This window comes from Eriocheir sinensis, unplaced genomic scaffold (assembly GCF_024679095.1).
Source record: "Eriocheir sinensis breed Jianghai 21 unplaced genomic scaffold, ASM2467909v1 Scaffold367, whole genome shotgun sequence".
Taxonomy (NCBI): Eukaryota; Metazoa; Arthropoda; class Malacostraca; order Decapoda; family Varunidae; genus Eriocheir; species Eriocheir sinensis.
The window spans coordinates 48,314-120,402 of NW_026111684.1; the positions used below are offsets into that span (position 1 = coordinate 48,314).

General features: G+C 41.0%; 2 protein-coding genes and 1 long non-coding RNA gene across 4 annotated transcripts; 1 reads left to right on the forward strand and 2 right to left on the reverse strand.

The window, feature by feature from the left end:
- Positions 1–9,551: 9,551 nt before the first annotated feature.
- Positions 9,552–11,004, reverse strand: LOC126991934 (uncharacterized). Its single transcript, XR_007745957.1, has 2 exons — positions 10,682–11,004; positions 9,552–10,445 (listed from the first exon to the last, which is right to left on the reverse strand). It is a non-coding gene; the product is annotated as an uncharacterized LOC126991934 (long non-coding RNA).
- A 4,036-nt stretch (positions 11,005–15,040) lies between these two features.
- LOC126991933 (uncharacterized) lies at positions 15,041–22,323 on the forward strand. The gene is made up of 8 exons (XM_050850604.1): positions 15,041–15,330; positions 16,667–16,819; positions 18,431–18,581; positions 19,147–19,577; positions 19,818–19,981; positions 20,396–20,585; positions 20,695–20,792; positions 21,143–22,323. The coding sequence occupies exons 1-8, from the start codon at positions 15,250–15,252 to the stop codon at positions 21,336–21,338; spliced, it is 1,464 nt and encodes a 487-aa protein (XP_050706561.1). The 5' UTR covers positions 15,041–15,249; the 3' UTR covers positions 21,339–22,323.
- Positions 22,324–22,598: 275 nt separating this feature from the next.
- LOC126991932 (vacuolar protein sorting-associated protein 35-like) lies at positions 22,599–41,181 on the reverse strand. 2 transcript variants are annotated; one of them, XM_050850603.1, is made up of 16 exons: positions 41,091–41,181; positions 39,529–39,755; positions 38,761–38,884; positions 38,110–38,235; positions 37,361–37,451; positions 36,633–36,827; positions 35,811–35,894; positions 35,104–35,310; positions 34,809–34,957; positions 31,708–31,915; positions 27,400–27,509; positions 26,382–26,550; positions 25,562–25,741; positions 25,124–25,363; positions 24,871–25,014; positions 22,599–24,632 (listed from the first exon to the last, which is right to left on the reverse strand). In XM_050850603.1, exons 2-16 carry the CDS (start codon positions 39,713–39,715, stop codon positions 24,453–24,455), a joined length of 2,394 nt encoding a protein of 797 aa, XP_050706560.1. In that variant the 5' UTR covers positions 39,716–39,755; positions 41,091–41,181; the 3' UTR covers positions 22,599–24,452. The 2 variants fall into 2 exon arrangements, with proteins under 2 accessions (XP_050706560.1, XP_050706559.1); XM_050850602.1 differs by lacking the exon at positions 41,091–41,181 and adding an exon at positions 41,029–41,090.
- Between the last annotated feature and the right edge of the window lie 30,908 nt (positions 41,182–72,089).

Genomic DNA, 72,089 nt, shown 5'->3' on the forward strand with positions numbered 1-72,089 from the left:
CCAGAGAAAGCTAAAAGAAGAAAAAAAGGGAAAGGAATGAAAAGGGATGGAAAGAATCTAAGGAATTTTTGGGCCGGAGTTATTTACTTTCTACATTTATTTACTTCTTTTTTTAACATATTGCAAGTTACAAGATATGGGAATGTGATCGTGTGAAAGGATGTAGCAAGGGTGGGGTGGGGCGGGGTAATCTCTCTCTCTCTCTCTCTCTCTCTCTCTCTCTCTCTCTCTCTCTCTCTCTCTCTGTCATTATTTTTAAGAGATTCTGCGTGCGGCACGAGACATTTCCTCCTCCTCCTCCTCCTCCTCCTCCTCTTTCCTCACCCCTCTCTTCCCTCTCAACTTCACTAAACAAAAAAAGAAGTACAGTCTCTTATTATTTTCTACTTCACCTCTCCATTTTCCTTCCTTATTCCCCTCTTTCTGTTCACTTTTACCACCTTCCCTCTCCTCTCCCTTCCTCCCCTTCCTTTCCTCCCTCCTTCCTTCCTTCTTCCTCCCCTCACTCCATTGAAAAGATCGTCACACGTGGATTGAAAAGAACGTCAGGAGGAGGAGGAGGAGGAGGAGGAGGAAGAGGAGGAGGAGGAGGAGGAAACTGAAGAAGAAGAAGAAGAAGAAGAAGAAGAAGAAGGAAGAAGAAAAAAAGGAAGAAGAAGAAAAGGAAGAAGAACAAGAACAAAAAACAAAAAGAAGAACGGGAAGGGAAGAGAAAAATATATGAAGAAAAGATAAAAAAAAGAAGAGAATAAGAGCAAAAACAGGAGGAGGAGGAGGAGGAGGAGGAAAGCCTCATTTAATTAATACGTTTTTTTACCTGGAAAGTTGCAGGTAAAATCCTTCCTCAGGTGATTACACAGAAAGGAGCAACATTCTCCTTGCCTTTTTTTCTTTGTTGTTGTGACGGCTACTGTTTGCGCTTCTTGTTAGCATTTTTCTCTTTTTACCTTTTTTTTTTTTTGCAAGAGAAGTCAACAATTTTCGGATTAGCATACCTTTCTTCTTGCTTATAATTAGTCGGTAACGTAAAAGCCATTCCCGTTTGATTCTTTCTTTCCTCCTTTTTTTTCAGTCCATCGCCCATCAATATCTTCTTTTCCCCTCCATCATCATTTCTTCCTCTCTTTCTTTTCTTATCTTTCCTTCCTTTTCTTCTTTTTTTCAGTCTATCGCCCTTCAATTTCTTCTTTTTTCCTTTCTTTTCTTATATTTCCTTCCTTTCCTCCTTTTTTTTCAGTCCATCGCCCATCAATATATTTTTTTCCCCTCCATCATCATTTCTTCCTCCCTTTCTTTTCTTATCTTTCCTTCCTTTTCTTCTTTTTTTTCAGTCTATCGCCCTTCAATATCTTCTTTTTTCCTTTCTTTTCTTATCTTTCCTTCCTTTCCTTTTTTTACAGTCCATCACCCTTCTATATATTCTTTTCCCTCCATTATCATTTCTTCCTCCCTTTCTTTTCTTATCTTTCCTTCCTTTCCTCCTTTTTTTTTTAGTCCATCGCCCTTCAATTTATTCTTCTCCCTTTCTTTTCTTATCTTTCCTTCCTTTCCTCCTTTTTTTTTAGTCCATCGCCCTTCAATTTATTCTTCTCCCTTTCTTTTCTTATCTTTCCTTCCTTTCCTCCTTTTTTCAGTCCATCACCCTTCAGTTTCTTCTTTTTCCCTTCATTATCATTTCTTCTTCCCTTTCTTTTCTTATCTTTCCTTCATTTCCTTCTTTTATTCAATTCATCGTCCTTCAATACCTTCATTATCATTTCTTCCTCCCTTTCCTTTCTTATCTTTTCTTCCTTTCCTTATTTTTTTCAGTCCATCGCCCTTCAATATCTTCTTTTCCCCTCCATTACCATTTCTTCCTCCCTTTCTTTTCTTATCTTTCCTTCCTTACCCCCTTTCTCTCTTTCACTGAGACGGACCGAAAAAAGAATTATGCCCCGTAATGACAAGATATCCACGACTATGTCACGCTAAATTAATACTTCCATGTGTCTTCTTGACGCTGAGGACCGTGCTCTGTTGTGATTAAGTGGTCCCCTCCCTAAACCACTTCTCTGTCCCGTCTCACTGTCCACCACCACTTACACGAATCCTTAAACTCAGACTAGCAAAATTAATATGCTGTCCATCTCGCAGCAATTATCAAAACTATGCATCACAACTCTTTTTTGTCATCTCTTAGCGCCTTGTAATCTTGTAACTTAATTTTAAAAGAGGAAAAATTTACTCTCCATTCCGCAGCTATTATCAGAACTATGCATCACAACTGTTTTTGTCATCTCTTAGCGTCTTATAATCTTGTAACTTAATTTTAAAAGAGGAAAAATTTACTCTCCATTCCGCAGCTATTATCAGAACTATGCAACACAACTCTTTTTGTCATCTCTTAGCGCCTTATAATCTTGTAATTTAATTTTAAAAGAGGAAAAATTTACTCTCCATTCCGCAGCTATTATCAGAACTATGCATCACAACCCTTTTCGTCATCTCCTAGCGCCTTATAATCTTGTAATTTAATTTTAAAAGAGGAAAAATTTACTCTCCATTCCGCAGCTATTATCAGAACTATGCATCACAACTCTTTTTGTCATCTCTTAGCGCCTTATAATCTTGTAACTTAATTTTAAAAGAGGAAAAATTTACTCTCCATTCCGCAGCTATTATCAGAACTATGCAACACAGCTCATTTTGCCCAATCTTTGCGTCTTTAGAACCTTGCAACTTCTTAAAAACGAGCAAAATTCAATCCATTTCGCGGCGATCACAAGAACAATGCATCACAGGAGCTACAAATAAATGAAAATCCTGTCACATATATTTAAATAACCTTTAACTCTCGCTCTTTTTTTTCCCGTTTAGCGCTCACCAGTTCTTTACCTAATTTCCTTTCCCCCGGCTACCGACAATAACTAATCCTTTGTATATATTACCGGTTAATGAAAACTAATCGAATACCTTTTTAACTCGAATAATTTCCTTTTCAACTTTCGCGTCACTCTTCAATTCTAAGTTTTGAAAAGACGGATGAATGCTGAGTTGCATATGGATGAATTTAATGCTAGTATTCTCAAGACATTTTCGGTTCACAATTTCCAAAGGCCACAGTGGAGATTAGCCGGGTGTTCACGCGTGTTTTCACATTCATGGTGCAGAAGCCTTGTCAAATCACCACTGAGCTAATAAACTTAACCATGGAAATACTCGTAACCTCTATAAAAGCCTTACCAAATGCTGTGCTTGGGCGCCGAAATGTTTAAGAATTTGTCTCGAAGTCGCACTAACATAACATTTTTTTACGTTTTGCTTTGTTTTCTTTGATGATCTCGCGTTGTGCTGGCATCATATATACACTATTTACCTTATTAAATTCCAGTACTTATAATGTTGAGTTAAAACTGACATCACGCCGTTTACAATACTTCTCCCTGAAACTCACCACCAGCAAGGAATCAAAGAAACGTGTAATTTTTAGGGCCAACGATAGTAGAAAGGAGCATCACAAGCATCCTTTACCATTATAGGGATCTTTCGGTCACAATTCCTTTCTTCAATCGATAAAAAAGACTAAATAATACACATAACAATCACTATATCTACAAAACACATCATTAACACCATACACAGTTAATCGAATCCCCTTCCTTACCTGATTGGAGGGATCCTTATCTGCCATGACGCACCGGTGACACAAATGATAATGATGATATTGACAATGAAGGTGGTGATGATGATGACCTTACGAGAGCTAAGCACCCCTGACTCTCACTCCACCACCACCACCACTTCCACATCTCCAGCGCAAGACGGGGAGAGAAGAGGGAGAGAAAAGAGGGAGAGGGAGAGAGAGGGAAAGGTACACGTGCTCCATGGGTCACTGTCCACGTACAAACTGTCCATGTCACGCGTCGCCTCTGTAACCACGTGTAGGGGAGGGAAACAGGGAAACAGGGAGGGAGGGAGAGGAGGAGGGAGGGGAGGGGAGCCATAAGGGGAGCGAGCGAGGGGGAGAAGGAAAGAGGGGAGGTATACGGTACGAACAACGAAAGTAAGGGGAGAGAGAAAAAGAAGTGAATAAGAGAAAGCGAGGGAGAAGGAGACAGAGGTAGAGGGAGTGAGGAGTGAGCGGGGGGGGGGGGGGGGGGGAATAAAAGGGGCGAGAAAGGGGGGCAAGTAGTGGGGTGGTACCAATGGGAGGTACGGAGAGAAAAGAGAAAGAAGAGAGGGGGGAGATAAATAGGTAGGAGAGAGATAGGAAGAGAAGGAGAGGGAAAGTAGGGGGGTTGAGAGAGGTAGAGGAGGGAGAGGGAAATAAAGGGAGAAAGGGAGAGGGGGAGAGGGAATGAGGGGAAGAAAGGGGTAGGGTGAAGGGTGATGGGGGAGGAAAATGAGGTGGGAAATAGGGAGGGGAAGCATGAAGGAGGGAGGGATGGAGGGAGGGTGAGGATGATATGGCGCTTACTCACACACACACACACACACACACACCCTTCACGCACATCTATAGATACCAATTACTATTTTTCAACCCTATTTTTAACCAACGACAACATTTTCACATCTATCTACTTCTATACTTGTCTATTCCCCATTTCCTTCCTTTACCTTGTCTTGGCTACTGACGAACTTCATATCTCTTTTAACTTGACGTAGGAATGGAAGTGAGTTTAGGCTTAGAGAGAGAGAGAGAGAGAGAGAGAGAGAGAGAGAGAGAGAGAGAGAGAGAGAGACGGGAACAGCAGGGATCAACGCCATAGACTGAGTGAGGTAACAGTAGCAGCAAGATGCCTCATAACGATGCTACCCACCTTAGTGGTTTTAGCGAGGAAAACTGACCAAGAAATATGTGCACTGATAGATAGATGCAACTAATGGACATGATAAAAAAATATTGGACAGAGGGAAGGGATTTACCATTTGCTTTTGTTTTTAGCTAAATAACACAATAGATAATAACTACAAGATAGAGGAAAAAAGGAGTAAGATCACTAAAACATGAAGAAGAGCAACACGAACAATAAAACTACTACTACTACTACTACTACTACTCCTACCGTACTACTACTACTATGAGGGTGTCAACTCACACTTTCCGTGTCAGAAGACTCCAGGATCACCATTCGAGTGGAATCATCCAGCGCTTTATTTTTCTTTCTTTTTTCTTTATGTACTCATCTAACTCACTTTACTGTAGATAGATAGATAGATAGATAGACAGATAGAGATAGATAGATAAATAGATAAACAGATACAGATAAGATATTCAGATCAACTAATCTTTCATATATTTAATTCACCTTTCCTTGATGATTACAAAACAAAGAAAATCTAAGACTCAAAAGGTTATATAACTCGTTTCTATTTCTTTCCAATTCCTCAAACACACATTTTAAAAGGAGGCAAGAGGCAGAGAGTCAGAGATAGTGAGGTAGTGAGATACAGAGATAACGATTCGGTGTGCTCACTATCACGTATCTTAAGCCACTGATATCGTTCCTCTGCCTTCACCTGCCTGGATGCTGGGCGATTGATCTATTGATTGGCGGCGAGATGAAGGGCAAGAGCGAGGGAGGTAGGAGAAAAGGGCATGGGCGGGAGAGGAGATGGGCAGTTGAAATGTTAAAGATGCGAGGACTGTGTGATGTGTTTTCTGCTTGTGATTGACTGGCTATCTGGCTGAGTGGATGGCTCACTAAATGATTGACTGACTTATTGACTGATTGAATGGCTGGCTGAATGTCTGACTGACTGGAAGAATGAATGAATGAATTAACGTATGGCTAACTGACTGAATGATTGGCTGGCTGACTGACTGACTGACTGACTGACGATGAGCCCATAAAAGAATGAATTACTGACTGCTTGACTGACTGAATGAATGAATGAATAACTGACTGAATTACTGAACAACTAACTAACTGACTGACTGAATGAATGAATGAATAACTGATAAAACAGACAAAAAATAGGAAGAATGAAAGTAAAAGTTTCAGAGAGAGAGAGAGAGAGAGAGAGAGAGAGAGAGAGAGGTAAAGGGTAGGGAGGCTAAATGTCACAAAAAAAAGAGATGCTGCCTCTATTTTTATCTCTGAAAGATGAGATAATGCAGAAGGGAGAGAGAGAGAGAGAGAGAGAGAGAGAGAGAGAGAGAGAGAGAGAGAGAGAGAGAGAGAGAGAGAGAGGGTTAAGGAAGGACGTAAGGACAGAAGGGAGGAAAGGAAGAAAAACAAGCATCCGTGAGCCATCTAGACCATCATCACCCTTTCCTCCCTGTCTGTCTTACCCGGAGAAGGAGAGATAAGATGAAGGTGAGGGTAAGGAAAGGAGGAAATGACAGGTAATGAGTAGGTAGGAAGTGGAGAGAGGAGGAGGAGGAAGAGGAAGGTGAAGAAGAGGAAGAGGACAAGGAGGCAGACAGGTATGGCTGGACAGGTAACTCTAATCGATAACAACATGGGATTAGGGAAGTTATTGATCGGGAGAAACACACGCCACCACCAATACACACACACACACACACACACACACACACACACACACACACACATAGCTCCTGGGACTAGATTTTTTTTCCTAGGAGTCACATGTTCATATTCTGCCTCTTACAAATAAATTATAAAACACAATTACGGTGTTTTTGATAATAATGAGGTGAAGGATGACGGCGATGATGATGATGAGGAGGAGGAGGAGGAAAGGGTGGTGATTCAGGGTCGTAAAAACAATTAATGGCACCAAAATCGATATCTGGTACTCGTAAATACTATCACGTCGCTTTACTTTCATTTCCTAGATTCAGAGACAGACGCGTTATCATTATTATTATTATTATTATTATTATTATTATTATTATTATCATCGTTAATGTATATGCAATGATAAAGCCGGTTCAAGGACAGGGAAGGGACTCGTTGGGGGGGGGGGGGGGCGGAGAAGGAGGAGGAGGAGGGAGAGGAATGACTTGTATACCGATTGTAGGCATGACAACTGTTTCCATGGCTACCCGCGATGCTACAGCGATTCCTGTCATGATGGAGTTCGATAATATGCTTCGATAAATAATAATAATAATAATAATAATAATGATAATAATGATAATAGCTTTACTCATAGAAGTTGGAAATATGCATGAAACGACGAACAACTTAGAGGAATTCAGATCACGACGTAAGATGACCTAAAAATCTCCCTCACATGATGCACGAATGAATGCCCCCACTGAGAGAGAGAGAGAGAGAGAGAGAGAGAGAGGCAAAAGGAGACACCCCACACCCCGTCAACTAATGCCATAACACTCACATTCCCAACCCTAAAACGACCACCAACCAGCCACCATAACCAAACGACCATATCCTACACCCCTATCCCTCTCTCTTCTTCGCCCGCCCTCCCGCACCACAGGATTCAAGGGCAAAAGGCCATCAGACACAGACGGGTGCTATGGAAGATACATTCAAGTCATGCATCCAGCGACTGACTGCATTAACACATCTTCCTTGGCCCTTGCGCGCGCACTTCAGACCTCGTGAGGGGCAAAAAGATGCATAAACAATCAAGAGTGTAAGATGAGTCACTACCGTTCTCGATGCCAATGCTAGACGTGTATTTGAGAACCACAGCCAAGTATATTCTCAATCGTTATGAGGCTTACGTATTTGATAAGGCTTTCGTAGAGGTTCTGGGTACTGTCATGGGCAGTTTTATGTGTAGTGATAGTTTGTCAAGGATTTTCTGCACCATGAATGTGAAAACTCTCATTAGAAGTCGACTAATCTCCTTTGAGCCCTTCGAAAATATTTGTTGTCTGAGGATACGGGCCTAAGAAAAGGGTATACCACTTCGATCACCCAGAAAAAGAACGTTACTCCAGGAAAGTTATAAAGTTCACGCTAAACTATGATGACAATTTATATAGTACGCTTAAAAACACGCGTTATTCATATCATGTGAGTCTTCTTTCTGTTAGGTAAATGAGCAAGGGGACGAATATATACTAAATAAACCATTGCAACATATTAGGTATTGTGTTTGCTTCGCCCTCTACTATATATTTTCCTTACGTTACTGTCATTGTCTTTTATTTTTTCATATGCACGTCTGTTCACCAAGGAGACTGTATGGGTCTTAGTATTTTTTTTCCTCCTTGATGCACTTCCATGAATAGAAGGAGAATGAAGAATGAAAAGAAGAAGAAGAAGAAGAAGAAGAAAGAAGAAAACAAAGGCCCATATTGCATCTAAGGAGGCGACACTCGTAAAAAAAAAAAGGAATCGTAAATATTTTTAAGAGGCTCACGAGGGGAGGACGCGAGAAACGGAAATCCTGAGACGTTACAACTTTCACTAACCTTCACGCCTCTTCCACCTCAATTTCATCCTTAACCCCACCAATTTCAACACCAAACGAAGCACACAGAACCATACACCTTAATTCCATGTATAGCCAACGTTGCCTGCTTCGTCGTGGCCTTGAAAATAGGAAGAAAAAAAATAAAGTTTACTCCTTGGGGGACGCTGGAGGCCACATTGGACCGATCAGCTGAGGACGTAAACAAACCCCTCCCATGCCTTCCCTCGCCCCATGCCGCCCTTCCCCGCCTTAATATACCTCTCCTATAGTGCCAGACGCTGCACTACATGCTTATAATGGTGGAGGATAGGGTAAGTGAGTTGATAGGAGCGTAAATACCTGGGAAATTTCGCTGAGTTCCTCGAGAGGCATCGCAACACACACACATTGTTTAGGTTTAAGCGCCACTGGGGGTCCGTTTTCTTCCCTTTGGTTTTCTCTCGGGCCGCGTTTAGACGGAAGCTCTTCTAGTAATTGGGATCTCCCCCCCTTGTCCTCTCCTACAGTCCAACCAAGGCCTACGAGAGGTTAGTCCAACCCCAGCGGATTTGATCAACAAGATATTTTAAACAGACTGAATTGTAAGCATTATCAATCCGTTTTCTCTCGGGCAGCATTTAGACGGAGGCTCCTCTAGTATTTAGGTTAGGTTAGGTTAGGTTAGGGCAACATTTAGATGGAGACTCCTCTAGTATTTATGATCTCCCCTTGTCCTCTCCTACAGTCCATGGATTTGATCAACAAGATATTTTAAACAGACTGAATTGTAAGCATTATCAAACCGTTTTCTCTCGGGCAGCATCTAGAATCTAGACGGAGGTTCTTCTAATATTTATGATCTCCCCTTATCCTGTCCTACAATCGATGGCAATTCCCGCGGATTTGATCAACAAGATATTATAAACAGACTGAATTGTAAGCATTATCAATCCGTTTTCTCTAGTACATTAAGACGGAGGATCTGTTAATATTTATGCCTCTCGATCACTGCAGTCCCACGTCCTATACTAATTTGATCAGGAAAATATATAAACCCGAACTGAATTGTATATACTTCTTATTCCTAAATCTTTCCATACGGATCCACTCATGCACATAAGGGAAATAAGAGAAGTAAGTAGTTATTAATGGTGTATACTTGTGCCTTTGTCAATCCCTCTCTTCATATCAAATGAAAAATAATAAAGCAGATGCAGTCATATTTATTAAAAAAAGATAATTACTTTAGCACAACAAAGTGATGTGATGGGCAGAGTGATATAATTAAGAGATGTTGACAAGTCTTAACAAAATAACGAATGAATAAACAAAACTTCGAACTCAAAACCCTACCTGAGTGCTACAAAGACATTCACCGTGCAACTAAACTGACTTTGAAGGATAACTTAGCAGCGTCTATTTAAAAAAAAAGTAAAGGAGAACAATGGTGGTCACATAACCTCCATGTAATAAAAGTAACAATTCAATGGAGGCATCAAGAGTCCCGCCTCAAAAGCAACAACTGGATGCAACAGGTGTTAGGGAAACCACGGTCCGACAGGGTACCAAAGGAAACACGTCCAGACTTTCGGGGCTTACACACCCACATTTGACAAGGCTTTCGTTGAGGTTGCGGGTATTTCCATGGGCAGTAGTTTCATGAGCCCATTGTGATCGTTTAACAAGGCTCCTGCACCGTGAACGAGAAAAACACTCATGAGAACACGACTAATCTTCTTTGTGGCCTTGAGAAATCGTGGTTTTGAGAGCCGAAAGCGTCTGAGAATACGAGCCTAGAAGTAACCTTGGTTGAAGCCGCCATGGTTGAAACCCCCATGGTTAAAGCCGCCCTGGTTGAAGCCGCCCTGGTTGAAGCCGCCATGTTGGTTGAAGGATTGCTGCGGTGTGGTGCAGCAGTAGTACTGTCTGGTGTATGAGCTGCGGCACCAGTAGCGGCAGCCTCCGAAGTTTCCAGTGGGGTAGGAGTTGTGGAAGACGCCCCCCCAGCCGGAAGCGATGTTCGGGTAGTACTGAGCGTTGTATCCCTGTGCTGCAGACATGGTAGCCATCACCGCCACCAGCAGGAGGCAGGCTAGGAGCAATGGGCGGGCCATTTTGAGGGGCTGAAACAAGTGAAATCTCCAGTCAGCAAATCTTTGCGTCCCTTCCTTCACTCTGCGGTGCTCTATTTGACGCAAACTGGATGCATTGAGACCACTGAACCGAAATGCATGTCAACAGCAGCTTACCTTTGCTAGTTAACCCAGGTGCCTATATAACTTACTTTCTATATATAATTAAAATATGGTTTCCACACACACACACACACACACACACACACAGCACGTCCGGTACCTACCTTTTCAACTGCAGGTAGAAGACTAAGTGGATCAGGTAGTCTGACTCTCCCTTTTATAGGCGTCTTCCTCCTTGTCCTTTCCTCCTGGCCAGTTTTTTCACAGTCCTCCTCCAGCGACTTTTAGAGGTTGTGATACCAAAGTTTTTTTCTGTGATTCTTTTTTTTTTATTGAGTGGTTTAAAACAAATGGCAGGTGACTCATTTCTACCTGAGTTCGGTGGTTTATCCAGGTGTTTACGCCTGGAAGAATGACAAAGGTGGTTAGCCCTGATGTGGTGGTTAACCCTGATGTATTGAGGCGTAGTTCCTAGCCACATCTATGACAAAAAGCTAAAGGTAGAGATGGAGTGCGGCGAATGGAACTCCCTGCTTATGTAACACCGATCTTGTGTGTGGTGAACTCCTTTAAGACGCAGATCACCATGGAAAAAAAATAATAATAAATGTCATCTCCCTTCAAACGTATTAAAAGATAATGACTAAGCCATGTAGATGATTTTGTTTTGTTTTTGTTTTTGTTTCGATTGAGAATATCTAGCGTTTAAAAATGAAAAGGTAATATTGCTTCACTCGAAAATATTGTAAAAGTGCATGGAATATTTTAGAGGATGCTGTATACAGTAGTAGTAGTTGTAGTGGTAGTTTTTGTAGTAAAGGAAGCAGCTCAAGGGCAAATATATATAAAAACAAAGACCGCTAGCGCAGCTCCTATAAAAGAAAGAAAAGAGTGGACAAAAGAAAGGTCAATTTCGTACGGCATAGTAGTAGTAGTAGTAGTAGTAGTAGTAGTAGTAGTAGTAGAGTAGTTGTTGTTGTTGTTGGTGGTGGTGGTGGTGATGATGATGAAGCGGATAGAGCCAGCCAGTCTCCGCCACGCCCAAAGTCTCATTAACGTTGGTCTCATAGTACCCACGGCGCCCCACCTCCACCTGGCAACCTGCAAAACGAGTTCAAAATGACCCTGAGTGATCCTCCCAAAGCCTTACCTCTGATGATCCTCCGAAGTCACGTGGCTCGTCCCCTCTACGGCAGCTCCTGGGGTGTGACGCGACGGGGCAAAATGCGACAGAAAAACAAATCAAAACAAAACAAAAATAAAAACAATAGCCAAGGTTGTGTTTTTTAGAAGTGGTAAACAAAGCAGATCGATGTTTTGTGGTCATAGTAGATTTGAGAGGCTGGTTAGGCAGGTGCTCTTAACCCTTCACTGGCCCTTTCCCAACGTTCTCCTCTGGTGTATAGTGTGAGTGCCATCACGATAGCTATATACAAGGTGTTAGATAAATTCATGGATAGTGGGGTTAGGCTTACAGGAGCTGTCTTGTATATAAACTAGAGAGAGAGAGAGAGAGAGAGAGAGAGAGAGAGAGAGAGAGAGAGAGAGAGAGAGAGAGAGAGAGAGTGGTCAGCATTGGCATTGGGTTTTCCCTCTAAATCTTTCCACCTTTCACTTCTCCGAAATCCCTATTCAGCTTCCTTCCCCTTCCTGTTCTATATTTCGTTCATGCCTATCCCCCCCCCCCTCTCTCTCTCTCTCTCTCTGTGCCTATTCACTTATTCAGTCTTGTAGGAAGGAGTCAAGGTCGCAAGTCTAGGTATGAAGGTCTAGGAAGTTTCACTCTTGGGTACGAGTCGAGCGCGCTAGCCACTGCACCACGGGATGTTTTTTTTTTTTTTTTGTGTGTGTGTGTATGTTCAAAATCTTCATCTCATCTTCCCTTCTTCTCTTCTTCTTCTTCTTTTTCTTCTTCTTCTTCTTCTTCTTCTTCCTCTTCTGCTTCTTCTTCTCCTCTCGTCCTCCTGGAAGCCTTGAATCTCCTAGGGCAGGCGAGGCGAGGCGTGGCGTCAAGGGCTAACTTACGTAACATTCACACGGCTACTATACAGGTTTTTCTCGCCCCTTGTGTGTGTGTGTACGTGTGTGTGTGTGTGTGTGTGTGGTGAAAATGGTGCAGCGTTTGTCTCTGCTACACCTTGCGTCTCTTCCATTAAGATGCTGAGGAGGAGGAGGAAGAAGAAGAAAGGAAGGGGAAATGCGTTAATATATATACATTCATTTCTCTTCTGTCTTCTTCTTTCCGTTTATTTTTCTTGACGGAGTGTTTGGCGGGCTTTTTCGCTTCTTCTTTGCCCTGATCAGTTGCTTCCTTCACTGTAAAAGAAAAGGTAATAGAAATGCGTTGATGTATACAGGTAATGAATTAAGGGGAAATGGCGTTCATAATAGCATGTATATATTGTGGATTTTTTATTTTTTATTTTAGTTTCGTCATCTGTGAGTTATATGGGGATGAGATCTCGTTTTTGTTCTTTTTTTTGTTATCCTTGTTCATTTTCTTCTGTTTCTGCTTTTTTTACTTCTTTTTCTTCTACTTCTTCTTCTTCTTTTTCTTCCTCTTCTTTTTCTGATTTTTCTCATCTTTTTTCTTTTTTTCTTCTTTTTCAATTCTTTTTTTTCTTCTTCATCGTCTTCTTCTTTTCTTCCTTTTCTTGGATTCTCATGTGTGTTAACTGTTAACCAATACAAACACTGACAAAACAAGAAAAGAAAAAAAAAGAAAGAAAAATATCAAGAATAGAAATTGATGGGATGTGAATGCCCCGAGTTTTGTTTCGGAAAGCCAACCAACAAACAAACATGCACACACAAAGAAAGAAACGAGAAAAATAAAGTAGAAAATGATGAAGACCAATTTAAACAAATATTGGGAAGTGGATGACCTAACTTCTACTTCGGTAAAAAAAAAAAAAAAAAACACGAATAAAAAAAACAGGCTAAGAAATGTTTTTTTTTTTTCGTTTTTATTATTTTTATTTTTTAGTGGTTGGCTTTGGACCGGATGTACGGTTGAGTTAGTGAAGCAGTGCTTGAGTGAGTAGGGAAATATGTATTTTATTCAAATAACTAAAAATATAATGAATGTGAAGTACAAATTGGCCTTTTTAAATGTTAACATTCTCTCTCTCTCTCTCTCTCTCTCTCTCTCTCTCTCTCTCTCACACACACACACACACACACACACACACACACACACACACACACATCTATATGGCTACACCGCTCCGATAGCTCAGTCGGTTGAAGCGCTGCTCTGCCAGGCTTCGCAGCGTGGCAAGCAGGGGTCGCGAGCCCCGCTCAGCTGTGAGAGTGGTTATTGTCCCCCCTTGAGCAAAGGGTGGGGTGTGTGGTGTGTGAGGTCCTGGCAGTACCCTGAGATCAACTAATGAACTAGCTTGCTCTAATCGTCATGCACTCAGTGTACTTGCTGGCGATTGCGAGTCCAACTCGTGATCAGGCCGTGGTGAAATACACACACACACACACACACACACACACACACACATATATATATATATATATATATATATATATATATATATATATATATATATATATATATATATATATATATATATATATTGATTGATTGATAGTTTATTGTTGCAAGTAAAACAACAAAGGAGAAGGGAGGAGCATGCCATCCCAACCCCCAGGCAGTACAGAGTGTGATTATACAACTATGGATACATGTGTAAGTAGCACCAGGAAACTAAAAAGATACAATGGTGGGGGACAAGTGCTAAAAAAATAAAGGCCTTGATTTAGTCAAGGGAGCAGACATAAGGGACTGTTCATATGGACTACAATCTAGGGGCAAATGCAGGCTACTCACTAAGCACAGTTGAAAGAACATTATTGTTAATGAACCAGCCCACCAGCCCAGGCAGGTCCCAGTGGCCCTGTGGGCGGTAGGCACTAATAGCAGAACATTGCAGGACATAGTGTTTGAGCGTGTGACCCCCTGGCTTGGCACAAGCGGCAAGGTACAGGGTCAGCCCCATTGACCTCCCAGTAATATTTATAGCCCAGCCTCAGCCGCATCACCACCAGATCATAGGATGCACTATAAGCCTACCATAAGTGTGGGTGCAGATACTTGATACCTGGGCACAGTGAATGCTGGAGGGACTACCATCCTGACACCTCAAGGCAAGCTGATTGGTAACAGACTCACTAACAAGGGATCTTAGTCTATTCTTAACATAATTATAGGTGTATTCAACACCTGGGTGTACATTGAGATCATCAGAGGCAGCACGAGCAAGTCTGTCTGCCTTTTCATTATGGGGCAGCCCAACATGTGAGGGCACCCAGATGAAGTGTGCAGTAGCACCACAGCGCTCCAGCAGGCTAAGGGCACTAAGGCACTTATTGACTCTATCACAGTCAGAAGGGGAGGAGGACATATATATATATATATATATCTATATATATATATATATATATATATATATATATATATATATATATATATATATATATATATATATATATATATGTATACATTTAATTTCTTTATAGACGTGGTCGTTGTTTACATGGTGGGCTGCGCGTGAGGGTCTGCTGTCCCTGGCCTAGGAACAACAACACCGCCAGCCTGGCCAGCCTGACAGGCCCGAGGACCCGGCCACGGAGGCGCAGGGGGCGGGGGGCGGAGCGGAGGACCAGCCTGCAGCAGCACAGCAGCGGGCACACGCCAGGCGCCGCGGCGGGCCCCGGGCTGGCCATGGCCTCAGAGGGCGCGGGGGAGCCCCAGGGCGGCTCGCCCATCGGGAACCTGCTGTGCGGCTCCTGGGAGCTGGCGCAGGTACGGTGACGCCGGGTGGCGGGGAGGAGGATGGAGCAGTGATCACAATGGTCCAGGGATTCGTGGCCAGGCTCAGGGCTTTCTCATACTCACAGATGATGTTCTGGAAGAGGCCTAAGCCTGTGGCTCCAGTTCAAAAGCCTGGCTGTTTTCAATGTGTTGGCTGCGTGTGGCTGTTATGTGTGCCATATAGTTAAATCTTAGTTCCTGGCCCTTTATCAAGGCTTGATTCAAATTTTAACAGTTTCGGCATTTACCGCCCACCCCGGCAAATCATTCCAGTTCTTTACGACCCTGTTTGAAAAAGCATAGGCCACTTCCTGGTGTTGAGTCTTGATCTTGCCTTAAATATCTTCTTTGCGTTTCCTCTGGTTATTTCGTTCTCCCTCATCTTGGAAATTCCTCATGTGCATTCTTGACCATATTTCTGTGTTATAATCATGTATGCTTTAATTAGGTCACCTCTGGATCTCCTGTAAGCCAGGGTAGGCAGGTCCAGGTTCTTCAATCATTCTTCGTAGGGAAAGTCTTTTAAATGTGGTACCATTTTGGTAGCACAACGCTGAACATTTTCTAAGGCTTCTATGTCCTTTATCATGTGAGGACACCAGATCTGGTTAGCTTACTTCAGATGTGGCCTCACCAGAGCAGTGTTCAAAGCCTTGAAGATGGTAGGGTCCAGATATATAAATGTTCTGATTAGTCCCACAATTCTGTTAGCCTTGTTAATCTTCTCGGCTAAACGGTCAGAGAATGTCGGTTTGTTTTGTTTGTATGCTTAGGACGATTATCGCTGTTGAAAATTTACTTTACTACACTCCCATACGACCTCTGCGTGTAACGAAACATGCGAGAAATTAATCCAGACAAGGAAAGGTTTTGCCGGCGCTGGGGATCAAACCCGTGACCAGCCCAGCAAGACGGGAGAGCCACTCATTAACCAGTCGGCCAAAGAGGTACCCCCCTTGCAGAGTGAGTTATGGGAGGCTCGCCCTTCAGGCAAGTCGCTGCACTACAAATTCACTTCGGTGGTTGACACTAACAACTTCCCTTAACTTGGTGGGGTTAGGTTTCAATATCAATATTAGTTTCCTCATGTATTTTCATGCTTAGGACAGTAGCTGATCTCCATTGAAAATGCTTTCTCTTGTTTCAGTCCAGAATTACACCCAACTCACTTAGGTGGTTGACACTATTAACTTTATTTTATTTGGTGGAGTTGGATTTCAATACTATTTGGGGTCAAGTTCCTTTTTTTTTAGGAGTTTGGTTGCTATGGAAACTCAAGGACAGCTCTATCACACGTATGGTCTTTCTTATTTCATTCTTCCCGCAGAAAATCCTTGAAAACCTGAGCTTCTACGAGGTGGCCAAGCTGAGGCTGGTGTGTCGCACCTGGGCCGATGTCGGGGAGATGATCTTGGCCAAGCGGCGGCCCCTGCACTACCTCACCACCCACCCCCACTGCATCCCCACCACGCTCGGAAAGGTGCATGTGTGTAGGTGTGTCTGTATGCAGGTGTAGGTGTGTAGGTTGTCTGTATCTACGTGTATGTGTATGTGTATGCTGTATGTATACTCTATGTCTATACTCTCTTTTGAAGGGGCAGTGATTAGCAGGGTTTATTTTCTCATTTATTTTTTTGCCCTTGAACTGCTTCCTTTACTGTAAAAAAAAAGGGTGTCGTTATGTATGTGTAGGTGTGTTTGTCTATATGTGTGTGTGTGTATTGGTTTATATAGGTATTTGTGTGTGTCTGATTGTAAGTATGTGTGTGTGTGTGTAAAGCTTGTCCTGGTATTGTTCATGTGTGTGGGTTCAAATGCTTCTTCTTCCTCTTCTATTCATTTAACATCCTTATACAGTCATCCCTCAAATAGTACGGGGGTTAGGGACCCAGGATCCCCGTACTATTCGAAAATCCGTATAAAATTAGTGCCCCCCTTAGAAACACTCCTGGGCTGTGTTTGAGAGGGGGAATCGGGACTCTCGGAACATCCCGAGTGCTCTCAAACGCGTGACACAGCAGCACTAGTTGCCAACTCGGCACGTCTGCTGGCTCCCGGCTTTGAGAGGTGGAGCGCCTTTGTGCTGTGATGACGTCAGCGGCAATTATGGCGGCCCAAACAAACACATATAAGTGTTTCCATTGCATTTCACCTCTCTGTGCCACCATAACCACTACAGCTTCCTTTTCATCTTCTGTTGTAAGGAGTTCGTCAGCCAGGACAGCTAGTAATGCATGTTAAATGTCGCCAGGAAGATCAGCGTATGCCATTTTGCTGCGAGTGAGACGCCGTTACCATAGCAACGACGAGGCTTAGTAAAAGGACGTCCTTTATCTCCACTCTTGCAGCACTCTTGGAGCACTGGCAGTTACTGCACGCAAGAATTTCTTTTACACTATGATTTTCAGGGTGTTGGCCCTGAGGAAGTAAGCCGTTTCAAAGGCTGTAGTTGGGACCGAAAGGGAAAACTACCTCCCGAACCAAGACCAAGGGAGAAATCTCAGGCCACTTGTGTCATCAAGATCAAGATCATAGATACAGTGAACGCTTCTCTCATTCACGTGTTATGTTCTCCTTACGTCAACGTAACTCATCCCTAAACATAATTTCTCCTAAATCTGAATTCTTCTGCAAGGTGAACACCTATCTCGAATGCTTTGGGGTGCTTTCAGCTGGTGTTTTGGTAGAACAGTGTTACCACTCACGCCATGGCTACTTGGTGCGACGAGCAGGAAATTTAGAAATCCTAAAAAAATTCTTCCATGAAAATCCGTATAAAACCGAAACTGTACTATTTGAGGGACGACTGTATTCCCTTGTGGGGTTGAACGATGGGGTCAAGTGATTGGCAGAATGTTGGGTATGTGTGTATAAAGATATGAAATTGATCATGTTAGTATCTGAGAGATGAAGTTTAATTTCTCTTATAATCCTAATACCACACTTGACTGGAATTAGAGTAACAGTATTTTGTTTTATATGCGTGGAAACAGCTAAAGGGCATAACGAACAGAAAATAAAAGCCTGCCAAGCCACCAAGTTGCAGCAAACCTGGTGCCAGTTGTGGTAATGCTCTACGTCTTCCTTTCAGGTTGCCCTGGCGGAAACATCAGCTGTCTCCCTATTCGATGGGTTCTTTTCACACATAGTGAGCAAGCCGAGGTACTGCCTGGCCTTTTGCAATGCCAATTGGCTCAGCAGGACAGATGTCTTTGAAACCACTGACAAATCAGGAAAGAAGGGTGAGTGGAGGGTTCTGTGGGTCTGATGGTGAAGGTTCTGTGGGTCTGGTGAATGTGAAAGTTCTGTGGGTCTGGTGAATGTGAAGGGTTATGTGGGTCTGATGGTGAAGGATCTGTGGGTCTGGTGAATGTGAAAGGTTCTGTGGGTCTGATGGTGAAGGTTCTGTGGGCTTGGTGAATGTGAAAATTCTGCGGGTCTGATGAAGGTTTTGTGGATCTGGTGAATGTGCTGTGGATTTGGTTAAGGTTCTGTGGGCCTGATGAAGGTTCTTTGGGTTTGTGGGATGTGCTGTGGGTTTGGTTATGGTTCTGTGGGTCTGGTTAAGGTTTGAGAGTGATCTATTGGCATTCCCTGTGCAGATTTTACTCGTCAAATATAATAGTATGTTTAAAAGCATAAATGTATGCATTATGTTCCATAAAGTTATGTGATATTCCTATCCTTCATTGTTTTGTGGGCAGTCTGTTATTGGCAAGTGTGGGGAATTTCTTGGGGATCAAATATAATTATGCCTACCACTACAACGTAATGTGAACAACAGCTTTTCTCCCCTGCTCCCCACAGTTCCCCTCACCCTTGCTGAGTACCTTCACAAGGCTCTGCCACCGTCATGTGAGCTGGGAGTGATATTGGCCACAGGCATCATCGGCACTGTGGAGACGGCCTATCAGGGGAACTGGCTGGAGCGTGCACAGACCTTGAACCAAGAGATATTCGACTTCCTTGAAGGCGCTGAGGATGAGGATGCAACCCAGGGTCAGCCCTCCAAGCGCATTCGGAGGGAGAATGAAAACAGGAACAAGGAAGAGGCCGAGAAAAAGACCAAAAAGATGTTAAAGCCCTGGAAATCCAATGTGGGGTACAGCATCGAGGTGGAGCAGTACAGCCCGTTCATGTTGGAGGCTGACGCTGTCTCCATCCTCACCATTCCCTACCACCCGGGCGTCAGGGTCAACTTCTTCAACATCTCGTCGCAGAAGTTTTACTCAGATTTTGTGAGTCTTGCCTTGCAGAGCTGTTGAATCCTCTTGTTTGTGGTCTGTTTGCTCTTTTGAATAAGAGTGTCACAGAGAAAATTTCCATGTCTGATTAACAAAAATACTTCATGCTTGAGAAGTTTATTTATTTATTTATTTATTTTTTTTATTGCCAAAATGCACTCAGTAGACATAATGAAATATGTCTGAACACTTAAATTAGTCACTTCTTAGCATCCCAACCCTTTTTCCTTTCAGCGTGGAGGCAGAGCATCGGCCAAGAAGAACCTTGTGATATCTGAGAAGGAGTTCAATGAGATGTTATCCCTGTCTGCCAATGAACACATGACTGCCCTCCTCCTCTTTGAGACCTGCTATGACAACGACTTCACTAATGGATTTGTCAAGGCAGCTCTGAACAGGTGTGTTCATTAGGGAATGCATGATGTTTTAACATATAGGATAATAGAACACTTCCATCGTTTAATCTTTTGATGTTAGGGGCCACAAGGAACACTTGAGAGGTTTGTAAGGAAGTCATATCAGCAGTGATGGACCAGGATTTTTTTTCTACTATCCTTGAAATAAAGAAAATAGAGGATGGAAACTGGAGTATCAGAAGAATGACTGACACTGACAAGCCTATATGGAGTCTTTCAGTGGGAGTAGTGTGGGAGAGGCTACCACAGATAGACCAGTTGTGCTAAAATATAGCCTTGTCAAAAATGTATAGGCTGCCTGGCAAAGTTCTAAGTCTGATTGGTTACAGACAATAATATATAGATAAGTAACAACAGTAATGATAGCAATACTTGATAATACTTTGCACTCTACAGGGAGGATTACAAGGTGGCTCTGGGCGGTGGTGTGGCTGACGCATTCCAGACTGGACGCTCCGGGAAGTTTGCCCCTGTCACGGACCAGATCTTTGGGGTGGCGGTGAGCGGCCCCAACATTATGGCAGCCTCTGTAGTGATCCCTGAGAATGTTGACAATCCAAGGCACCTCGGACGCTACATGAAGATGGTGGGTGGTCAACAGCGTCGGTCTGTCATGCAAGTTGTGGTAGTTATAGTAGTAGTAGCAGTTGTACCTAAAGGGATATCACTGTTAAAGTTGGCTTCTTCCTCTGCAGCTAAAGTCTTGTGAATTCCCGGAGAGGCAAAGCGTGGCCTTCATGTTTACTTGCTGTGGCCGAGGTCACAGCTCCTGGCAGCCCATCCCAAACTTCAAGTGAGTGAGCTGCTCTTGTTTACTACCCCTGTGTTGGATGTTTGTCTTGTTTACTTTGTTGTGTTGATGTGCTTTCATGTATGAGAACTTATACCAATATTGCCTACATCTACTCCTCTGAACAAATATAAAAATGTAATTTGAAAATAAGTGGCATCATGATTAGGCCACCTCATGAAGGCAGGGTAGGACTTGTCCACCACAAGCAGTGAGGTGCAGCTAGCTCTCCAAGACTGATGCTTAATGTTGCACAGTGTGGCAGTCGGACAAGTGCTTGTGACCTTATTGGTAGTGGTAGTCCCACTGCACAAATCAAAGCAAAGAATAACTCCCCTTCAACCCCTAAACAGCTATGAGAATGTGGAGTCCAAGGCATTCAGGAAAGTCTTCCCGAACACTCCAATCTTTGGGTTCTTTGGCCGTGGGGAGCTCGGCATCACATACCTCCCCAGGTTTCCGGAGGGTGAAGAGACGGCACCAGTCAAGAGGAAAAAAAAGCCCTTCCATCAGTTCTCCACCATCATCGTACTTCTCTCATTCCTATGATTCTTCCATTATTATGCATGTGCTTGTTATGGTACAAATGCCTCTTTGTTAATATTAGCAACATTTTTGGAGACTTTTTTATTGTGTTAAAAAGATATTTTGGGGACCATTCAAGTGACAAAAGGTGCAGGATGTCCTTGTGTCTCTTTATTGAGAAGTCTTGCAGAATTGCCTTGTACTGTGGGAGGCACTGTTTCCTTATAGAAGAAATGTAGGGGCAAGGTAAAAATTGATATGACTATAAAACAAATTGTACATAAAAGTTAATTCATTATCATTTCATATGTCTTGACAATATACGATTTTGGCTTCTCTGTCCAGTCCAATCCAGTCGTAGGCGTGGCATAAGCCTTTGTAATGGCTCCCACTGTGAAGTCCTTGTGGGTAAATGTTTATTCTTCCTTTCCTGTTCTTTTGCTTTTTCTCTTTGCCTTTTCCTGGATTTCACTTGTATGTTCTTGTTTCTTTTTCTGGTATTCCACAGTCTTTTCACATTTTTTTTTCTGGTTTCTAATTCTTCAATTGTCACTCTGTCAAATGCTAATATATTACCAAGCTCTCTATTCCTGCTTTCTATTTCTTGTATGGAGTTAAATTCAACTTTGTCATTATATTTATGACAGTCTAATAGAATGTGTTCTAGTGTTTCAGTTTCATAACCACAGCTTCCTTCTCTGTTATCAAACCAACTCTCTTCATTCTTTTTAAATTTCTCATATATACTTTGGGTTGACTTTTGCTGTGCTTCTTCTGCCCACTTCGAAGCGTCCAATCCATGGATTTTATCTATTACATTATTCTTTGTAATGGTTTTCATGTCTTGTCATGTTTAGCTCTGTCATATATTTCCTTAAAATTTTCATCCATTTTCATGTGCAAAATATAGAATCGGTATGGTAAATTTATCATTTATAAAGCCAAAATTATGATTCTGAAGTCTATGATTTCATATGTTATGAATGAAAATAGAAGTGTTGAGCCATTACATCCTTGTTTGATTCCATTTTTAATGCCAATAGTTGTTTGCTCATCCCCATTTATGCACAGGTCTGTCCGGTCAGCAGTGTATATTTTAGCTATAATATTTACTATTTTGGGGTGTACACTGTGTGCCATTAAGGTTTTGGTTAAGCTTGCTCCATGCATCCCAGTAAACAAGGACCATCAGTGGTGGAGTTGACGCTGCTGTGGTTTGCAAGTTCGATAAACATTAGTTAATTAGTGTTCAGATGCAGTAAAGGTTATCATAAAACAATGGTCTTCAGATATAGATATATTTTGTTATATATGTTTGTATGTAAACAAAAAACTGGCAACTGTACAATACCAGCAACCAACAATATACATCACATGAAGCTCTCATTCATAACTGACATACTGAGCCTCAGCGAAGTGTTAACATGACTTGTTTGTCACCGCCCAGGCCGTCATGTTGTGGGCACAAAACATAAGGATGCACTGTTCCTGTCTCACCAACCAGGATGTTCTAACATCTGGCAGGATGACATGTTGCAGAGAACAAGTAACAAAACTTTGTAACCTTAAACAGCTGCCCTTCATGCCTGGCTCAGTGGGTGGTGGGTTATGTGAGGGCCGACACTAATGTTTGTTTGCATTGTGATACAATGAGGTGGATGGGTGAGGTAACTGCTTTATAGTGCTTAGATTATGTAAATAAAACCATTGCTGTCATCATCATCACCGCTAATCCATTCTTTCAAGACCCACAATACAGACAAAACTAACTGGGTGTGGGAAGGGTTCTGTAGAAAATGCACTGATTAGGACAAAGAGGTGCTGGAATCACCTTCTGCTAATACATAACCTTTGTGAGGGAATATTATTGGCCTCTCACAGTGGGGCATCAGTTAAGCAACACAGCACCAAGGTCTCATGCCTGGAGAACTCAAAAAACAAGTGGTGTCTAAAGTAGGACAAGTGTGAAAGACAAGGATGAGGTGGTTGAAGAGTTCATGAGTCAATAAAGGAGTAGATGCAAGAGGGAGGCCACCCATGAGATGGCACAGTCACAGCCACCATTGTAAGGGAATTCCTGAAGGGAACTTGGAGGCAGACGGAGATGACAAATTCATCATATAGAGGCTGCTCAAATGGATGCCGTCCCATGAACAGCTGCTCTTTTATCCAAGACATTCCTAAAGGGGACAGTGTTGCAATAACTAGCCCTGAGAGGAAGCAGTCTGCCTCAGTGTGTGTGTCAATAGTTTGGTCACCCTCTGTAATAAGACAATACATTTCATGTTCATCTTAATCATTCTCTGTCATCGTCAATGTAAGTTTGCTGTAAATAACTCATTATTTTTTTCTGTATAAGGACTACAAATTCATAAGTATAATTATCTCTAATTGTAATAAATGTACTACTGGCTAATAAAGTTTTGATCTCAAAAGCTGACACTGGTGGATGATTAGCATGATAAGGGTTCAGTAAAGGCCATTATGATCACCTGACAACAAATTCTATGAATGAACTGCAGAGATTGATTACTGTCTTTCTGCCAGGCAGCAAAGACTGCTGCTAAATAACCAAGGAAACAGAGCAGCACTTACCATTAATGGCACTCACTTTTTTTTTTGCTGGTAATGCAAGAGTATTCCTTGGTGCAGGACAAGAAAATTCCAGAGGTTTGGAAGAAAATGATGGGCAGCAAAAAGGTACAAATGGGATCTGTTTTTATAGTAACTACTACCCAGCATGTAGGAAACTCCATGATGATGATGATGATAATGATAATATTTGGGTCCCTACACTTAAAACAAATTTGAAACAAGTGTAATCATATTTAGATTTGTGTAAAAACTTAATAATGTCTCACAAACACATCAGTCATGTACAGCACAATTCTCTGCTAACAGTAATATAACATTTCAGCCAGACAGCGACCTAATGTGTGTTATCACTAGTACTCTTGGATGACAATGTTATAAACTCAAGTATATACAAAAATTACCACCGGCACACCTGAAGTTGTGTGTCATTTCTCCACATGTAAAGTAGAAATGCAAAATTCTCCATACCGTATAGATTCATCTCTCCCCCTACACACTTAGGAATGGGCGTGTCCCTCGCAGCAGCAGGGATGGGTGTGTCCCTCACAGCTGGAGTCCCTCGTAGCTGGGGCCCTCACTTGGAGGCTCCTGCTGCCGGAGCTGCAGGTGGGTGAGTGTGTTGGTCAGGTGGCGGGAGATCTGGTCCGTTTCCTCGGTGGTCTCCAGGTTGGCCAGGTCCTCCTTCACTTTACTGATCAGCTGGTTCAGCATTGCCACGGTGACCTGTGTGTGCACCGTCTCTCTTAAAACACTGCACATAATATCTAATAAATTTAAATCACAAGGTTTGAGGATTTTCATTATTTCTACATACAGTGAGGACAGTGAAGTTGATTTTTAGACAATATTCCAGCCACTATTTTACTAAGACATTACATAATGAAGACAAGAACAATTTCTAGTTATCTTTCCTAAGGCTTCTCAGGCCTCTAAGCCAAGACGATTCCATTGCTATGCGTACCTGAGAGTTGCCTTTCTCATAGAAGTAAATGTAGTGGTTGAGGAGTTCCACAAAGAGCTGGATCTGTGTGGAGGGATCCATGCACTGGTTGGCAATGCGGACGGCCTTCTTTAGGCACTCCAAGACTCGCTTCTCATCATGAAGCTGAAAATAACAAATTGATTATGAGTGATTTCACTACCATGCAAACATTTTTTGCATACAACTTTTCTATTTACTTTTCTGCTTCATATTCTTTAACCATTCCACCCACCTCCTCCTTGTTGCTGAGCTGGGAGCGGGCTGACCAGAAGAGGTGAGAGCAGGTGGTCACCCCACGTGCCTGGTCAGGCTTCTTGAGCAGCTTGGAGGCTGCCAGAGCACACTGGGTCCGCAGAGGCTCGTGGTTCTCCTCGCTGAAGCAGGTGGTCTGCTGGAAGGTGCCCATGATGAGGGTCATAGCTGCCAGCTGTGCCTTGCTGTCACTGATCTCGTCCTCATACAGGGAGAAGGCCTGGTGGGGGAAGAAGACGTGGACATTGCTGCAGGGTTCTCGGGAGCCACTAGCAGGACAGTAGATCCTCAGTTTATGTAACAAGATTATTATTTGAAGACTTTCTATTTAGCAAGAGACCTGAATTTGCTCGCCAAAGAAATATAAAGAATATAAAGCAAACAAACTCCCTTAATAAGTGTTCCACCAAAGACTCACCTGTGACATGAACTCATAAGCGACTGTTTCATGGTTTTCAAAGTCAATCCTGTCAATGGCGAGGGCACCCTGCAGGAAGAGTCTGAGAGGCAGCTCAGCGTACTCGGCCTTGACCAGCGCCGTGATGGTCTGGTGGCAGAACTGGAAGATTTTGTGCACCTTCTTGCTCCACTTGTCATCCTGGGGAACACAGCCAGGGATGGAGTGAAAACAAGAATTGTGTATTCAAATACGAACATGAATTCGAATACACTGTAATGGTTCTAATTTGAATACAAAGACAAATACATCTTGAAAGTTTTCATGAATACATTCATGAATACTTTTCATTGAAAAATACCTTCCTGATGTAACTGGGTATAGCAGTTATAAAGTTATGCAACAGTAAAATGAGCTCATGACCAATGACTTGTGACGGGCCAGTATTCAGTACAGGGATATCCTAAAATACGGCTGGTATTTCTGATAATAAATTTTGAAGTATTCGTGAGATTAATCGCAGAATACGAATACTTTTCTCTTATATTCAAATATGAATCAGAATACTTTGATATCTATTAATAATTATTCTAATACAAATACAAATACACCCGAATATGGAGTATGAATGTATTCAATTACGAATACCCCATCCCTGAACACAACACAGGCCACTGAGGAGAGAGTTGTTTCCTCTTGAGTGTGAGTGTGAGAAACATGATATTTTTTCAGCACTGGGCATTAGAGAGGTTGAGGAAATGGACAGAACTGGTTGTAAGCGTATCACCGACCATCTAACCTAACAAAAAATCATCCCCCTTCCCACACACCCACAGCTTACCACATCCCTCTCCTGGTGGTACTTGAAGGCCAGCTGGTAGGCCTGGAAGACAAGGGGCGGCAGTGTGTACAGCACTCGCTTGTTGCCCCCGGCGCCCAGGTGCTTGCGGGCGGTGGTCAGGATGAGGTACTGCTGGTCGCTGCTTGAAGACTTGAACAGATGGATGAATCTGGGGGGTGAGAGGCATTAGCTGGAGTGTCTGTGAGTTAGCTTGAGGAATATAGACAACAAAGGAAAGGCATTAGCTGGGGTGTCTGAAGCTTAACCCTTTGACTGCAGATTTCCTACCAGAAGACATCACCAAGCTACAGGAATGGAACAAAAAGTGGCTGCTACAATTCAATGAAGAGAAATGTAAAGTCATGCACCTTGGGAGGGGAAATCCAGCATACCAGTACCACATAGGAAACACTCCACAATCCACCACAGAGGCAGAGAAAGACATGGGAGTATATGTTACCAGGCTACCAGTGAAAGACAAATCTGTGCCAATCGCAGCAGACAGGTTAAAAGTGTTAGCTAGAAACATCTTGGGCTGAAGGATGTTAGTTGGAGAAGAGTGAACTGAGTGAATGAGTTAGCTTGAGGAATATAAACAAAGAAAGGCATTAGCTGGGATGTCTAAAGCTTAAAAGTGTCAGTTAGAGACATTAAGGCCAAAGGATGTTGGCTGGAGAAGAATGAACTGAATGTTTGGCATTAGCTAGAAGAAATTTTGTGGGATACATAATGTGGAAAGATGGAAAATGTTAGCTGTTCAGTATCACATATTCTCCCCCCTTCTCTTGTTGCGGTGCCTGTTAATGATTATACTTTTGCAGTCTTCAGAAAACAAAACAAAAATCAAGGAAACAGAAGGACATATAGTGGTTTTGTCATGCAAGGAAGAACGATATGACTTTTCCTGCTTTGGTGTTGTCCTAGTGGGAGAGTAGGACATTTTTTAACATTAAAGGAGATAGATCAAAAGCAAGATTATAGTAGCTGCTTTGTGTCCCCCGTGTGTTGTGAGCCCTACCTGGCCAGCAGCCCCTGTTCCTCCGCCAGGTCCTCAGGGTCAGGCTCCACTAGGGGTTGGTCTGTCTGGTCACAAATCATCGAGGCCACCATGGACAGCACTGCATCCACCTGGCGGGAGGGGGAGGGGAGTCAACACCTGGACTAGGACTCAGGACCAGTGTTGCCAAATTATCGTACTCATCGCATTGCATTTTCGTAGTTTCTGACCGATAACTACAGCAAAAAACACTAAAAACATCAATGAATAACAGTTGTAACACTGACTTTAATTTCTATCGTTATTTGTGTGGTTATGACAGTCTTGGAGCCTAAAAATGATAAATGCAATGTTCAGAGTACAGGTAACTCGATTTACGCTAGTATTGTGTCCTTGAAGAGGTCGCATAAATCAAAAACAATGTAAATCAAACAAGAGGTAAGTTTCTATCTGAAAGTAAATATTAACTTCATTTAGTGGAGAGAGAGAGAGAGAGAGAGAGAGAGAGAGAGAGAGAGAGAGAGAGAGAGAGAGAGAGAGAGAGAGAGAGAGAGAGAGAGAGAGAGAGAGAGAGAGAGAGAGAGAGAGAGAGAGAGAGAGAGAGAGAGAGAGAGAGAGAGAGAGAGAGAGAGAGAGAGATTTACATAGATTTACATAGAAAATCAGACCACACAGACCCCATGGTCCAGACTTGGTGGTCTGTCCTTAAACCTAAGTGATTTTACATTAATCAGAAGACTCCAAAACGTTGCATTTCTACTCTAGTTGATATTAAGTTGAAGGAAGTGACGGTCGAGCTTATTTTTGAAGGAGTCAATCGTGTTACACTGGACCACTGATGATGGGAGCTTATTCCATTCTCGCACTACAACGTTGGTGAAGAAAAATTTGGTGCAGTCTGAATTTACTTGTCTACATCTGAGTTTTACGCCATTGTTCCTCGTGCGCAAAGTGTCATCGATCATAAACAATGTTGATCTGTCTACATTCGTGAAACCATTAAGTATTTTAAAACATTCGATCAGTTTTCCTCGGAGGCGTTTCTCAAGAGAGAACATGTTAAGGGTAGAAAGCCTTTCTTCGTAGGATTTGTTGCGCAAGGAAGGGATAATTTTCAAGTTCTGACGCTGAACACCTTCTAATTTAGCAATATCCTTTGCATGGTGGGGAGACCAAAACTGTACCGCATATTCCAAGTGGGGTCTGACTAAACTGTTGTAGAGCGGAGTATTACATCTTTATTCTTAAATAAAAGTTTCTTTAATGAAGCCCAACATTCTGTTCGCTTTATTTGCTGCATCGATGCATTGCTGTGAGAATTTGAGGTTTGACGCGATTTTGACCCCCAAGTCCTTGACGCATTGAACGCTTTTGAGTTTAACGCCGCATTTCGTAATCAAACTTTTTATTCCTCGTTCCAACTTGAAGGACCTGGCACTTGTCTACGTTAAAGGGCATCTCCCATCTATCCGACTGTTGAAATTTTGTGCAAATCCTCTTGGAGGCTTTGCCTGTCTTCGCCAGTGAGAACCGAGTTACCAATCTTTGTGTCGCCTTGCAAATTTACTAATGCGGTTATTGAGTCCAACATCCACGTCGTTGATGTAAATAATGAAGAGCACTGGGCCAAGAACCGAGCCCTGAGGGACGCCACTAGTGACAGGCGCCCACTCTGAGTTAAATCAATCACTACTTTGTTGTCTGTTGCTCAACCAATTCGCGATCCATTGGTTTACCTGACCGTCAATACCTATTTGTTTTAATTTGTAAAGTAATTTATGATGCGGGACTTTATCAAACGCTTTCTGGAAATCAAGATAGACTACGTCCAGTGATTTGGTTACGTCATAAACAGTGAAGAGGTCGTTATAAAAGGTTAATAGATTTGATAGGCAGGATCTTTTATTTCGGAAGCCATGTTGTGAGTCCCCAATTAATGAGTGGCTTTCAAGGTAACTCACAATTTTGTCTCTAATTATGCCCTCAATGCATAATAAGAGAGAGAGAGAGAGAGAGAGAGAGAGAGAGAGAGAGAGAGAGAGAGAGAGAGAGAGAGAGAGAGAGAGAGAGAGAGAGAGAGAGAGAGAGAGAGAGAGAGAGAGAGAGAGAGAGAGAGAGAGAGAGAGAGAGAGAGAGAGAGAGAGAGAGAGAGAGAGAGAGAGAGAGAGAGAGAGAGAGAGAGAGAGAGAGAGAGAGAGAGAGAGAGAGAGAGAGAGAGAGAGAGAGAGAGAGAGAGAGAGAGAGAGAATATCCATATCACTGAGATATCCACTCAGGCACTCAGTCTCAGCCTCACTCGTGCGAGGAAGAAATGAGGGACACCATGAGCGACTGGCTAGTATTGGTACCGGTACCGAGCAGCTTGGTACCAGTACCGTACCGTTTAGCTGGTACCGTTAGTACCGGTACTGGTACCGGTACCTGCCCATCCCTATTGTTGACTAGCGTGGCAGCATGGGTACTGTATTGTTGTTCAAGTGGCGCACGGGAAGAACTGAGCTCAAGTGTGTGGCCGTGGCGCCGTGTGAGTCCAGTTGCGTGAGACATAAAATATCACGTATAAGTGAAAAAAAACGTGTAAATTAAACATTTATATGGATTTTGGACCCCGCGTTATTTAAAAAACGCGTAAACCAAACATGCGTAAATCGAGAGTTACCTGTACGGCGATTTGGCAACGCTGCTCAGGACGCAACATTTCCCAAGCCTGAGGGAACTCTGATGGCTGAGTACGGGTAATAATGAAAAAGAGCAACTGATGACAACCTTCTCTTAGAGTAAATGAAGATAATCCAACACCCAGACAAGAACTCAGGACGCAACACTTCCCAAGCCTGGAGGAATTCTGATGACTGAGTATGGGTAATAATAAAAAAAGAACAACTGATGACAACCTTCCCTTAGCCTAAATGAAAAGGAGTTAACACCAGGTGAAGAACTAATAGCTAAACCTTTCCCAGACCTAAGGGAAATCTGATGACTGAGCATAGCTGGGCACGATAACAGAAAACCTTATTTCTGATAACCGATAACTGATAATGAAAAACCTTGTCGGTGATAACTGATGTTTGTTAACTGGAGACACAAATATAGGCGATAACCAATACCTGATATAAATCCACAATTCCGATACTAGCTAGCGATAAGTCCGATAGGCGAAAACGATACTATATTGATTTTTCAAATAAAAAAAACATAGATGAATTCAAATTTTCATTATTTGTATTTTAGAAAACTTACAAAACCTGAAAACCACACGTTGACACGTACCTATGAACGGTAATACTAGACAAGCATGAAACCGGTGTTGTGTTATTTGGCGTCCCCACCGTCAAAAGCTGGCGCTTTAGTTTACAAACACTGGTCTCCCGTGAACTGCGCATGCTCAGAAAGCGTAGACCTGTACAGTCTCACAAAGCTTTTTAACCATAATTAAGAGTTGCTGGAAGGCTGAATCAAACATACAGTACCACTACCACCATCCCCGATGTTTCTAGAACGACACTCTGTACGAGTTGTATTTATATGTACAGAGTGTCGTTCTAGAAACAGCGAGGATTGTGGTACTGTCTGTCTGATTCAGCCTTCCAGCAACTCTTGATGTGTTAAAAAGCTTTGTGAGACTGTACAGGGCTACGCTTACTAGTCTGAACATGCGCAGTTCACGAGACCAGTGTTTGTAAACAAAAGCGCCAGCTTTTGACGATGGGACACCAAATAACACAACACCGGGTGCCTTCAATACCAAGGCATGCTCACAAACGAATATGGAATATCAAATTTGAGGCAGTGAATAATCATTTTTTGGGCAAAGCTAAATGATTTTTCTCTTTGATATATTGATTTTTGAGTCTAATATAAAAAATAATCTAGTGTTTTAATGTTGATGATCTAAGTATGAAATCTCTTCACTGAAGATATTTCATACCCCGAAGTTTTTTCATGCAACACCGGGCACCCGGGCCATGCATGTGCAGTAGGGAGGAGACAACGTTTTTTTCTGAGGCGGAAAAAAAGTGGCGATTATCGCTAGTTTGGTTACAAAAGTAACGAAGATACCGATATATATTTAAATAAGTTGCGGATGGCCGATAACCCGATTTTGTTATCAGCGATAAAGTATCGCGATAACTTATCGCGATAACGCCCACCTATGTGACTGAGTAATAACTGAAAAGAGCAACTGATGACCTTTTTGTGGCCAAACTGAAAACTGATGACTGAGGACTGATTGGAGGAAAACTATAATCAAGTCCAAGAAACGAAAACTCCGTGGACCAGGAAAGTCTCTCAAAAACTTCTTTAGAGGGTTACCAACTATCCACTCACCTGCTCCTGGGTGGGGACGAGCGTCTCATTATCGACAGCGTTGGTCACCAGGTAAGTGGCCAGCACCTTCCTGCCACTGTAGTCCAGGAGGGAGAGCAGCGGTGTGAAGCACTGCAGTTTCAACACAGTCAGCAGGTTGTTGTAGTTGTCAGCGGGGAGCCTCAGCAGCCGACTCAGCTCCCGGCCCAGCGCTGAGCCTGAGTGGATCCTGCAAGGGAAGGGAAGGATCAGAGGACGTGCTGCTGGTGGCGAGGAAGGAAAACACTCGGGGAGCTGAAGCAACAAAATGAGCTTCCTCTTGTTGGGGTTCACTAATGATGAGTCAAATTATGTATTGCATGATGACAATGTTAAGACCAAGTGATTTTATGTTATGTAACTTTAAGTTACCAAGTCTTGTAATCATCTGCCTGTTTACTAACATTTTTTTGTTTTCTTTCCAAGTATTTAGTGTTTCAGAGAACACATTGATGGGTGAGTTACAAATACACAAACATCTGCAGCAATAGGCCACTAGTGAGTGAATTTACAGAATATACAATTTGCTAACTGAAGGTTACTTTCAATTACAACAATAGGCATAGAAGGTCCTCATAAAGTGCATGTGTAAAAAAAATATAAATCTCACATGTAAGAAAAAAAATACTACAAAAAATAAAGAAAATACAAGAACATGAAAACTACAAGAAAATATATAAATACAAGATGATGATATATATATATATAAATATATATATATATATATATATATATATATATATATATATATATATATATATATATATATATATATATATATATATATATATATATATATATATATATATATATATATATATATATATACATATATATATATATATATATATATATATATATATATATATATATATATATATATATATATATATATATATATATATATATGAAAATCACAATATTCTCCTTGTAAACATTGAAAACATGAGCTAGTGGAGATAGAAAGCATAACATTGGACACATTACAATATGATTTACTCTTCACAGCTAAGTTTTGAAAATTCATTGGAATATACATTGAAATATACATTGAAATGCAAAGGCAACAAGGCAGATAAGAGATATGTAAATATGAAACCTGAGGAGACTGATCTAGCAGAGCAGCTCAGGCGGTAAGAGGCAGCTTGGAATACCTTTCAGTGGAGTGGCGGGAAAATTACGAGTATGGGCTAGGCTAGATGCACTTCAAAGTCAATCATTCATTCAGTCTCTATCTTCATCATTTACAGACAAGACAAGTATCACTGAATGTCCCTCAAGAGAGTCAGTATTTCCAGTAAGCTTAGATGGATGGACATATTTCTTTCCTTATCAGCAGGGTGTATAAGTTGAACATGAAGTCAGTATCATCATGACATAAAACTTTACACTTCCTCAAAATTTCATGTCGTTTTCAGCAAAGCCAGTCACAACACCAAGCTGGAAACATGGACTCCCTTGAGGCTGCCCTAAGTGTGTACTGGGCTAGGAAGGAACATGTACTAATACGTCTACACATGACCAGGGAAGACAGACTTGCTGCAGGCACATGGCAGAAACTCTCCCTCCGTCTTACCCCTGTGTCATCCTTCAGGGAAGCAAAGGTCGGAGCACGTGAGCATTGTACAGGAAAATGAAAGGAAGTTATGGGCTGATACTGCTGGTTCTCATCAGCTTTCATCATAACAGTGTAAGCTTCCCATGACATGACATATTTATGATGACATGTTAAGGGTACATCCTATTACCTTACCAAGAAGTACCTTGACTGGAATAAAGAAATACCTACTCTCTCAATTGATATTAACATTTCAAATTTCCTACGGCATAATATTACTGGTAAATGCTGCATGTGACTACCTTCCATTTTCCTCCTTTTCTTTACTTTAAATTTTCAAGAGGAGAGTTTCAAGGCACTTCAATAATCCAGAATAATAAAAAATCGCACAAAAATGGAGGCAGACCAAACATGTATAAAAATGGAGTGAAAAAAACCCAACACCACTGAGAAAAGATTACCTCATGCCCTCCTAAAAGTGCAATGGGAGCAGCTCTATCATTGCATCTGACTCCATTTTCATATGAGACAAAACAATGAAATAACAGACCTGCCTACATCACCGGCGAGGCCACAGGAGCAAGTGTGCCGTGTAACAATGCCTGATGGGTGTGTGTCAGATGGTTGTTCCTGCCACCACTGATAGGAACTCACCTTGCCTCAAAATAGTGCTCAAATGACGTTATGATAAGTGTAACATCATCTGATAAATGTTGTAATACTAGATAATAATAAAGATAAATTTTGTATATACATCATAGGTACCTTTTCCTGCATATATATATGAGATAGCACCCACCAATGGTAAAAACACTAAATAACAAGACACAGACAGACAGTAAATGACAAAGCCCTTTCTGGGTTTTTTCTATTCATAAAAATACATAAAGAGAACTAATATGAGAAAATGCATGACTGAGAAAATAAAACAATGAACACTATTAATAACATCTCAACATTCATTCATTCAAAGCTCCTTACAGAAAATCAATTCCTAAAAAAAAAAATATATATATATATATATATATATATATATATATATATATATATATATATATATATATATATATATATATATATATATATATATATATATATATATATATATATATATATATATATATATATATATATATATATATATATATATATATATATATATATATATATATATATATATATATATATATATATATATATATATATATATATATATATATATATATATATATATATATATATATATATATATATATATATATATATATATATATATATATATATATATATATATATATATATATATATATATATATATATATATAAAGAAGACCAGAAAGAATGGACAGTAAGACAGAGAGATAAAAAGGAAAGAATAAAGGCAAAAAACTAATTAATAGAACACACACACACACCGCCAACCCCAACACACACACACACACACACACACACAAACAAAAGCACCAACACCAACAAACACATCCCACAGAAACACACACCAACACAACACAAAATCAACACCTACTTCTCGATGTTGAGTTTCTGGAAGACCTCTAGCGTGTTCTCGAGCACCTTGTCCACGTAGTCAATCTGGTCGGGGTAACACTTCTGGGCCAGGTTAACGAGGGACACCTGGAGGCTCACCGTGTCCTCCATGGGCATGTCTGGGCGAGACTGTGTCGGGAAAACGGAGAAAGCAGGTCAATGGATGTCCCACTACAAACAACTTAATTACCAGTTTCTCTCAGACTGATGCATAACTGGTGCTTGTGGTGAGGTTCAATGGGGTAGGTAAGTCACCCTCCAGGGCCTCCACTCACCTTGATGACTTGGGACACCTGCTCAGAGAATATTTCAAAGAGCTTGATGTCATCGGGGATGCCGCTGCCGTCCTCCCGGTGGGCAAAGTTGGCGAGGCGGTCGATGAGCGAGATGATGATGTTTTTGACGTTGACTTCAGAGTGGAGTTCAGCGCAGGCCTTGAGGAACGCACTGAGGGTCTGCAGGTGGAACTCGTCTGGGAACACCTGCGGAGGAGAGAAAGAGGTGATGGAAGTGGTGAACATTCATGAGGAGGCTATCAAGAAGACTCATCAAGAACTAGTTAGGTCATTCTTTGGGGCATCTTTTCTTTACAGGAGAAGCATGATGCAGGCATGCTCTTGATACTCTGTTTTGTCCTTGGCCTAAAAAAAAAATAATAATAATAAATAAATAAATAAATAAAATAAATAAATAAATAAATTACCAATAACATTTTTGATTTCTTATTTCTTATATAATTTAATACAGACACAGGCACTTCCTCCCCCTTAAGATTATTATTCACCTTTACTAGTGTTATGAGTATCTAATCTATCTTTAATCACTAGGTAAATGAATTCAGATTCCTAATGAACTTATGATTGTAGATAGCTAAATTATAATCACCACCAATATCTTAGCATTAATGGGAGTAAGTCACTAAGGTATGGCTGATTAGTATTTTCAGGTGACAGATGATTAGCAGTGCCAGGTGAAGGTGTACCTGAATGATGCACTCCATGAGGTACTCTTGGGACAGCGGGTCGCGGCAGCTCACGGCCTGCTCCAGGATGCCCGGCAGCACCATCTGTCAACACCAGGAAGTCACAAGGATGCACAGACCCCAAAAAGTTATCTTAAATATTATCATCCATCCCCAGTAAGTAAAACAAGACATACTCTTCATCCTCTTCCAATAAGTAAGACATAAACTATAGTCAGTCTACGTCCATGCTATACCCACTCAACTTGCCTTCCTTCATACATACAAAAGTTATCTTAAATAGTATCATCCAACTGCAGTAAGTAAAAGAACCCATCCTCTTTATCCTTTTCAATAAGTAAGACATAAACCATACTCCCTCTATGTCCATGCTATACCCTCTCAACTTGCCTTCCTTCATACATATAAAACTTCTCTTAAATATTATCATCCAACACCAGTAAGTTGAACAAACCCTTTTTATCCTGTTCCAATAAGTAAAACATGAACTATAGTCACTATGTCCATGCTATACTCATTCAACTTGCCTCCCTACATCCATTACACCAAGGAGTCTAGAGGGTTAGGTTAAGTTAGACTCTAGAATCCTTACATTACACCCATCCATCCTCATCCTCGTCATTTTCTGTTTAACGTCCAGCTTCCCCATTATCTCTTATGAGGTCTGACGGTTAATGATATGCTGCTAAATATTTCTGTTCATTGCCGTTGCCTCTCCAATGCCCAATGCTGCCAAACCCTCTTCAACACACTGCCTCCATGTCAAACCAGATTCCATGCTTACACTTCCCCATCCCCCATGCACCCAACTCCCTCACTCACCTTCTTGTATCTCTGCACGTCAACAAACTCCAGCTGCGAGAGGCGGACCAGGTTAGTGCCCACAAGGATCCTCAGCTCCTGCCTCTCCTTCTCCCTCTTCTCCTTGTCCCGCGAGTGTCCCTGGTGCTGCATCCTCACCCACAGCTTGTTCATCTCCGCAAAGTTCATCAGGATAAAGTCCACGCTGTCCGATATCTTTGTGGGAGAGGGCAGAAAGGGAGGTTTAGTCTTAGGGAGTGAAGGAGAGGTGGTGTAATTAGGAGAGATGATATGTGAAAGGAATAAGATGAAGAGTATGAGAATGTAATGGAAGGAAAAATAATTAGGAGGGCCTTTAGGAGGTGTCAGGAATTATATGGAGCAAGTAAAAATGAAAAGGAAGGAAAGAAAGGATCAACGAGAAAATGGAATAAGATTAATTATGATTGTGGGAGAAATGGGAAGATGAAAATTAAAATGAGAGAATGATAAGAGGAGTGAGTAGCTAAAGAAGAAAGTCAGGGAAAATGAGTAGGAATAAAGAAAACCTAGAAGACAGAATCAAATAATGAACAAGGGAGTGAAGGAAGTAAGACAGAGAAACAGAGGGAGTTAAGCCATTAATAATTATCTCCCTATTAGTATGAGGTGGATGTGCAAGAACATACACACATACATATTCACTGTAATAATTATCTCCCTATTAGTATGAGGTGGATGAGCAAGAACATACACACATACACACTCACCGTGCCTGTTGGATGATCCTCAGTGTTGGAGCCTGACTGGGGGTCATCCACGTCCGGCAGAATGTTGCGGCTGCACTGAAGCAAGTAGTTCCTGGTGAAGGTGAAAAAAAGATACAAAAAATAGGAATAAAGAAATGTTGCTAGTCTGAGAGAAAGAAAATAACAAAAAGAAAAAGGATATACTACTGAGTCTGGCAAAAAAATAAAAAGGAAGATGGATACACTGCTTAGTCTGACAAAATGAAAATAAAAGAGGAAAAAAAGATATATTGCTTAATCTAACAAAAAGAAAAAGTTTAGTATGATGGCAGAGGAAAAAATGAAAAAAACAAGCACTCCAGAATTCAGTAAGATATAGAGAACAATTCACAAAGGAGAGTAGAACACTATAAGCCCATCTGAACAGTGTGGAGATAAGGACAGGGGTGAAGAGAGGTGATCAAAGCAGCATACACACACAGACAGAAGAAGTAGATAACAAGGAGTTACTACTAAAAGAAGGAATTACCACCAGGAACACAAGAAGACACAGTAAAAAATTGAGGAAGGAAAGATGCTTGAGAGACATAAAGAAATATAGCTTCCCACAAAGAAATATAGAGGTTTGGAACAGACTAAGTGAGGATGTAGTATTGGCGAGGAGTGTACAAAGCTTTAAGGAAAAATTGGATAAATGCAGATACGGAGACAGGACCACACGAGCGTAAAGCCCAGGCCATGTAAAACTACAACTAGGTAAATACACACACCTGAGGAAGAGGCCACGCAGGGGGTGCTGCACGCCGCGACACATCTCCACCAGGTCCTTCAGAATGTCCCGCTTGCATGAGTCGTTGGTCTTGATGTAAACCAGACCCACCGTGATCAGCAGGTACCTGGAGGAGTCAAGATGGGTAGGTTGTTGTTGTTGTTGTTCCTGAGTGATGGCAGTTTGGCAAGGGTGGGTGCGGCAATGGTATAAAATAATGATGGCAGGTAAAGCAATGAAATAAAAATAGTAGTCAAAGAAAATGATATAAAATTAGTACAAAGGTAAATATGAGTAAAATTCTTGGCAGGAAAAGTAATGGAAAAAAAGTAGTAGTAAAAGAAAGTGGTATAAAACAAGTTCATCAGAAAAATGCGAGTAAAATAACTGACAGGTAAACCAATGGAATGTAATAAGTTAAAAAAAATGAGGTACATAATTGTGGTGAGAGGAGCAATAGTTTTAAAAAGGAATACAAGTGACTGTGAATAAAGAATTTGTGGTAAACAGAGCAATAAAATTAACCTTTTTTTTTACAACAGAGAAGGCAGTATAAAAAAATAAGTAGACTACCACACCCCATATCTGATAGAGTAAGACAGTGCTATACATAAGGGCAAACGCAAGAAACAAAATTGTTGAAGATACTCACAGCCGAGGTACAATATTGCCGGCGTACTGCACCAGCTCGTAGAGGTCGGCTACTCTCTGACCCTTCTGGAACTCGTCAATGAGGTACATTTCCAGGTGCCGCAGCTCATCACAAATACACATGTCTGGGAGGGGCCATGTTAAGGAAGATGGTATGGAAAATAGAAGTGCTTTTGGATTTGTTCTGCTTTATATTGTACTTTTTGCTGCTCTGTTACAAATTTGAGTCCCTATATCTGTTTTGTCCTTTTTTCATACTACTGTTTGTCTATTTGTTGTCTTATCGTGAAATGAAGGGTGTGGATATCAATCAAGCTTATTTCTCTCTCTCTCTCTCTTCCTCCATTTTCATCTTTCTTTCTCCACCATCCTTCTTTTCCTCTTTACTTCTCAATTCATATTTTTCTTCCTCTTCATGTGGATTTTTAATGACGAGATTTTCTATTCTCTTTTTTCTATTACTCTCTTGGTCCCACACGTCCTCTGCGTGTATCGAAACACACGAGAAATTAATCACAACAAGGAGAGGGTATTCCCCGGCTGCCTGGGATTGAACCCGCGACCAGCGCGACGGGAGAGCCACTCCTTACCGAGTCGGCCAAAGAGGTGCCCCACTGGCTAAGTGGGTTATGGGAGGCTCGTTCATCAGGCCGTCGCCGCACAACAGATTTGTTGAATATGCATTAGGTTTTTATTTACTCTCTCCAGCAGTGACATAGAATAAAAAAAAAAAGGAAAAAAGAAACTGTTTGATAACGCCAAAGGATACACAGCTCATAATAAGTCTTGGGGGAGAGCAGTGATGTCCTCAGCTCCCCCAGCATGTTGGAGGCGTGCTTGAGGCCATCCATGAGACGCCCCTTGTCCAGGCAGCGCTTCATCTGGAACGCCTGGCCCCGCACTGCCCCCATGGCCTCGTCCAGCAGCTTGTCCTGGTCATCCATTGGGGACACCATCTCAGGGTTTGAGAGCGCAATGGCTGCGTCGTATTCGGTCCTGGGGGGAGAGGGAACGATGACTGAGGTGAACTGTATTAAATTTAACCCTTAAACGGCAGCATTATATGAAGAGTAGCTCCCCTCCTTGGGACTGCAGCATAAATATAGTTACACTGCATAATACATGTTTTAAATATCATCTATATATAGATTCTACCACAATCTGGAAGTGTTGTTATATTTCTGCCATACAGAACTGACTTACTGAATTATGGACCGTCTATATGTGGTTCCACCGCCATCTAAGTGTTAAAATACCATGAACAACACTTCCTTCAACTTCATATTTACTAAAGTAGAAATGCAAAGTCTTGGTGGCAGTTGATTTAATATAATTTCACATATGTTTAAGGATAGATCACCTAGCGACCACAGGGTGAATGTGGTATGAATATTTAAGTAACAAGGGAAATCTTTCAACAAATCTAATAATACCTCTCTCAGGAATCATAACCTCACTATGGGTAAAAAAAGACCTGTTCATACACAAGGTTTGGTTACTAAAAATCCTTACGAATTATGGTATTATAAAGTATAGATCAAGTTTTCCTATATTGGTTAGTCTCTTTACTAATTCCTATGTCTCTTAACTATCACTCGAGGTAAGCATATTCTGAACTAAACATAAAAAGCAATGCAGAGTTGTCGGTAATGGTGGCTGTAAAACACTCTTAGGATAAAACGTAACCCTTCCAGCCCCAAAAATGGCATGTTAATGTTGTCAATCTTCCGTCATCACCCACCACGCCCTGTCTCCCCCACATGAAGACCAAGGATTGATTAAAGATGTCGGGAGTTCCAGATAATGAACTAAAAACCAAATTATATGCCTTTAAAATCATTTCCTGTAAAATAATGACGAGTTAGTGGTGTCAGTCTTCCGCCATCTGTCACCACGCCCTGTCTACCACTCATGAAGACCAAAAATTCATAAAAGATGTCGGGGGATGAAGATAACAAGTAAAAAAAACAATAATATGCCTTTAAAATAATCTCCTGTAAAATACTGGCATGTTAGTGGTGTCAGTCTTCCGCCATCAGTCACAACGCCCTGTCTGCGCCACATGAAGGCCAAAAATTGATTAAAGATGTCGGGAATAACAGATAACATACAAAAAGCTCAATAATATGCCTTTTAAACCCCTTCCTGCAAAATAATGACGCCCAATTTGACAGTCTGGCATCGGCGGCCCACCGGACAGAACCAATCAAGACCTAAGCACATTTCTGGGCAACAAATCGTCTCAGAAACTCAAATAAGTCGTGATTACATGGCGTATACTCATGCGGGGAGGCGAGGGTGTGTATCTCAGGCTGTGGCGGGGAACAATACCTGTTTTATCAGAGGGAGGAGGCAGGGAGGCGTAGGCTGGCTCTCTTGTTTACTACGGTCTGGGACTGGGGCTGGGGCGCGTCAGGAGGTTGTGTTCGGCCGCTGGCTTGGACTTCCGCCTCATAAACACCAATTTTTAGTTTTATCACACTCTTATCTTACCTCTCGTTCGGCTACACATAGATATTGTGACACCTTCTGGGATCCACACACTAACAACAACATAAATAAATTAGAGGTCATACAAAACAAAGCTGCAAGATGGGCCAGACGTGATTACAGACACACCACATCAGTCACACAATACATAAAACTAGACCCATTAGCAACACGAAGACAAATACACAGACAACAAATGAAGACACTTATTTATACCCGACAACTACACGATCCACTAGAGGCAGCCACAACCTTAAATACCACACTTACCAGACTAACACAAGTATATTCAAATATTCATTCTTTCCCCGCAGCATCCAAGAGTGGAATCATCTCCCATCTCATGTAGTTAATAGTCCCACTTTTGACACATTTAGGAATAGGATCATCAATCATTATCTCCCTAATCCTGGCCCTTCACTCCCTTATGTCTGCTCCCTTGACTAAATCAAGGCCTATATTTTTTTTTAGCACTTGTCCCCCACCATTGTATCTTTTCAGTTTCCTGGTGCTACATACACATGTATCCTTAGTTGTATAATCACACTCTGTACTGCCTGGGGGTTGAGATGGCATGCTCCTCCCTTCTCCTTTGTTGTTTTACTTGCAACAATAAACTATCAATCAATCAATCATGTCCCAATACCTTTCCTCATCCTAACCCTGTCCTGGCTCCTTGAATCCCCCGCATAACCCCCGCATATCATGCCACCCGAGAGTGGCCCTCTGCGGGTCCCCTAGAAAATAAATTAAACGAAATGTTAAACTATCATTGCAATAGTCCACTTAACCCCTTCTTCGTACCTTACTTATCCCTCAGTCTCCGGTTCCCTTCTCCCTTGTTGTTTACCTGCAACAATAAACTATCAATCAATCAATCCTTCAAGTTCCCTATCTTAATCTGACTTCATAGCTTCCGTATATAATATAAGGACCATATATTTTAGGTGAGTTTAGTCTATTCGGGACAAAAAGTAAGTTAGCTATGAGTCACTCCGCGAAGGAATGAAGGATTTTAGCTCAGGTGTAATGAATATTTTTTAATAGCGATCCAAGTCTCACCTGAGGCCTGTCTATGCATTTCCTCACTTCTGAAAACCCTCCGCGATGACACTCGTGGCTTATACCTCAGATGTGAAAACCTTCTAATATTAACTCCCAATGGTCTCATCACGCGCTAGACGCGATCTCACGTGAGGCCTGACCATACATCTTCTCACCTTTCAAAACAATACATGATTACACTCATGGCCTTTAAATTAGGTGTTGAAAACCCTTAAATTGTAGTTAACCTTGGTCTGATCACGCGCTAGACTCGCTATCACCAGGAATGGGTCTGACTTATGGCCTGACCACGTATCTTCTCACCTTTGGAAATACTCTGCGATAGCACTCATGGCCTATAAATGTGGTAAAAATATCCCTAAAATTGTAATTCACAATGGTCTGATCACGCGCTGGACTCGCGATCACCACCACAGCCTTACCAAATTATCATACTCAGATCATTGTATTTCTCGGGTTCAGACCCAAATCTATCATACCCATACAAATACCAACATAAAATTAAAGTTATTGTTCGAACCGTTACTCGCTGATATTTTTTTGCAATAATTATGGGTTGGAAAGCAGAAAATACAATGTGCTAAGTACGATAATTTGGAAGCGCTGGCCATGGCAGTGTAACGGTCCGAATGTGAGTGAGCGAGAGGGTATGCAAGTCAGTGAGTAACAGAGTAAGTGTAAGCGAGTGCGTGAATGAACGAGAGAATGTGAGTAAGTCAGTGAGTGACAGAGTGAGTAAGTGTGAGCGAGTGGGAGCGTGAATGAGTGAGAGTGAATGAGTGAGGGAGTGAATGGGTATGAGTATTCCCCAAATCTCCCTTGTGCCGGTAGCTAGTTAGATTAGAGGCATACAGCCTGTCAGTCAGTCATTTTTAGTACTCCGGTAACCTTTGAAAAATTAAACTAAATACATAATTATATACAACCTTACTGTGAGTGTCATCATTTGGAGCCTGTTTTCCTGCTCATAAGAGATTACTGAACCCTTACACACGCCCCCCCCCATAGTACATTATCACCATCCAGTTTCTTAATATTGTTTCAAGTGGTTCACACGGAAATCCTCCCACCTTCCATAATTAATCACACAAGTAACGCCCTTCTGGTCACAAACCTCGGAACGAGTGTTCACTTGTCCTGAGGCCTTACCATCCGGGACCAGCGCTCGGGAATGTAGACGACTACCACGCTACCACATACCATCACAACCATAGTGGTCGTCAAAAAGGGATGTAGCGACACCCATAAACAAGAAGATAATAGAAAGAGAACGCTACAGCAGTAACCTCCCCACAACCCCGGAGGCGGGACACAAACAACCCCTGACCGTCACCCGTCACGTAACGCGGCACCCATTCACTGCTGGCTGGACACGGGCACGGGTTAATTGTAGAGACTGCCCATCCCATTCACTCCACCCGGGAATCGAACGTGGGACCTCTCGTGTTAATCATTGTGCCTATGTGTTTTTGTGTGTGCCGCCTACGGCCGTTGAGGACGGACGCTTAGCAGACAACGATTATAAGGTAAGCCACCAGAAAAAGACATTATTTACCTTTGTTTTAAATTTTGATGTACTTATACGAGGTTTCAGATCGTCTTATACTGCTTGTCTAGTGTATAATATTATTTCTTGCAATGTGGAAGCTTAGGAGGACGTGTATGTTCCGTAGGGAGGAGTGTTTGTGGCGTAGGTGTTAAATAGTAAACAAATATGGCGCTGATGAGATTTTGATGAACTGTTTGAATATAAATTTGAAAGCAGCAAAGGCATGTCAGTTTAATGGGCTAAGAAGGCATTAGAATAAGTGAGGGGGGGAAAACATGCTGTCGAGAGAATAAGGGTGGAGAAAGCAGTAGATTAAAGAAAGGTTAAGTACAAGAACCCAGTAGTAGGCAGAGATCACCAAGAGAAGTAAAGGTGCGCCAGAGGTTACATTAAATAGATAAGGTGGGCATTTAAGTATAGTATAGTCAGATTCAGGTAAGAAGTCCGTTGGGTGGGACCAGCTAGGGGAACCCCATAGCGCTGCCAAATATTATTTTTTTATATTTACTTTTTATAGTAAATGAAACAGCTCAAGGGTAAAAAAAAAAAAAAAATAAAATAAAGCCCGTAAATCATTGCTCCTATTGAAAGAGTCAAGATAATTGGCCAAAAGAGGTCAATTTCGGGAGGAGAGGTGTCATGATACGCTCCTCTTGAAAGAGTTCAAGTAATGTATACAGAATGATACACAATTTCAAATAATACGTAGCTGGCTTATTATATGAGGGAGGGAGTGATGTATTGGGGGTGATGTGGCAGCGGTGTGAAGAAGTTCCGGCCCCAACCAAACGGACTTCAGATTTGTGTCGGATTATATCACAGATGAATTAATAACTAGGAAACTGGAGCTGGGAGACTACCATAATGAATAGGTACCAAAATATATAAGGTAATGGTAGACTAATTAACGCAACCACCTGAGTTACCTGTATTCACGTTACTTTATATTCTTCAAAGAGTGATTCGTGGAGGTAATTAATTAGGCTTTAAAATGCTTATAATCACATCTGTTCATCCTTATCACTGTGAACTCACCTGTTTACTTGCTCCGCCTTACCTGTCACCTTCCTCACACTTCCTTATCTGATTAATAAGGCATCAAGGTAGATTAAGCAACACCTGAGACCCCTTATCCCTAATATCTCATCCATTTACCTGACTGCCTTACTTTACCTTTATCTCTCTCCTTCACGCCTCCCTTTCGTCATTGTGGTGAGCTGACAGGTGGAGGGGAGGTGGAAGGGGAAGGTGTGAAGGGAAAAGGGGGGGGGGGAGGAATATCATTATCCCCTCCTTCCCCTCCTCTCCCCCCCCTTTTTTTTTTTTACAGCAAAGGAAACAGCAAGGGCAAAATAGAAAAAAGGAAACAATAGTGAAAAAGCCCGCTATAAAAAAGAGTTCAGAGGAGTTGCCGAAAGAGAGGTCAATTTCGGGAGGAGAGGTGTCCTGATACTCTCCTTTCTACTATCCCTTGTCTCATTACACACAGTCCAAGTTTTTTTTTCTTTTAAATTTGACAAGCTGCCATATAAGGGATTTTTTTTTTTGAGGGAGTAAAAGGAGGGCCGTTGGGACAAGCGTGTGTTATGAAATCTTTGGTCCAATCTATATCACTTTGAGTCATTATTTTTTCCCTTTCGTGACGTGGCCAATATATCTTCCATTATTTCTTGTCTTGGATTTTCGACTCGGGTGTCTTCATTGTTACCTCGCTCCAGTCCTTTATATTGCATCTCTCCCTCCCTCCCTCTCCCTTCCCCCCTCCTGTACTCTGCCCTCTAGCGGCGGGGAGGGGGGGGGGGGTAGGAACCTTCAGAGGACTCCCTGCTTACTCATCACAAGCCAATTATCCTCAAAGTTCAGTATGATACAAATTTTTCTCCACTTCTGGCCCAAACAGGGAATGCGGGGAGATTGATTAGCGACGCAGGGGTGAAGAAAAGTTTGTAGGAAAAAGAATCTTACGCAACGATGCAGAAGTTTTATAATAAAGCCATTTTTTCTGAGTTCCGTTGATGGAATTTAATCTTCACGTCTGTTTTCGGTCTGTCAGGAGATACACATCATCTTTAAGGGGCTGATCCTCCTTACGTGGCCTGAAGTGTGGGCTGAGAGGGCTTACTGAGTGCGGGCAGCAAGAGGCCATAGTATAATAACTTAGATGATAACTGATAATAACTGATATAACGAACCTCAGTCATTATAATATGGCAAGAGGCAGACCCGTGAAGCGCGTGGTTTAGGCTTCCACAGTGACTTAAAAAAAAAAAAAAATTACAGAAAAGGAGACAGTTCAAAAAGGGCGTGAAAAAAACAATACCCAGTGAAAAAAAAGCCTAGTTTGGGAACGAGGAGGAGGAGGAGGAAAAGAGAAGGAAGGATTAGAAGGGACAGAGAAAGGGAGAAATAAATAAATGAAAGATAGAAAACAAACTGAACAAATGAAATGGATTAGGAGAGACTCAATAAAAGAGTGGACACAAACATCAGAATAGATGACAAAGGTTCCCTGATACCCATTGAGAGAGAGAGAGAGAGAGAGAGAGAGAGAGAGAGAGAGAGAGAGAGAGAGAGAGAGAGAGAGAGAGAGAGAGAGAGAGAGAGAGAGAGAGAGAGAGAGACCGTAAGAAGTCAGTTGGGTTATAGATTAGACACATGGCGCCCTCTGAGCAATAATTACCCACTGTCTACCATTCCCGTCCATGAATCTACGTTACCTTCATTTGCTAGATCGTCCTCCTTCATGTATTTTGGCTTACCGCATTTGTCAGTTTAATACATTTTTTCTTCTTGTTGTTTACTCTTTTCGTCTGTCTTTGATTTCGCCATTACTATGCTGCGAAATCACATTAATATCGGGCTAATAAGTATGTATGGAAAAATAGTATATACATCGGTACGCATTTCCCTTGTTTCCCTCGGGTTTGACTTATCCGGCCCTCAGCTAAACCAAGAGTAAAAAGGAAATAGTACGAGACTGAGACAAATGTGGGAGGGTCAAAATACACAAGGGAAGACGATCTCATACGCTCGTCTCGGACAGTCTTGGCAACTTAGAAATAGCGAAATCCAAGAATCTAAACTAAACCAAAGGACATCGTTACTTTCTGGGAGCAAGGAGTGAGTATTCTTTCAACAGAGCACCAAGGTCATCATTAAAATCATCAGCACAGGGAAGCTTCAGATGAGTGTTCCCACGTCTCCATGCAAGGCAGTGATAGGCCTACCAGCAAAGGGCGGCCCGTCAGAGGGTGAGAGTGTGACCTCTGACCCAACGTAAAGGGTACATGGACCAGCGGCTGCCCACTGACCTTTGAGTACTATTCTCAGCTGCAAGGTCATGGCGCTGTATTCTTAAATTAACTAACTGACTGACTGACCAACTGACTGGCTGACTAACTGATTTACTGACTGTCTAATTGATAAACTAACTGGCTAATTAATTAACTACTATGATAGCCGGTTGGGTAAGGACGCTGGTGAGTGGCTGTTGGTGGGCGGGATGTCTGGGGTCTTGCGTAGTTCCAGAAACTATTTATAAGTCTCTACTATATTTTTCTCCATGGTGTGTGTGTGTGTGTGTGTGTGTGTGTGTGTGTGTGTGTGTGTGAGAGTTTGGTTTCCATGCTCCACGGAATCATGACAATGGATTACACATTTCCAATACGCACAACAGTATTTGGAAAGGCCTGGGAGCGAGGTGAGGGAAGGAGGAAAACGGGAGGAGAAGGGATTGGCTATATAATCAGGGAACAAAGTTATCTAATGGGTGCCCGTTTTCTCGTCTCCCCCGTCATCAGGCACCTAATATCTTACGTAATTCTCTAACTTTCCCAAATCTCCTCTTATATTATATCATTAGCTCGATATTAGTAACTTCGAAGAGTATAAATGAACGAATCTAAGACAAATAAGAGTAAACGATGACGAAAATAGTACGAGACTGAGACAAATGCGGAAGGGTCAAAGCATGCAAGGGAGGACGATCTCACACGCGCTTCTCGGACAGTCTTGGCAACTTAGAAATAGCGAAATCCAAGAATCTAAGCCAAACCAAAGGATTAAATAACGAAAAGCAAATAATACGAGATGGATATAAATGCCGGGGGTGGGGGAGGGGGGTGTTGACGAGAGGGTAGCCTACTAATTTCGAGACACTAACTGCTTATTTCTGAACAAAATATGATGCTTTTTATTAGGGAGATAGTTTTTTTTTTTTTTTTTTTCCGGAAACCACTAAATGATTAACTTTTCAATGCCTGTTGTGCACTCGCCGCCTCCTGCCGCCCTACACCGCATGCTGAATAATTAACTAACTTAACTTAACCTAACGTAACTTACCTAACAGGGGGCTTCGCCCCTCTCGACCCCCTTAACGGAGGGGCTTCGCCCCCCACGACCCTCCTAATGTGGGGGGCTTCGCTCCCCTCGACCCCCCTCCTATTTTCCGGAAGTCATTTGTTACCAACTCTCATCAGTATCGTCCAATGCGGAAAGCTCAAAACACACAGTGGAGGACGATCATAAGCCAAACCAGCAAAAACGAAAAGAAAATAGCACGAGACTGAGATAAATGCGGCAACTTCAGAAACACGAGGGAGGACGATCACACACACGCGTCTCGGACAGTATTGGCAACTCCACACCAAAACACTCTCTCCAACAGTACACGTTTGGCGGTCGGATGGAGAGGATGCGACAAAGTTTCTCCGCGGCTCCCCAGTGAAATTTCTGACCTAGTGCTGAGCGGGTGACAAAACTTTCCTTACCGCGATAACTCTCACTTAATTTGACTCACTATTAATTGAAGGTATCATGGCCGTGGCGTGAGGTCGGAAGGGCGTACTAGTGAAAGGAAAGTGGGAAAAGAAAGGGAAATAAAGGAGAAAAGAGTGAAAAGAAGTTAGTGAGAGCTCGGAAGAATGGCAGACGGAGGAGGAGGGAGCGAGAGGAGGCTGATGCTGATGCTGATGGTGCTGAGTCTGGCCGCGGCACGTGTCTCAGCCCAAACAGGTGTGTGTGTGTGTGTGTGTGTGTGTGTGAAAGGGAGTTTTTATTTGTTGAGGTTCTGTGTTTTTGATGTGTTTTTAGAATGTTTGTTTTTGTTTTTTATTTTTGTTTTGTTTTGTTTTCTTTTCGTGTTCTTGTTTTTGTTTGTCTTGGTTACTACGTCATCTGTCTGTTGTTTGTTGTTTTTTTTCTTCGTTTTTCGTCTTCGTATTTTTTTTTTAGTTGTCATATTTTCATTTCCTTTTTTTTCATTTCCGTTTTCGTGTTTGTTTTCATTTCGTTGTCTAAGTAAGTTTGTTATTTTTCTGTTATATATTTTGTTTATCTGCTTCTGTTTGCTGTTTCTTGTTTGTTTATCTCTACTTGTTGTTATTGTTATTATTATTGCTGTTGTCATTGTTTCTAGTTACTGATTATTCCCCCCCCCACACACACACACACACACACTCACACACGCACACCTGACATCACAAACACTTAATACCACACCTGTCACGCACATCTTGACCTTCTCATAAGTAACGTAGGAATGTAAGACAAACAGACAAACAAACGACAAATAGCTTAGCGCCTCACTTTCACCCACACCAGTAAATTGTCGGGTTGTTCAAGGTAGCCTACTACGTCTTATTTCTTATTTATTTATTCAGTTATTTTATTCATTTATTCATCTTCAGTTGTAAGTGTCCCAATCATAGTCATTGTTATAAGAAAATGTAGAATGATGGTGATACTGATGATAATGATGATGATGATGATGATAGGAATTAGTAGCCGTAGAATGCTTGTGATGCTGATTGTAATGAAAATAACAATAATAATAATAATAGTAATAATAATAATAATAATAATAATGATGATGATGATTGTAGTAGTAATAGTAATAGTCCAAATAATAATGATACCTAATACTAATGTCAATAAATTGTTACCTATTCGTATAATAACTTTTAGAACGGATTTGCTAATAATAGATGAGGTGGTTATTAATACACTAATGACGGGGTTGTTAATGCATGTTAATTAGGCTAGGCTTCCATAACAGTTGTGTAATAATGCATGATTTGTAAAGGCATGAATTTCCACGTTATGCTTAAGTTATTAATAAATTATGGTGTTGCGTTTTAGAGAGAGAGAGAGAGAGAGAGAGAGAGAGAGAGAGGGTTGCTAGATCCGTTAAGTTGTTGTCATTGAGTTTTTTTCTTGGTCGATTTTCGTGTAGGTGAGATAATTAGCTTGGTTTACCTGTCCGCCCACCTGCACCACCACTACCACAACAACCAGCATCTCCTCCTCCTCCTCTTCGTCCTCCTCCTCTTCCTCCTCCTCCTCCTCCTCCTCCTCCTTCTCATCCTAATCTTCTCCTCTATTACTTCCCTTTATCTTTCCATTTTTTTTTATTTTTCATATTTTTCTTTTTCTTCTTCTTTTTCATCTTTTTCTCTTCTTCCTCTCCTTCTTCTTCTTCTTCTTCTTCTTCTTCTTCTTCTTCTTCTTCTTCTACCACCTCCTCCTCCTCTTCTCGTTTATCATTTCCTTTTATCTATTTTTTATCTTCTTTTTCTTCTTTTTCTTTTTCTTCTTCTTTTTCTTCTTCTTCTTCTTCCTATTCGGCACTGCACCACCATCACCATCATCATAGCTACACACACACACACACACACACACACACACACACACACACACACACACACACACACACACACACACATAATCAAGTAAGGCCCTTCCGTAACTTTCCCCTTCATCAATTTTTCACTAATATGCAGGATCCGGAGGGAGGAAGGATCTTTTATTTTCTCTTAAACTTGGAAGGACCTTAGGATGGGATTTACCTGCCTGGCCCCACACACCTGAACCGGCTTCCAATTTATCTTTCACTTACCTTCCCTCCTCCCTTCTCCCCTCCTTCCCTTCCCTTTCCCTCTCCCCTCCCTCATCTGCCCGTCCTCTCATCCCCCTTCCTCCCCCTCTTTCCTTCCTCCCCTCTTTCCCTTCTCCATCCTTCCCCTCCCTTTTCCTCCCCCCCTTCTCTGTCCTTCCTCTCATCTCCCCTCCTCCTCTCCTCTTTCGCTTCTCCACCTGAAATCTTGTTAGGTGAGACTTAACGTGATATTTTTTCTTTTTTTTATGGTGCAGGGGAGTTAGGGGCACGGGGTAAGGGGAGGGTGGGAGGAGGCAGGGGGGGATGGCTCCCCCTGTAAATAATCCGAAGAGGTGGCCGAAATTAGTAGACAAAAGTAAAGAGTGGCCTAAAAAGAGGTCAGTTTGGGGTAGAGAGGTGTCTTGATTTGATTTATTTATATTTAGGCTCATGTTGATAAGCGAAAATGTGTTGTAGGTCTTAAAAATGAGGGAATAGCAGCGGTATTATTCTAGTGGCAATCTATCAATTCTTGGTCGGTTTTCTCAGACTTTCGCCGCTCACATCAACTATTTCCAAAGGTCACAAAGGAGATTAATCGGGTTCTCATGAGTGTTTCTTCACGTTCATGATACTAAAGCTTTGTCAAACTGTCCATAGGGTCTTTCAAGAGGAGTGTATCAAGACACCTCTCCTCCCGAAATTGACTTCTCTTTCGGCCACTTATTTTTATTTTTTTACAGCTAAGGAGACAGTTCATGGGCGTAAAGAAAAATAAAAAAAGCCCGCTACTTACTGCTCCTGAATAGAGGTCAAAGGAGTGGCCAAAAAGAGAGGTCATTCATACATGCATAGACTTACATACAGAGACTCATTCCACACGTTTTTTCAGCATTTCATTAGTCTTTCACAATCATACATACATACATACATACATGCATTCATACATACACAGATACATAGCCATACTTCAAACGCTTTCCAGCATCCCATTAAATGGTGTAAAAGAATGTTGTAAATATCACTTACCGCCTCACTCGTTCGTTCCTTGAGGCGAGAAATTGTCTAAATCCGGAATGACAGTTTATACCATTCACTCACGCCTTCCCCGCCCCTCCCCCTCCCCCTCCCCCCATGCTGCTGGTTATCTGTGTTTCTATCAGTCTGTCTGTCTGTTTATTTATTGCACACTCACTTCACTCACTCATTATTTCCCTCTTGTTATGTTATGTTTGTTCTCTGTTTCTGTTTGCGCGCGCGCGTGTGTGTGTGTGTGTGTGTGTGTGTGTGTGTGTGTGTCTTCGTTTGTTTGCCTGTCTTTTTTTTGTCTATCCGAGCGTTCATCCTTTTGTGTTTGTTTACCTTTATATCTGTTTGTTTGTTTGTTTTAGTGTTAATAGTATGGCCAATCAGGCAATCATTCTGTATGTTTCGTTTTATGTATTAATCTGTATATCTTTCTATATGTCTATCTATCTCTATCTATTTATCTATCAATATATCTACCATCAATCTATCTATTTGTCTGTCTATCTTTCTATTTTTTTATCTATCTATCTATCCATATTTATCTATCTATCTATCTATATCTATCTATCCACCCTTTCCTCATCCGTTTATATATGTCTGTCACTCAATATTTTCTTTCCATGTATTTTTCTCTTTAAGCATGTCGACATTTTTGCTTTTTCTCCCCCTACCTATTTATTTTGCCGGGTATTTGCACAGAAACATTATATATTTTTTTGCTTATATATCTGTTTATTTTGTTTTTCCCTCCTGTAGGGCGCGTCTATCTATCTATATCTATTTAACTACCTGTCTATCTATATCTATTTACATTCATACACACTTTTTCGGTAATATCGAGGTAACTTTTTGGTCATCCTTTTGCGTCGGAAGTTTTTTTTTTTTTTTTTTTTTTTTTTTTGTGTGTGTGTGTGATGTGACGGAATCCTTTTAACGAGATCTAGTACGCAGCGAATGAAAATATAACGATGATAAAACTGAGTGGCAGAATCCAGTTAAGTTAATGAAGATACGCGCGCGCGTGTGTGTGTGTGTGTGTGTGTGTGTGTGTGTGTGTACAAAAACTGTGTACGAAAATTAATAATGATGAGAGCGGATGAATCAGTTGAAAAATCCGAGACAACAAGGACAGAAAAGAAATTATTAAACCAGAAAAAAAACCCATTAACAAAAACCCTTAGTGCGCGCATAAAGAAAATGGGACGTCGCAAATTTTAGGACTTACTCTGATCCTGTCATCAAATTAATTCGGGTAAAGATCGTGTACTGGAAAACATTAAAAAAAAGAAAAAAAAAAGTGGAGAGGATTGAATTGTCATTACTCGGACTTGATTGGAACTGCAGTGTCGCATTTTTTCGTTTTACTTTTTATAATTTTTTTTTGCAGGTTATTTTTTTTGTTTGTTTATCTCTTGGTCTGTCTGCCTTTGGTGTTTGTTTGTTTGTTTATTTCTTTACTTAGTACTCTTTTTTTTTCTACCTGTCAGTTATGATGTCAAAGTGCTATCTATCTTATCTTATTATTTCATATTTTTTTTATATGTCTATTCGTATCTATCTACCTATCTCTTTATCTATCATTTTACATATTTACCTATCTATCTACTTATATATTCACCTCATTGGCTATCTATCTATCCATCACTCTATCTATTTGTCTGTCTATCTTTCTATATTTTTCTTTATCTATCTATCTATCTATCTACCCTTTCCTCATCCATTTATATATGTCTGTCAGTTAATATTTTCTTTCCATTTATTTTTCTCTATAAACATGTCGACATATTTGCTTTTCTCCCATATTTATCTATCTCTTTTCTGTTTCTTGGTATATCTGTTTGTTTGTTTATCCGTGTCTATCTATCTACCTACTTACCTACCTCCTAGCTATCAATTTACTTATCTATCTACTGATCTTTTAATGTCAATATCTAACTATCTATACACGTGACTTTATTATATCGGCAATTTCCAACCTCTCTTCATTTTGTATTGTGTAGTCTAGTTTGAATTGAATGCATTTTTCCATAGCTATTTCATTTTTTGGTTCATCGATTTCACATTCTTTCATGATTTTGACCGGTGAGATAAAGTATTAATTAAAAAAGTAAAAAAACAAAAAACAAAAAAAAACAACCCTCCATCCCGAATGCTTTTTTTCCATTTTTCCATTCAAGGTCCTTTGTTAGCGATTTTCAATGATTTTTTTGCACCGAGGTATATATATTTATTTATCTCTTTATTATCATGCCTTTTGTTGGTGGTGATCCTCTGCCCCTTTTTAATTTTTTTTTAGAAGTATATATATTTTTCCTCAGGGCTGCAGTGAAAAAATGATAACAAAATGGAGGGGAAAATATTAATGATTCTTTTTGATCGTCCCCTTTGGTCTTTCGTGCCGTGTTTGTTTGTTTATAGTTGTTGTTGTTGTTGTTGTTACTACTGCTTTTATTGTTATCATTGTTGTTCTTATACTTGGGTTCTTCTTCTGTAGTGTAGTTTAGAGGAAGAAATTATTTAGAAGGAGGAAGAGGAGTATTAGATAGGTCTGATGGAATCGATATTATTATTGATGCTACATAGAATATTTAGAGGAGAAAGGAGGAAAACTTGGAAGGCCAAAGTAGAGGAGGAGGAGAAGGAGGAGGAATACATAGGGAATACATAGGAAGAACAGACACCAGAAGACCTATCGGTCTATGGCGAGGGTGTCTGTTTACTACCGCTACTACTAGTAATCTACGTGTGGTAGGACAGGACAGAATAGATGAAGGCTCCTCCCCACCCACCTCTCCCTCCGGCAACGTGCCGGCAGGAAATAGTTAGAAGAGAACACCATGTACCTTTAAGGAAGAAAGGGACATGGAAATTTTACAGTAAAGAGAGAAATAAGAGGAAATTACTACCCTTAATTTACGCTACTGGTAACTTAAGCTGTGGGGGAAAATGACTTCATTACATAAGAACATAAGAACATAGAAATACAGGGAGGCTGGAAGAGGCCGAGTGGCCTACACAGGGCAGCCCCAGAATCCCCCCTAATACTCACGATGGGTGAGGTGTAGTTTCAGGGGCACAGGTGGAGGCTTGATCCTCGTTTTACCGGCGGTACTAGGCACGGCACCAGTAACCTGTCGCCCTACTGCACCCACACCTCACTCCACCTGTCATGCGGACATTAACTGTTGCTTTACTCTATTGTTGACTTTCGCTACTTGCAATCTAGGTTGTGGGGGAGAATTATATGAATATAGGTTGAGGTCTTGCTGCAATCTGTCTGAAAACATGCGAAAAAGGGTCAGTATAATCTTATATCCCTGAAGTACTTATCCAAAGAAGACTTAAAGCTATTGATACTCTGTGCGCTAACTACTGACGGTGGGAGTCTATTCCAGTGATCGACGACTCTGTTACTGAAAAAACTTCTGCGCACCAATGTGTTACATCGGTTTCCCTTTAACTTCACACCGTTGCTGCGTGTTCTTGTGTTGGTGTCTCTCTGAAATAGACTATCCGGGTTAATGTTGTCGAATCCATTAAGGATTTTGAACACTTCAGTTAAGTCCCCTCTTATCCTTCGCTTTTCTAGGGAAAACATATCTAAACGCTTTAAACGCTCGTCATATGGCAAGTTTCGGAGCGCTGGAATTTGTTTGGTTGCTCGTCGCTGTATCTTTTCTAGCAAAACTTGATCTTTGATATAGTTCGGTGACCAGAACTGAACGGCGTATTCTAGGTGTGGTCTTACAAATGCTAAATATAATCTCTTCATAAGTTCGGGTGATTTATAATCAAAGTTTCTTGAGATTAATCCCAACATCATATTGTCTTTTTTACTCGCTGCAGAACATTGATCACTCATTTTAAGAGTGTTACTGATAATGACACCAAGATCTTTTTCTTGTTTTACTTCGCTGAGCTCATGTCCTTGAATCTGATATTTAAAGTTAGGATTTTGTTCGCCTATGTGCATTACTTTACATTTATCTACGTTAAAACTCATTTGCCATTTTTCGCTCCACTCGGCAAGTCTTATTAAGCCTGATTGAATGTTCTCGCAACTTTGACTGTTCATTACCGTACCTCCTAATTTGGTGTCGTCGGGGAATTTGGCTACTTTTGATAGGATATCAGTTTCTAAGTCGTTCACGTAAATTATGAATAGTGTTGGCCCCAGGACCGAACCTTGGGGCACGCCACTGGTGACGGGTTGCCAATCCGATGCTTCACCATTAAGAACTACACGTTGTTCTCTGTTGGTTAGCCAGTCATGAATCCACGCACATAGATGGTCGTTAATACCGTGGGAACACAGTTTTGAAATAAGCCTAACGTGAGGAACTTTATCAAACGCTTTCTGAAAATCTAGGTAAATTACGTCATATGGGCTTCGGGCGTCCCAACATGTATAAACATCGTTGAAAAAGGTTAATAGGCTGGTAAGGCAAGACCGATTACTACGAAATCCATGCTGACTATCAGTTATCAATTCATTTGTTTCAAGGAAAGTGATCATTTTATCCCTGATTATTTTTTCGAATAGTTTAATTAGGACAGACGTGAGGCTGATAGGACGATAATTACTGGCTTGTTTTTTGTCTCCTTTTTTAAAGATCGGGGTAATATTGGCCTTTTTCCACTCGAGAGGCACACTGGCCTGTGCTAATGACTTGTTGAATATTAATGTTATGGGTAATTCTAGCTGTTGACTACATTCTCTCAACACTCGAGGAGTTAAATTATCGGGGCCCGGAGAAGAAGGAGGAGGAGGAGGAGAAGGGGAAGGAAGAAGATGAAGACGTAACAATACACACACACACACACACAGACATACACACACACACACACACACACACACACACACATACACACACAGGTGGTCGTAATTCACTGATTGTCATTGTCTCAGGTGTCACGCGCAGGTGCTTGTCACACTCATCATCCCCCCTCCCTAACACACACACACACACTCTCTCTCTCTCTCTCTCTCTCTCTCTCTCTCTCTCTCTCTCTCTCTCTCTCTCTCTCTCTCTCTCTCTCTCTCTCTCTCTCTCTCTCTCTCTTGCTTTCTGGTTTACCTGTTTTCTTTCTTTTTCTTATTTTCTTCTTTCTTGCTTTCCTTTTTTTCTCTATTACATTTTTTTCTTTTGTTATTTCCTTGTGTTTCTTTTTTCCGTTCTTTCTCACCTTCTCTTTCTTGCTTACTTGCTTTCTTTCACTAGATTCACTTTCTCTTCTTTTTATATTTTTCTTTCTCTTATTTTGCTACTTTTCCCTCTCTCAAAATTGTTAGAACTTTAGTATATTTATCATTATTTCTTTACTTACGTTTATCTTTGCTATTAAACCATTCCTATTACATTTATCATTGCTAGTACATTTATTATTTCTAGTACATTATTCTTTCTCTTACATTTATATTATTTCTTTACCTGCGCTCACCTTTGCTATTTAATCATCATGCCTCGTCGTTCATTGTTTCAGCTTGACTTGCGTAGCGTTGCGGAACTGATATAATTATGTTAATGTTAAGTGGATCTGCATCTTCCTGTCATTCTTTGCTATGTGGTAATTGAATGTTTGTGTTTTTTCTTATAATGTTCGTTTTATCTATTATATACGTTTTATCTCTTTTTTTTCTTATTTTCTCTTCTCTTATTTCCTTTTCTCATTCTCTTTCCCGTATTTTTTTCTTATTCCTCTTATTTTATCCTCTTTATTTTATCCTCTTTTTTTATCCTTTTTTTATTTTTTTATCCTCATTTTTATATATATTTTTAATCCTCTTTATTTTATCCTCTATTTTTCTTATTCCTCTTATTTTATATTTTCTTATTATCTTTCCCATATCTTTCTTCTTATTCCTCTTCTCTTATTTCCTCTTTTCATTCTCTTTCCCATATTTTTTCTTAATTATTTTTTTTAACGTTCTCTCTGTATTCTTATTTCAGTCTGTCAGTTCACGTTCCTCTTCTCTCTTTTTCTTTCTTCTCTTCTCTTCTCTTTTTTCTTTTCTTCTTTTTTTTTTCTCATTTTGTCTTCATTTTTTTTCTTACGTTCTCTCTATTTTCATATTTTCTTCATTTTCCTATTTTTCGCTTTCTTTTTTTCTACATTTTGTCTCTTTACTTTCCCTTACTTATGCTTTCTCTCTCTCTCTCTCTCTCTCTCTCTCTCTCTCTCTCTCTCTCTCTCTCTCTCTCTCTCTCTCTCTCTCTCTCTCTCTCTCTCTCTCATTTTCCTACATCTGTTTTCTATTTTATCCTCCTCCTCCTCCTCCTCTCCTCCTCCTCCCCCTCCTCCTCCTCCTCTCCTCCTCCTCCTCCTCCTCTCCTCCTCCTCCTCCTCCTCCTCCTCCTCCTCGGCCAGACTCATTCCCTCCTCCATTCTCTCCTACTTATCTCTATTTTTGGGATGTGGAAAGAGAAAGAGAGAGAGAGAGAGAGAGAGAGAGAGAGAGAGAGAGAGAGAGAGTGAGGGGGGGGGGGGAGCGTAAGTCCATTTAGGTTCAACATGGCCCATTATTTTCGGTGCTGTCGAGGGTCTTTTGTTTGTTTGTTTGTTTGTTTGTGGGGGTTCTGTTTGCGTGGTTTGGTGTTGACTTTATATTGTTTGTGTTTGTTTGTCCTCGTATTCTTTCTTTTTTTTTCTCTTTCTTTATCTTCCTTTTTCTTTTTTTCACTTTTATTCTTTTCTTTTCCTTTCTCTTACTTCCTTTTCTTTTCATTTTCTTTTCTTTCTTTCTTTATGTTGTAGTCTGCCATGTTTTGCTTTTTCTCCCTCTGTTTTATATTCTCCTCCTCCTCCTCCTCCTTCTTCTCCTCCTCCTCCTCCTCCTCCTCTTCACACCTGTCCAAATGCAGGTAAATAGACGGATGCCTCCTCATAAATATTCATCCCTTAATAGTATGCGTGTGTATGTGTGTGTGTGTGTGTGTGTGTGTGTGTGTGTGTGTGTGTGTGTGTGTGTGTGCGATATATCACTTTTTCATTTCTTGGTCCACGATTCTTGGCCCCTTTATTTCTCTCTCTCTCTCTCTCTCTCTCTCTCTCTCTCTCTCTCTCTGGTATTGGTGACTGTTCAATTTCCTGCCTCGTTTTCTCTCTATCGGTAACAGTTCCTCCTCCTCCTCCTCCTCCTCCTCCTCTTCCTCCTCCTCCTCCTCCTTCGCATATATATTATCACCTTAAACAACGAAACTACTTTTCTTCTTCTTTTTCTTCTTCTTCTTCTTCTTCTTCGGCAGCTTTTTTCTTCTTTCTTCTTGCTGACTGACCTCCTCCAGACTCCTTATGTTCTTTTGTTCCTCCTCCCCCTCCTCCTCCTCCTCCTCTTCTCCTCCTCCTCCTCCTCCTCCTCCTCCTCCTCCTCCTCCTCCTCCTCATTTTCAACTTGTATTGGAACTCAACTTGGCGTAACTTGTCACCAACGCTCTCTCTCTCTCTCTCTCTCTCTCTCTCTCTCTCTCTCTCTCTCTCTGGTCATCATCATCGTTCTTTAACCCAATTTGGTTCCACTTTTTTTCCTCCTTTGCACCGAATCTTCTCTCCGTAATTTATGCCGCGATGCTTCCTCCTCCTTAGTCTGATGCTTATTGGGTTTGCCGGAGGAGGAGGAGGAAGTGGAGGAAGAGGGGAGGAGTGGAAAGTGGATGGAGATGGACAAGGAGGCGGGTAAAAATGAGAGAGAATTAGAGGGGAAGTGGGAGGGTGGATGGGAGAAGGAAGAGAGAAGGAAAGAGAAAGTGGAAGTATAAGGAAGAGAAGGAAAATAATTGTAGGAAGTGGTAGGAAGAGCAGGAGGAGGAGGATGGGAAGTGGAAGGAAGATCAAGAGAAGGAGAAGAGAAGAAGAAGGAAGAGGAGGGAAAATAGACTGAAGAGGAGGGGGATAACTATGAGAAGTGGGAGAACGAAAGTAGAAGGAAGAATATACATAGGAATACATAGGAAGAACAGACACCAGAAGACCTATCGGTCTATGGCGAATGTGTCTGTTTACTACCGCTACTACTATAGTAATCTACGTGTGGTAGGACAGGACAGAAAAGATGAAGGCTCCTCCCCACCCACCTCTCCCTCCGGCAATGTGCCGGCAGGAAATAGTTAGAAGAGAACACCATGTACCTTTAAGGAAGAAAGGGACATGGGAATTTTTCAGTAAAGAGAGAAATAAGAGGAAATTACTACCCTTAACTTACACTACTGGTAACCTAAGCTGTGAGGAAAATGACTTCATTACATAAGAACATAAGAACATAGAAATATAGGGAGACTGGAAGAGGCCGAGTGGCCTACACAGGGCAGCTCCAGAATCCCCCCTAATACCCACGATGGGTGAGGTGTAGTTTCAGGGGCACAGGTGGAGGCTTGATCCTCGTATTACCGGCGGTACTAGGCACGGCACCAGTAACCTGTCACCTTACTGCACCCACACCTCACTCCACCTGTCATGCGGACATTAACTGTTGCTTTACTTTATTGTTGACTTTCGCTACTTGCAGTCTAGGTTGTGGGGGAGAATTATATGAATATAGGTTGAGGTCTTGCTGCAATCTGTCTGAAAACATGCGAAAAAGGGTCAGTATAATCTTATATCCCTGAAGTACTTATCCAAAGAAGACTTAAAGCTATTGATTCTCTGTGCGCTAACTACTGACGGTGGGAGTCCATTCCAGTGATCGACGACTCTGTTATTGAAAAAACTTCTGCACACCAATGTGTAACATCGATTTCCCTTTAACTTCATACCGTTGCTGCGTGTTCTTGTGTTGGTGTCTCTCTGAAATAGACTATCCGGGTTAATGTTGTCGAATCCATTAAGGATTTTGAACACTTCAATTAAGTCCCCTCTTATCCTTCGCTTTTTTAGGGAAAACATATCTAAACGCTTTAAACGCTCGTCATATGGCAAGTTTCGGAGGAGGAGAAGAAAGATAAAGATAAAGGAGAATAAGAGTAAGAGGAAAACGAGGAAGAGTGGTGAGGAACGAGGAAGATGAGGAAGAGGGGAAGTAGAAGGAAGAATAGGAGGAGAAAGAGAATGATGAGGGAGAAATAAGAGGAAGAAGGAAGCGAGAAAGGGAAGAGTGGGGAGGAACGAGGAAGATTAGGAAGAGGGGAAGTAGAAGGAAGACCAGAAAGAGGAAGAGGAGGAGGAGGAGGTAGTGATGGTCTATGTAATTTAGCGTCCTAGGCCTACTTTATTCCCCTCACTAACTTTATTTCTTTTCCATTCTTCCTCCTCTTTCTGAATTACTAACTGATACATCGCCTATCTACCCCATTACCCTTCTATTCGTCTCAGCCTCCCTTTCCTCTTCCCTTTCTTCCCTCCGTTCTACCCTTCCATCCCTTCCTCCTTCCTTCCTTTATTCTATCTACGTCTTAGTTCTTTTTCCTTTCCCACTTCCCTTCTTCCATAATATTAAAAATGTCTCGTTTCTTCCTTCTCTTTCATAGTCCCTTCCTTCATCATTTGCTCTCCATTTTTCTCATTCTCTTACTTTCCTCCTTCCCTTCATTATCTTCTTCCCTGCCTCCTTTTTCTTCCCTTTAGTACATTCTTTCCCTTCTACCTTCGCATCGCCCCTCTTCCCCCCTTCCCCCCCCTCACCGTTACCGTTTGCACCTGGCTAAACTCTTTCACATACCTGTCTGTTGACTTCGTGAACTTTTGTTGTTGTTGTTGTTGTTGTTGTTGTTGTTGTTGTTGTTGTTGTCGTAGTTGCTGTTGTTGGAGACTTATTTTTTATTCTACTACTACTTCTACTACTACTACTACTACTACTATTTCTATTACTACTTCATTTTTCGCGGGAGATTGTTTAGTTTGATATTTTCGGGGGAGTACATTTGTAAACATTCTCTCTCTCTCTCTCTCTCTCTCTCTCTCTCTCTCTCTCTCTCTCTCTCCACGCTTTCTAATTAGACGTTTGGTCAAGTGTATGGGAAGGTTGTTTCTGTCGCACAACTTTCTCTCTCTCTCTCTCTCTCTCTCTCTCTCTCTCTCTCTCTCTCTCTCTCTCTCTCTCTCTCTCTCTCTCTCTCTCTCTCTCTCTCGTAATTTTCCTCTTTATTGTCGGTATATTTTTATTGTATTTTTTTTCAGCTTCCTCTAATTGTAAACATTCCTTCTTCCTTCTCCTCCTCCTCCTCCTCCTCCTCCTCACATTTTCTTTCCTCTCCATTTCCTCATCTTCCTATAATTCACCCTTTGCCTCCCCCCTCTCCCTCCTCATTCCCCTGCTCCCTTTTCTTCCTCCTCCTCCTCCTCCTCCTTTTCTTCTTCTCCTTCTCCTCCTCCTCCAAAATGAGATGGGACTCATTTAAGTGGTGATTCGAAGCTCCGAGTCGTTCGTTCAGTCACTAATGAAACACATCGACTCGTCCACGGCCTTTCTTCCCCCCAGAGAGAGAGAGAGAGAGAGAGAGATGAAAGTAGAGTATGGATCCAAGTCACGAATCCTGCATTGCGGCAACTCGTCACTTTCTTTTCTCACTTAAATCTCTCTCTCTCTCTCTCTCTCTCTCTCTCTCTCTCTCTCTCTCTCTCTCTCTCTGATGATACCTGTTCGCGTTTTTGCAGATTGATATTATTCATTGTTGTTGTTGTTGTTGTTGTTGTTGATCTTGTTATTATTGATGGTGGTGGTGGTGGTGCTCTTCTTTTTCTTCTTCTTCTTCTTCTTCTTCCACTTTTCCATCATCATCATCATCATCATCATCATCATTATCATCATCATCATTATCATCATCATCCTTTTCCTCCACTTTTTCTTCTTCTTCTTCTTCTTGCCGCCACGTGTTGATATTAGGATTCATAACCACGCGAGCGAGACAAGTAAAAACACGATAACACTGACGGGCGAAGAGAACGAAGGAATACGGAACGAACAGAGGCGAAAAATTATGACTCGTGTGATGCATTTGATAAAGGACAAATTCGCTCATTTTGGAAGCAAGTGTATCGGCATTAGCAGACCCGAAAGAGAGAGAGAGAGAGAGAGAGAGAGGAAGCTGTAGAAGTTGCCCTGAGTTTTAAAGTGAGTATTTGTTCTCTCTCTCTCTCTCTCTCTCTCTCTCTCTCTCTCTCTCTCTCTCTCTCTCTCTGTGTGTGTGTGTGTGTGTGTGTGTGTGTGTGTGTGTGTGTGTTCAGATAGATGGGAAGAATAACTCTCCCTCTCAATTTCCCTTCTTTTCATTCTCTCTTGCATGTACACACACACACACACACACAAATGAACACAACGGATATAAAAGATCTTCCCTGTCTGTTGCCATTTCTCTCTCTCTCTCTCTCTCTCTCTCTCTCTCTCTCTCTCTCTCTCTCTCTCTCTCTCTTGCTATATCCTTGAAGGATTTTAGTTTTGGATGCAGTAGAGAGAGAGAGAGAGAGAGAGAGAGTAACTTTGTGTGTGTGTGTGTGTGTGTGTGTGTGTGTGTGTTTGATCTTTACTCCTTTATGGTTCCTCTCTCTTCTTGCTTGATGTGGAGAGAAGGAAGAGGGGGAGGAGGAGGAGGGATGGAGAATATTATCACACGGAGAAGACGGAAGAAAGCGAAATAAAAAGAGAAATGGAGGAATAACGGCATATAAATTAGAGAGAGAGAGAGAGAGAGAGAGAGAGAGAGAGAGAGAGAGAGAGAGAGAGTGTCAGCGAGAAAGCGGGGTAGTAAAGGGCTCGTGGCATAAGAAGGAGGAGGAGGAGGAGGAGGAGGAGCCAGCAGTAGTAGTCAGCGGTTCCTAATCTCATCGACAAACAAATAAAAGGTTTCCAACAGGATTTTGTGGAATCGGATCCGCTTTTTATGGGTTCGGAATCTAAAAATCTTGCTGAGGAGGATCTTACTTTTCACCTCTTATTTTTTTTCCCCTCATATTATATATTTTTAAATCCTGAATATAATCTTGTTTGCAGTAGTAGTAGTAGTAGTAGTAGTAGTAGTAGTAGTAATATTGTCAGTAAGAGAAGTTTATTACTATCCTTTCTCCTCCTCCTCTCCACTTCCTCCTCCTCCTCCTCCTCCTCCTCCTCCCCCTCCTCCTCGCTATTTATTTCACGTACCCTTTGTACCATAGCGGCACTGAGCGTATAGTAAGAGAGAGAGAGAGAGAGAGAGAGAGAGAGAGAGAGAGAGAGAGACGTCGGATGAATGGAAAACTGAAATTACAAGCCCCGAAGAATGAAGATTGGGGTTAGGAGGTGGAGGAGGAGGAGGAGGAGGAGGAAGAAAGAGAATGATTAATTGCATGAAGATCTCTAATGTAAAAGTTGTAGTAAGAGAGGAGGAGGAGGAGGAGGAGGAGGAGGAGGAAGAATATATCAAGAAGCACGAACAGATGGAGATGGAGAAAGAAGAAGAGGAGGAGGAAGACGAGGAGGAGGAGGAGGAGGAGGAAAAGGAAGAATAAAATAAGAAACACAAAGATGAGGAGATGGAGTAAAAAGAGGATGAGGATGAGGAGGAGGAGTAGGAGGAAAAGGAAGAATAAAATAAGAAACACAAACAGGAGGAGCAAGAGGAGGAAGAGATGGAATAAGAAGAGGAGGAGGAGGAGGAGGAGGAGGAAGAGAGGATGAAAGGATGAGCATACAAAGTGAGGAGCATGACTGGAGAGCAAAGGCGTGTGTGTGTGCGTACGTGTGTGTGTTGGGGGGTCAAAGGTCAGGCCAGAGAACGTCTCGGGGTCATCTGTTGCCTTTCGGACACGTTGATACATGTTCTGCACAAATAAAGAGACACCGACGCTCGTTTGCATTGTGTGAAGACTTTTTTTGTTGTTTGAATTGTTTTGAAATATTTGTTAGTTTTTTTATAATTAATTTGAATGGTTTAATTGTTGCTTTCCACTCACTGAGGTATTTTTATATTGATTCGAGGGTTTAGTTTTATTATTTCATATCGAGTGTGCATCGTTCTTCATTAAGTAGACCTAAACTACGTAAACCAAAATAAACCAAGCCTAATCTGATCTTATTAAACTTAATCTTAGTTAATCCAATTGAACCTGAGCTAATCTAACTGAGCCTAAGCAAATTCAAAATAACATAAGCTGTCTCAACCTCAGGAAACTAAATTAACTCCCAACTAAACCGAATCCAAGCTCACCAAACCTAACCTAACCTTTTCCAACCCACAATAACCTAACATAATCTAACTTAACCTGCAGTACAAAGACCTTTCCCAACCGTTTCCACTTCCCTTCCCTTACCTTACTCTACCTAACCATACTTTACCTTACTTAACCTTACTTTACCTTACCTTACCTTACCTTACCTTACCTTACCTTACCTTATCCTACCCTACCTTACCTTCCCTTCCCTGCCCTTCCCTTTCCTAATCATACCTTATCTAATTTCAGTTTATCTTGCCTTACCTTACCTTACATTAAATGACCTCACCTCACCTTATCTTGCCCTACCCTACCTTACCTTACCTTACCTTGCCATACCTTTCTTCTGTGTGATGTTAATGTACTCCATCAGGGCAGACGGAGGAGCAGGCGGAAATAACAGAATACAAATAAGAGACTTACATATGATTATCTTACTTATGGAGCGCCTTGCCTCTCCCCGTTTACCTGTTCGCAGTCGGCACGCGCACCTGCAATTAAGGTAAAGGGTCGTGCCTCCTTACCTGTGTTTATAGACTTCAAACGTGTGGGAATTAGCATATCTTTGTTGTTAGGGTGCCTGCTAATTGTTCCTGTAGTATGATTATGTATACCGACACACACACACACACACACACACACACACATACACACACACACACACACACACACACACACACACACACACACACACACACACACACACACACACACACACACACACACACACACACACACACACACACACACTATTGACCTACTTATTACGATTATTTTTCTTATCATTATTATTCTTTTTCTAATTGTTCTACTTCTTTTTATTATTGTTCTATTATGTTCTTGTTCTAATCGTTCATATTCTTCTTGTTCTTCTTTTGATCCTGTTTTTGTTCTTGCTCTTTTTTGTTATTATTCTTTGTATTATTAGCACCATTATTTTTGTTGTTGTATTTTCATCATCATCATCATCATCACTACATCATCACTACATCATCATCATCATCATCATCATCATCACTATACCCGATATCGTTGTCACTTGTGTTGTCTGTGTCGCTGTATCGGAAATCTAATCGCGTCTTTTTCTTTTCTCTCTTTTCCAGGTACGGTGAATGGGTTAATGAAGTGGTACCTGCAGATTGGTATTGGTCGTCTACCTGAGTGAGTGTGATTATTGGTTTTCATACCTTTACTTATTTCCTTATTCTCTTCTCTACTTTTGTTTTCTACTTTTATTTTCTACTTTTATTTTCTACTCTTATTTATTTTATTTTATTTAGTTTTATCTTCTACTTTTATTTTCTACTTCTATTTATTTTATTTTATTTTATTTTCTACTTTTCTTTTTTATATTTTTTTCTACTTTTCTTTTCTACTTTTATTTATTTTATTTTATTTTGTTTTATCTTCTACTCTTATTTTCTACTTTTATTTATTTATTGTTATTTAATTTTTTACTTCTGTTTTCTACTTTTATTTATTTTATTTTATTTTATTTTTTACTTCTGTTTTCTACTTTTATTTATATTTTATTTTATTTTATTTTCTACTTTTATTTTCTACTCTAATTTACTTCCTTATTCTCATTTCCCTTTCTTTATGTTGTTCTGATTCTTCTTTGCGCCTTCCTTTCCTTCTCTTCTTCTTATTGCTGATTAATTTATTTTATTATTCTTTATTATCTTGACTATATCTTTATCATTGCTTGTGGTTCTTTTTATTGCGTCGTCTCATTTTCTTTTCCCCTGTCATTTTTCTTTTGTTACTCTTGTTATTTTTCGTTTTATTTTTCTAGTATTTATTCTTGCTTTATGTACAGTGGAGCGGGGCCTGAAACTTCATCAACGGTAAACGGTACTTCGCTTCTCTTTTTTCTTATTCTTAATTTTTTTCCACTAATATTTTCCTCTTGTTTACTTGTTAATTTGTTGTTATTGTTGTTTTTAATTGGAGCGGGCAACCGTTTTATTTTCACCTCCGGCTCGGGCGCAGCACCAAGCGATCGGCCCCAGCGAGCGAGTATTATTTTGATCTTCCAATTTCCGTGAATATTTATGCCGGCCCGATGTTATTTATTTATGCGTTCTTTTATCCGTTTGTTTATTTGTTTATAGTTGTTTGTTTTGTGCCTTTTCCCCCACGTAATATATTTGCCTGTGATGATGATGATGATGATGATGATGATGAAAATTATTCTAGTAGAGAGAGAGGCAACAAGATAATACACAAAACGTAAGATAGTAACAAAAGAATCGATAAACGAGTAAGAAATAACAAACAAAACAAAATAAAAATACAAACATGGGAAAAAAATATATGGATAAGGAAATACTACTACATAACAACAACAACAACAACAACAACAACAAAACAAATCAGATCCCATAAATAGTGCAAACGTTCAATGGAAACCGATGTCGATCCCTCACTTCAAATTCCCCAATCAATTAAAAAGATAAATAACATCCACTCTATCAGCTATCCAATAAAGTGATGCTGAACGCCAAACGGTAAAGGGCCCCATGCATCCTTATTACACGGGGAAGATTAATAAGTGATAATAGTGAGCAGCTTAGTGAGTGAACATGATAACGAATTAACGATTATGTGATGGGAGGTAATATCCGAGAGCAACGTTGCCAGATTGTCGTACTCACCCTCCTATATTTACCGACTTCCGACCCCAAATCTGTCTCCTGGTCCACAATAACGAGATTCATTTATATTTATCGCTAAAATAGTTAATTCCTGATGTTTCTTAGCAATACTTAAGCGGCAGACACCGGTAAATACTGAGCCCTGAGTACGATAATCTGGCACCGGTGTCCGAGAGTTAAATGGGAACGCACGATAGCCTATTAGCAATAAGGTTAAGCCGTGTTGTAATAATGAAGAGTGATGTAGGCTAGGAAATAATTGTAAAAAGGAAACCGGGAAACGTGGTAGCCTATAAATATTAAGGGTAAGCTGTGTTGTATTAATGAAGAGTGGAATACTGTAGTTTTAGCTAGGCTAGGAAATATGTGTTATGTAAGAAGGAAACTGGGAAGCGTGGTAGCCTGTTAATCTAAATCTCTTAATCCTCTTCCATTTACTCTTAAGAGGTTTAGAAGAGGATTAATATTAAGGGTAAGCCGTGTTGTATTAATGTAGAGTGGAATTGGTTTTTGATAAGCTAGGAAATTAATGTTATGTAAGAAATAAACCGAGAAACTTGGTAGCCTATTAATATTAAGGGTAAACTGTGTTGTATTAATGAAGAGTGGAATAGGTTTTTGATAGGCTAGGAAATGTTACGTAAAAAGGAAACTGGGAAACGTGGTAGTATTAATGAAGAGTGGAATAGGTTTTTGTTAGGCTAGGAAATGTGTTATGTAAGAAGGAAAATGGGAAGCGTGGTAGTATTAATGAAGAGTGGAATAGGTTTTTGTTAGGTTAGGAAATATGTGTGATGTAAGAAGGAACTGGGAAGCGTGGTAGGCTATTAGCATTGAGGGGTAACTGTGTTGTTTTAATGAGATCCAAAATGGCGTCTTAGATTTATAATTAGACAAAAATGTGATGTGGCAGGGAAACATAATTGGTGAACGCGATAACCTATTTGCAGTGAGGGGAAGCTGTATTGTTTTTAATGAGAAATGTAATGACGTCTTAAGTTTATAATGAGAGAGGAAAGAAATATTATGTGGAAGGGAAATCGCAGCCCTTCTTATTTATTTCTTCTTTCTTCTTATTCTTGTTATTCTTGTTCCTGTTCTTGTTCTTTTATTCTCCTTTTTCTTAATTTTCTTTCTTGTTCTTGTTCTTTTTCTTCTTTTCCTTGTTTTTATTTTATTCTTCCTTTTCTTTTTCTTTCTTTCTTGTTGTTCTTGTTCTTGCAATTCATATTATTATCACCCTCATGTTCACGAATAATGGAGAAAGTGTGTGTGTGTGTGTGTGTGTGTGTGTGTGTGTGTGTGTGTGTGTGTGTGTGTGTGTGTGTGTGTGTGTGTGAATTGATTGCAGCGTCAATAGTTTGTACAAATACCCAGGTGCAATTTGAGTTATGTTTGTAGATAGTTTGGCCGCGGCTGCTGTTATTACTGTGGCTGTTGTTGTTGTTGTTGTTGTTGTTGTTGTTGTTGTTGTTGTTGTTGTTGTTGTTGGTGATGGTGTTGGTGTTGGTGTTGTTGGTGGTGGTGGTGATGCTGAAATACCGAATCTCAAACAATAACACACAGGTTCCCTCTACACACACACACACACACACACACACACACACACACACTTATACAAAACCTGATCCTGGGCAGAAAGTGAAGGCTAACACTATCTCAATTGAAGAACACACACTAAAAAAAGAGAATGAAAACAAAAATAAGCCTTCTGTTGGATTGTCACCTTTCATGCTTTGGTGCTGTTTATCATATGACGAAGCTGTTACTAATGGGGACGAGACGATTGTTGGAGGGAGGAGGAGGAGGAGGAGGAGGTAAGGGAGGAAGGTAGAAGGGGAGAGAAGGTGGAAAGGGGGTAGAAACGAAGGGGAGAGAAGGAGGTGGGAGGGGAAGGAAGGTAGTAAGAGGGGAGAGGAGGGCGTAGAAGGGAAGGGAAGAAGGTGGGAAGGGAGAGAAAGAGGTGGAAGGGGAGAGATGAGAAAGGGAGGGAAGGGAAGGAGATTGGAAGGGGGAGATGGAGGATGAGGGGAGAGGGGAGAGAAGAAGAGAGGAAGGGAGAGAAAGGGGAGGAGAGGATGAAGGGGAGATAAACCATAAAGAAAATAAGTAAACACAAGATGAGAATAATAATAATAATAATAATAATAATAATAATAATAATAATAATAATAATAATAATAATAATACGTACTTGTAGGGGAAAAGTGAAAGTGTGATGTCTGAACCTGTATAAAGTATAGAGGAGTGAAGGGTGAGACCATTATTATAAAGGGGGATTATACTCTGTTGGTAGAGGATTATTGGAGAAGGGAGAAAGGTAGGGGAGTAGTTGGGTTAGGGAGAGTGGGCTATGGGGTAAGGGAGACTTGAGTAAAGGTGGGGAAAGGGAGATTACATGATATAGAGAAGATGAAATGGTGCTGGTGGTAGTAGTAGTAGTAGTAGTAGTAGTAGTAGTAGCATATGAAAAACGAAGTGAAGGAATTGAATATTAAATAACTAGTAAAAAAAAGAAAACAAAACTAACCATTAATGAAAACAAGAACTTGAACAACAACAACAACAACAACAACAACAACAACAACAACAAAGAAAAAAAATAACATGAATAACAAACGAACAGGAGATAAATGAAGGTGAAAGAAAGGGAGAGGAAGGAAAGGTATGCTGACGAGGCAGGTGAGGCCAACACACACACACACACACACACACACACACACACATCTGATGCTGCCTGAGTGGCGTGTGACCAAAAAAGTGGATAGGTCACCCCTCCCTTCCCCTCTCGACCCCCCTCCCCCCTCCCACCTAGTTAAGAAAGTTGACGAGGTGTGGAAGCTTTCTCTCTCTCTCTCTCTCTCTCTCTCTCTCTCTCTCTCTCTCTCTCTCTCTCTCTCTCTCTCTCTCTCTCTCTCTTTCATTTATTTTGTTGATTATTATGAAATTTACACCTTTTTCTTCATCTTAATATTTCTTTGTTTCTCTTTCTTTTCTTTGTTGTTTTCTTTTTTTTCTTTTCTAGTCTTTTCTTTCCTTTCCTTTCTTTCCTTCCTTCCTTCCTTCCTTCCCTCCCTCCTACCCTCCTTTTCTTTTTTTCTTTCTTTTCTAACTTTATTTATTAGTTCAAAGTAGGACACACATGCCTTACTTTCCTTTTCTCTTTTTTTAATACGAGAAAGAAAAAAAAATCACACAACACCTTTCATCGACTCCTGTTACCTGGCTTTTCTTTTTCGTGGCTCCTCCTTCACCTGCGCTATTTTTACCTGCCTCTGTATGCACACCTGTTGCCTCGCACCTGCCACGCGTCTCTGCTAGAATTAAGTGTATGTACCACCTCGTTTAACTTAAGTGGGGATACAAAAAGGTGCGTGTGTGTGTGTGTGTGTGTGTGTGTGTGTGTGTGTGTGTGTGTGTGTGTGTGTGTGTGTAGGAGAGGTAAATGGATAGAAAGACAGATAGACAGATAGCGAGAGTAATATAACAGTTAAATAAGAATATAATATAAAAGAATGACTGTATAGAGATGGAGAAAGTGAATATATACTAAGGAAAGTGAGAAGAGAGATAAAGTAATAATGAAATAAGAAATAATCAAAGAAAACTGTAGAGAAATAAAGAAAAGGGGAGTCAGAGAGAGAGAGAGAGAGAGAGTAATGAAATGTGGCACTATAAAAAAAATTAGTGGTGTCATAGTGTAAACCGATACCTTGTCCCTACTACTACTACTACTACTACTACCACTGCTACTACTACTACTACTACTACTACTACTACTACTACTACTACTACTACTACTACTACTACTACTACTACTACTACTACTACTACTACTACTACTACTACTACTACTACTACTACTACTACTACTACTAACTTACCTGCATTTACCGTTCTAAGGTGTGTCAATGGCGCAATAAACCCAGAGCCACTTAATTAATGTACCTGACACTCTTCTCTTCTCTCTCTCTCTTAATCCTCTTCCTCTTCCTCTTCCTCTTCCTCCTCCTCCTCCTCCTCTTCCCCATTATCCTTCCCACGATCTAGAGCATTAGTTTATTAATTAGCTGTGTGTGTGTGTGTGTGTGTGTGTGTGTGTGTGTGTGTGTGTGTGTGTGTGTGTGTGTGTGTGTGTGTGTGTGTGTGTGTCGTGGTTTCCGTGTTTGTTAGTTTGTTTGTCTTTCCAACTTTTGGCGTTTACTTGGGACGGTAACTCTCCTCCTCCTCCTCCTCCTCACCCCAAGGTTCGGTCCTGGGGCCAACACTATTCATAATTTACGTGAACGACTTAGAAACTGATATCCTATCAAAAGTAGCCAAATTCGCCGACGACACCAAATTAGGAGGTACGGTAATGAACAGTCCAAGTTGCGAGAACATTCAATCAGACTTAATAAGACTTGCCGACTGGAGCGAAAAATGGCTAATGAGTTTTAACGTAGATAAATGTAAAGTAATGCACATAGGTGAAAAAAATCCTAACTTTAAATATCAGATTCAAGGACATGAGCTCAGCGAAGTAAAACAAGAAAAAGATCTTGGTGTCA

Excerpts from the sequence above, each read along its gene's own strand:
- LOC126991933 (XM_050850604.1), top strand. The coding sequence starts at position 15,250 with ATGGCCTCAGAGGGCGCGGGGGAGCCCCAGGGCGGCTCGCCCATCGGG. Across the intron at positions 15,331-16,666 it reads GCTCCTGGGAGCTGGCGCAG|AAAATCCTTGAAAACCTGAG; the intron begins GTACGGTGACGC and ends TTCTTCCCGCAG. Across the intron at positions 16,820-18,430 it reads TCCCCACCACGCTCGGAAAG|GTTGCCCTGGCGGAAACATC; the intron begins GTGCATGTGTGT and ends TCTTCCTTTCAG.
- LOC126991932 (XM_050850602.1), bottom strand. Across the intron at positions 37,452-38,109 it reads CTGCGTGGCCTCTTCCTCAG|GAACTACTTGCTTCAGTGCA; the intron begins GTGTGTGTATTT and ends CACCTTCACCAG. Across the intron at positions 35,311-35,810 it reads TCATGGAGTGCATCATTCAG|GTGTTCCCAGACGAGTTCCA; the intron begins GTACACCTTCAC and ends TCTCCTCCGCAG.